The sequence below is a fragment of the Erigeron canadensis genome, chromosome 6 (genome assembly GCF_010389155.1).
Source record: "Erigeron canadensis isolate Cc75 chromosome 6, C_canadensis_v1, whole genome shotgun sequence".
Taxonomy (NCBI): Eukaryota; Viridiplantae; Streptophyta; class Magnoliopsida; order Asterales; family Asteraceae; genus Erigeron; species Erigeron canadensis.
In genome coordinates, this window is record NC_057766.1 from 24,062,495 (window position 1) to 24,125,169 (window position 62,675).

Consider the following 62,675-nt stretch of genomic DNA (forward strand, 5'->3'; position numbering starts at 1 on the left):
ACTAGAGATGGGGTTTCTGATTCACTGTATGTAACACGCGAAGTTTGAAAATATGGATTTTCAAAAACTTTTGTCAAATGGCGTTAGACACCACAGAAACAAACATTTAAAACCTTAACCAAATATATTGCGGATAGTTCATCAAATAAAATAGGTATTATTAAAGCATACCATAACAATAATCCAAATAAAAACCCAAACGGTTTCAAACATCTCTACATTATAATGAGAAATGTTTAATAGTGAGGCTGTTATCAAGTAACAAAGATAGAAGATAAAGTTAGGTGTAGAAGTTAGTGATATCATTTATTTTATCTCTACTCCCTAATAAATCAAATCCCCCCCCCCCCCAAATTAAATATTTATGTTTTTGAAATACCTTATTTGCCCTTGAACTTTTTTTTTATTATTTACGTAACTATCTAAAATCCCTAATAAAGCAGACCACCTTTTCCTAATACTGTCGCCGCATTGTGCGGGTACCATGCTCGTACATATTTATTTTAATGTGATATCTTCTAAAATGACAAACTTTTTACTAACAAATAGTTTATAAACTTAGGTGGCTTGTGATGTGGCTCATCCACATTATATCACTTAACTATGGTTATAGTTTGTTCTTTTAATTATTTTTTCAGTTAAGTCACCCACTTTTGTTTTATCTCTCCTATAAAATTCCCCCCTATTTCCTGAAAAATAGTTGTTCACGATCTTTCCAAATACATAAAGAAGATAAATGCTACAAATTAATAATATTGGATTGTTGCGAGCTCTAAGTATTTTTTTTTGCTAAGTTTTATTTTGATGTTTTAATAGAGTTCTTTTCCATTGAAGTTATTAATGGAATGGAGAAAGTTAAAGATGAGAAATCTTCATGATTTATTTATTTGACTGGTTATGATTTGTATAGTGTTAATCAAGAAACATGTGTAAGATGAATATTCCACTTATTTTTCACGTAGGTGTATCGTTTATCTCATGAGTCTAGTATAACTTTGATATACCTAGCCTAGTGTAATTATGATTCATGAGTCAAATATATTCTCTTAAATGTTACATGTTTTTTGACTATTTTTTAAGTGATCGATAAACATAATTGCAATCCTGGTCTTTTGAATTTTTTAAACATATTAATTTTGTCACTACCGACTACTATTAACATACCACCATATAATTACTTATAAGCCTTCAAATGGCGTATAAAGAACTGGAAATTTTTGCTTTTGTATCTTTGAATCAGAAGAAGAAAACATATTATTAGGGAATACCATAATGGAACGAGAGAGAAAAAAAATTAATTACAATTTATTTAACCTAGATTAATTAACTTTTTTGCAGTAATATAAAATGATGTGGATAAGTCACATCACAAGCCATGTAAGTTTGTAAAATATATGTCAGTGAAAGTTTGTCACTCTAGAATTACTCTACTTGAACGTTATCATTTTTTTTGACTTTTTGGATTTTAGGTTTATTATATGAAATTGATGATAATAATAAGCTAAAAGATGATGATATATGTTTGGCCTAGCTTATTTTAAGAGGCTTATGGCTTTTGTGTTTATTTTTCCTAACATAAGCCTATTTAAGTGTTGTTTTAGCTTTTTAGCTTATAAAAGCCATTTTTTAGAAGCCCAAAAATAAAGTTTCTATAATAATAGCCTAAAGTTCCTTTTCCTTTCATTTTCAAAGGCGAAAATCTAATCCAAACACTAAAATAAACACTTATAAACTAATTAAAAAAAAAACATAATAAAGCTGACCCAAACACCCCCTAACTTCCTAAGCACGTTTTATGACCAAATTAAAGTCTCTGCGTTAACAAGACTCTGTTATATGTTGAGTCAAAGATTTCGGCCAAGTGGGAAGCTAGTCACCTGGGCTTCGCAGAAAACAAAAATTTATATGGGCTATTAGTTCATATGGGCTTTTAGTTCATATGGGCTGTTCCCTTCGTTGTTCATGTGGCCAACAAGAAAAAAAATTTATATATTTATATTTGTAGGGACCCTTATTTTGAGAACCTATTTTTTTATAAAACTGTGAGAACTCTTAATTTTTATATTAAATTACATATTTTTTTTTGTTCGTTCACATGTGAAACGTTATAAAAATATATGTTGCAGAAGAATTTTTTTTTCAAAACCTTATATATAGTCGTTTGTCACATGTGAACTGAAAATGTGAACAAATTCATTCACAAGTTCACAAAAGGCTATTTTGAAGGTTTCTTCAAAAAGTTTCTTCTACAACATACATTATTATATCATTTCACATGTGAATGAACAATAAAAACATGCGAACAAATATATAACTTAAGAGTTCGCATGGTTCCTACAAAAAAATGGTTCTCAAAATAAGAAAACACTATATTCTATACTACATACTATTTTATAACCCACGTTTAAAGTTAGATAATGAGATACACGAATTAACCAAATTACCCTGAATGATTTAATTCACTATCAACCCTTAATACTAAATTACACCATCACTCTCTTATATTATAAAATCTCTACTACCCTTTTTAAATCAAACACGATTATGTCAATTACCTACACCATTTAACGTCGCGGTCACAATCACCATCCGTTGACGCGATCATATCGTCCTTGCATTGTGCGGATACCATGTTAGTCATAGGCGAAACTACATTGAGTTTAGTGGTAGCCTAGGCTAAATGATCCGCTAAATTGATGTAGTGTAAGTTTTTTCAAAATATGATGTATCCCTTAACACTACATTTTGAGTTTAATATATAAGAAAAGAAAAGAGTAGATAAGAAAAGAAAAACAAAAATTTTCATTTTACAAAATGCATTATAGAATGGATAGGAAAAGAAAACACAGACATACGTAATTTTACAATAAAGCCCTCATTATATTATATATATATATAAACTCTTAAAAATCATACATACATGAGAAAAAAGTTACACCGATGCGATCCATCCATGTATTGATTTCGCACAACCATTTGACGAATATATACAATAATGATAAATGTAACATTGGTAAAATATCACTCATAAAGAGGGACCCAAGAGTTCTGTATACATTGATTCTTTCATTATTAAATTAAAAAAAAAATTAAAATAAACTATTTTGTCATTATTACCTTTAAAGACCACCCACCTTCTCTTGCATAATCCATTATTCCCCCTTTGATTTCTACAGTTGCCAACGAAGTAAGAATGATCCCTACCAAACCCACATCAGTGCAATAGCAGCAGTAATAAAATCAAGGGTTAGATTAGTACTTTTATAGTTGGATGTAAACTTTTCCATCCAAATTTGGCCATATTTGGCTGGAAAGTTATAGAACAAAAAAGGTCTAAATTTTCTTATCATTCCATTTCTTTTCTTATGTAAAAAAACTCAAAAATGAGAAAAATAGTTTTTTTCCTATTTTTTCTTTCCCTGTCCATCCTAAAAAAAGCTCAAGAATTGAGCATAACGGTGCTACGGGTCAAATTAATTTAGGATACCGGTCATTGTAATTAACTTTAAACTTTTAAGAGCACCCCTAATGTATGTAGTATTCAACTGTATTGGGTTTTGAATACAGTCCACACCATTGGGCGTGGGACGTATTGGCGGCGTATTGGGTGCGTATTCGAGTGCTCCGTGGTGGGCAATACGAGGGAGTTGCTGATTTTTTTATAAATAAATTTATATATCTATAATATATACATGTTTGTGTGTGCATGTGTGTTTGAGCGTGTGTTTTGTATATGTGTGTGTATGCGTGTGTGCGTTTTCCAGCAATATTCCGATGGGGATCTAGAGGTTGAAAAAGGCCGGGTATATCTATATACTTTATTATTCATTTTTAGTTTGTACCCTATACTTTTGTAATATTACATTTTTGAACCTTATAGTTCATATACATTTCAAAAATATTTAAAAATTGTTATTATTATTATTATTGTTGTTGTTATTATTATTATTACTATTATTATTTATAATTGCAGGATTCGTCCATGTGGTTTACCCATTTTCGTGGTTTACATCCCTGTTAAGTTTTTTAAACAAATCCGTCCAAACTTGTCACATTGTTTGCAAGTTACGTCCCTGTGGCTAATGGCGTTAGTATTTGGCCGTTAAGTCGACACATGTGAAGGTAGTTTTGTAATTTGCCACCCTCAAACAATTTTGTAATTGCACAATTCGTCCCCGTGGTTTGTCTATTTTAGTGGTTTACATCCCTACTCAAGAATTTTCGTGGAATAGATTCAAAGTACGCAAATTTGTTGCATGTTCCATCCCTATGATTGATGTCGTCAATTTTTTTCCGTTAAATGGGATCACGTGCCATAATAAGTTTGATAGATTTTTCGAAATTTTATAAACCGTCATTGATTTTTTGACGGTGGAATTAAACAACGTTTGGGGTATACAGGTAAGCAAACATGTTGATCGGTTGGTTAAAAATGCAAAATCCGCCATTGATGAGCTTCCCCATTGGAACCAACCACCACCAAGCTTTCACTATTATCACCGCCACAAATCACAAACCAAGCTGTTTAGAAACCCAATCGATGACCGCCACTGATTGGTGCGTCTCTATTACCCGAACAACTACTTTGAATGTTGTTTATATATATACTTATGGGATTTTGGGCCTTCTTGCTTTATATGTGGATGTGTGTTAATATGCAGTTTTTTTTTGTTCGAGCCTTAACAACCTAAATATCAAAAAAAATTAATTTCAAAAATAGTTGAATGAGAAGGGAATTGAATAAAGGGGAATTTGATGACCTGTGAAAGATAGGTGAAAATGTCAAGGAAAGAAAAACTGAATTGATTTTGGTGGAGTCGTAAGAAGTAAGAAAGAGAAAAATGATAGGTGTAGGAGTGGGAAGAATGTACGAAAATATCTTCACATGTGTGGCACATGATCCCATTTAACGGGAAAAAATTGACGACATCAACCACAGGGATGAAACATGCAACAAATTTGTGTACTTTGGATTTATTCCATGAAAATTTATGAGTATGGATGTAAACCACTAAAATGGACAAAACACAGGGACGAATCGTGCAATTACAAAGTTGTTTGGGGGTGGCAAATTACGAAACTGCCCTCACGTGTAGCTCACGTGCTTCGACTTAACGGCCAAATACTAACGCCATTAGCCACAGGGGCGTAACTTGCAAAGAATGTGACAAGTTTGGACGGATTTGTTTAAAAAAACTTAACAGGGATGTAAACCACGAAAATGGGTAAACTACAGAGACGAATCCTGCAATTAACTCAAAATAAATATTAACTAAAAGTGTGAAAATAAATATGGAGGAATGTATTGGATGTATTGGTATTGTGTGTGAATTTGGGGAAATGTGTTGGAAAGAGCTTTTTCTGATGTGACTGTATATTGGAGTATATTGGGTTGGGGCATTGGGGGTGCTCAAAAAGATTTTCCTAACAATAAGGGCGCGTTTGGTTCACAGAATGTTTTTGGAAGGAATGAAATCTTTCAAAGGAATTGGAATCTGAAAGAATGGAATTTGACGGAATATTTTTGATTTTTTGAGAATTCAAGTGACGAAAGGAATGAAATTCCTTTCTCCATCCTCAAGGAATGGAGATTCCATCAAATTATGGAATGTTTACTGTAACACCCCGCTAAAGCAAAATATACGGGATGCACAGATAAACACAATTGCACACAGTACAAGTTCCAACACAGCCATTAATATAATTAAAGAACAGAAGTACGATCGTTATTACAGAACATAAATGAACTTAGAATAGTCAATATCTGGAAGACAGAACAATTGTCTTTTAAGAACAGAACTTGAACTGATGTAGCAAGGAAGGTCTTCATAGCTCCTGAACTTGTAAGCTCGAACAATCGCTAAAAGGATGGGCTTAGAAAGGAAGACTCCTATGCTAAAGAACTATGAACCTAGCTTGAAAAGCATGTAAGTTCAAAAGGTCAACTACAAAAGTAGTTGGTGAGATTCACATAATGTACTCTTAGTTTACATATATGTATATATGTATAATAAGAACAAGAACATAAGTCTTGTACGTTGAACCAATGTATTTTGTAGTAACAGGAACTAGATCAAGATCTGCACGTGGAACATAAGTACTTTACAATAATATGAACTAGGTTAAGAACCGCACTTCGAACATATGTACTTTATAATAGTAGGAACTAGGTCAAGAACTGCATTTTGAACATAAGTACTTTATAATAGCATGAACTGAACAAGAACATATAATGAACTTTAGGTAAGTTGTCACTGCTAAACCGATTGGCCAGAACTGAACTTTAATGTAATAGTATGCTCATATAGATCAAGTACATCAAATAAGATCTATGTCAGAACAATGACAAGAACAAGAACAAGTAATATGCATTCTCCAGAACTGCGGAGAATGAGGGTGGGCCTACCCTAGACAGCGCTATCCATAATTACCTACGGTTCACTCCCTGAACTGTGGGATATGAATTGATAGCAGTGAACAAGAACTGAACAAGTACATGTGCGAACTAGAACATAGTAAAGATCAAGTACAACAGTATAGATGTATTTAAGATCTTGCCCATTCAAGACTTAAACACTCTGTAAATCAGTTTCAGAATTGTATCATAAGTAGTTCAAGATCATGAAATAGTACGTAAGATAGTTCAAGAACATAAGTACTAGTACAAAATAGTTTTCATGCTTTTCAGTCCCCGATAAAGAACTTGAACAAAATATACGAAAGGGGGATAAGTGAACTCACAGTGATCTGGTACAAGCACAGAGAACAAGTATAGAGATAGATAAGTTATATCTATCACAAGCCAAGCACGTCTTGATGGATGCCTAAGTACATAACATTGATCATAAATAAGTACATATAATAGTTCAAGTCATATCTAATCACTGAAGTGTCCTTGATGAACTGATGATTTGGTCCTTTGAAGATCTTTGAACGTTTTGACTCAAAAGAGTTTTAAATGAACTTTAAGTACATGAACTGGACTCGAACTAAACGTCTTTGAACTCACACATAAGTACTTATCGTGTTAATGAGTTGAACATGTCTTTAATAATGAACTTTAGCCTTTAGAACTTGATTTAATTGCTCATAGAGCTTGCACTTTAGTAATCAAGGTAGAACATGTCTTAAATGTACTTAATTAGGGTTTGCACTTTGTACGTTGTCTTAGATCGACTTATGAACTGGCTTTGGTGTTAGTACGTAGCCTTTGATGTGCTTAATCAAATGATAATGATGTTATGAACTGATTTGGTGGTGAAGGATCAAGTGTGGTATGATAAGGAACAAGTACATATTGTTTTGTAAGTGTACAAAGTCGTTTTAGGGTTTTGGATGCAGGATCGTCCTAGCTTCCCTTCAAGGTCGTCCCATTGCTAGCCAAGATCGTCCCAAGGTCAGTCAAGATCGTCCCAAGGGTTCCAGGCACAAGATCGTCTCATTTAGTCTAGTACAAGATCGTCTCAGGTGTACATCAAGTGCAAGATCATTTCTAGTATTTATGAACTCAAGATCGTCTTAAAGAGACAAGCATTAAGATTGTCCTAAAGGACAGGAGGCAAGATCGTCCTAATGGACAACTCAATATCGTCCTAGGACTAAGGCAAGATCATCCCATTGCAAGGACAAGAATAAGTGTTTGAGCCAAACCAATCCAAAGAATTAGTTACCCATTAAACGTACCAACAACATCACAACACCACACAAGATCGAACGAACAAGAACCATGAACAATGAGGGCTGGCTAGGACGATCTTGGGCTCAAGATCGTCCCTCCAAGATCGCCCCAAGTGCCAAACACGGCTGAACAAGAGTAAGAACATTGCACAAAGATCTAGATCGATTCCAGGACATGTTAGAACATAGAACTTGTACATATAAGCACAATAACATTAACCATTAACACTTTTAACGATTTCAAGACCATCTATTACACGAACAAGGTGTGGCACATCAAGAACAAGTTTTTCCTTCACTTTCAAAAATGGGTTTTGTAAATTAAAGCATGTTATGACCCAAATTTGTTCACACAAATGTTATTAAATACATTTAGACACAAACCCATTAATCATTAACACGATTTCATATCAAAATTGAACCAAATCATCAAGAACATAAACTTGAAAAAGTTCACTTTTAATTTGATCAAAAACTCATAAATTGTTGTTGTTACTTGAGATTTGATTCCGGAAATATGTTTTGATTATCGCAAGGATGCTAAAAAGTACAAATGATTTTGGTTTAACAACAAAAAATCAAAGGATGAATTTAGTGTGTGAAAATGTGGCTGTACTATGTGTTTCTAGAGTGAGAAAGAAGAAAGAAGAAGAAGATGGAGTATGTTTGTTTCTCCCTCTAGAGTTCTCTTCCTTTTCTTTATATACATTACCATAATAAATGACCTCCATAAACGCAAGGACCATTTGCGAACATTTTGAACTAGAACTTTAATGAACATGAACGTTTATGAATCGAACTTTAATATTTCATTGCACATAATTATGAACTCGTCATATCAATCAAGATTTAAGATCAAATTGACCTTCATATAAGCACATAATTGAGGTCTAAAGCACGTCAAGAACTAATCAAATTGAACTGTCTGGCCGTTCCAGTGGCGAAAGTACGTTTCAAGAACTTAATTAGAACATTTCTAAGACGGTTGTTACGTTTACATTCCTACGAAATAAGATTTTTACGGAATGAGATTCCTTCTTCTTTGAACAACCAAACGCACTAAGAAATGTAACTTAATTCAAATTCCATCAGATTCCATCAAATTTTGTGAAACAAACGCGACCTAAATCTTATGAAGATGAACTTGTACAACTAAATGAGAAATGAGAACAACCAAAATGCCAATAAAAAAACCCTTAAAACTATTAAAAATAGTAAAAGAAAATTTTAAAACGATAAAAATTGTAACAATTTAGCCGTTGATATAAAGGATGATGCTGATATTTAATTTATTGATTTAATATCACAATTGGGGGAGGTCGGTAGAAGAGGAGAGGTGTGTGCCTCACAAGTCACAACCCTCACGATTATGTGAGGTTGCAGCCAAAAAAAAAAAGAACAAATAAAAAAGCTTTTGGTCTTCGATTTTTCTTTAAACAAAAGCCACTTTCTCTTGTTTGACTTCATCACCACATCCGCAGCCTCTAAATCTCGTACCATTCTTTTCTTCTTTTTTTTTGTACTTGATTGTTATTATTGTTGCTTTGCTATATTTCAAGATCTTTATTATTGATACCATCATTATCATGAATTCTATGTATTTCATAATTATTAGTTTTATTTATTTTGATATGAATAGCTAAACTATTCATTATCTATTGGAATAAAGTGATACGATTGATAATTGTTGCATATTTTTATGAATTCAAGTTGATTTGTTTAACCTTGTGTCATGATTTTAACATATTTATTCTTTACTGTAAGGTACAAAGGTTAGTATCACATAATTCTCTTTATGCAAAGGTCACAAAATCATTGCACATAACATAGATTGAACGACATCTAACTGAGATGCCTATAAATACCTCACTTTTTTATATTATAATAATGACTTTTTAAAATTTCCGGTGTGATTTTTAGTGTAATGTTTTATTTATAATAAATGTAATGTTTTAATCATTAAGAAAAAGTGTAGTTTATTTAGTTTGTTTAAAAAAGTAAGAATAAAGTTTTAAAAGAATAGATTAAGAATACAGGTTAGAAGGAATAGAGTTTTCTTAGAGTGTTTAAGGAGAATAAAAATTTAACGTGACTGAAAAAAAAAGATTTATAAAAAGAGGCCTATGCAACTTTCTAGCATATGGAGTAAATCAAGACAACCTAAGTTTAGCTCCCTTTTCATATACGTAGGAATGACAATGGGACGGGTATTGTTGGGAATCTTGATCCCCATTCCCATCCCCGGTTTCCATTTGTAATCCACATCCCTGTCGAGGATGTAAATTACATTACCATACCCGTCCCTATCGCATCGGGGATCCCCGTCGGGTATCAGGTACACCTTTTTTGAGTAAACATAAATTTGTTGTCGGATAAGATAACTAGTAAAAGACGTAGTTCGACCTTTTCCTTTTATATATAAACTAACTAGTCTTAATGCACGGTTGACATAATTTATTTTTAAATGTCTATTGTGTGTGTTAATAAAAGTTTATGCCTATTTTATTTTTTATTCCAAATATAATATCAACATACATGGAGTACATATATTCTAGTAAGTGTAGTTTATCATTATGTTAGTTATAAAATATTAAAATAGATATCTTTATTAACACTAACTTTATAACTATATATATAATTTCTACTCATAATAAAAAAAATCTAAGGTGTTATATTAATCCATGCATTCAAGCAATCACATCAGAAACATGTAATAAAAAGATATTTGAAATAAAATTGTAGTGTCGCTGAAATAAAACTATTGAGAATGAAAGGAAAATGTAATTGAAATTTCTGGTAATAATATCATACTTTTAATGTTTTATTATGAATAAATATTAAAAAACAATGAATAATAATACAATTAAGATTCTTTACCAAAAGAAAATGAGTGAAACAGATGGTATAGATTATCAACAAATAAATAAAATTTATCAATCAATTTTAAATGAAAATTTTGTCAAAAGCTCGTACCATTTACACTAAATTAGAAATAAAAATTTATATATAAAAGACTTTATATACATGAAAACATAATATACTATACAAATAATTTTATTTATTTATAAGATATACTATATAAATGATTTTATTTATTTATAAGTTATAACATTAAGAGAAATACAGAGTACTATTATTATAAAAATGTAATTGACAAAGTTATTGAGTAGTATTCAATTACATTATCAATTAAACTAAAAGTAAAAGGACTAAAAGTGTTATTAATCAATTCTTTGATCATTGATGATGTCATCAATATGATCTAATGGTGGAAAATAAATTATCAAATACAATCAATGATCCATAGTTTTCAATTTAGAATTAAAGTTTCTGTTTTAATATATATTAAAGATAATTATTAGTTTAAATCAAATATATGATAATGTATACAAATTAATAATGAAAAGATAAAAAAGGGAGGTAATAATACCACCTTCAAATAATAATGTGAATGACGACTTTAAATGTTGAAATTGTTGTGACAGAAAGTCATGAGGGGACACAATGGAATTTTAGAGTATATATATTTTAGAGTGTATATACATGTTAACAATTAGTTTCCTACTCTGATACCACATAACATTATTATTAACGGATATATTATATTTATTCTAATCCTATATGATACGTGAAACAATGCCTTAACTAGATAAATAATTAAATATAATTATTAAGATTAATATGTATTTTAATAAGGACATCTGTCCTTCAAGTATTGCGCCACATGTCGTTTAAATAAAATTTCAATCATGTTTTAGTTTATTGGTGGATATATATGTTAACTAAATGATAAATAAAATATAATACATAAAAAATATTAAATAAAAAACTCTAAACCTATAATAATTATAAAATTAGAAAAAACTTAAAGTAACTCTAATAAATATATATATAGTAATTTCGGGTTCGGGTCTAGGGATCGGGGATTTACGGTTTCCCTTCCCCGTCCCCATCGAGAAATAGAATTACATCCTTACATCCGTCCCCATCCCTGGTTAATTTGGAGATTTCCCGGTCAAATCAAATGCGGGTATCGAATTCCCCATTAGGTACGGGTATTTTTGTCATCCCTACCTATACGTAACTTATTCACCATATTCACACGCATATAGTACAAATGTTTGATGTTTTCGATAAACACCATATTCACACGCATATAGTACAAAGGTTTGATGTTGTCAGTAAACATCATATTCACACGGGCTGTACCATTTATACACCATTTCAAACAAATTAAATGACTTATAAACAAAAATGGACCACTTACTCTATGAAAGGGAAAGAGACATGAGATGAAATATAGTTTTTCTCTCTCTTCTTATATTTTTTACTCGATTTTGTTTTGTTTTGTTTTGTTTGTACTCGATTTTGTTTTGTTTGTACATTATCTAACTTTGAAATATGGATAAAGTTTCATAACTTCTGTAGCATGTAACTCCTTTAAATCTTACATTTTTCTACTCCTTAATTATTCTACTTTTTCCAATTTTAAAAATATCTGACATAAAATCTTAAAAGTTCCCATAAGAAATCAAGCAAAAAAACAACCAAGATTTACCCCAAATAATAGATAATAAAAATTTTATATTAATCATCAATATTAATACAAGTTCTCACATCTCCATAATTATGATTAGGAAATTTAATTTGGTTGTACACATTTTGTCTATGAAAATAAGGATTTTCCCATGTCCGGTCGAATGCGTTAGGAGACCAGTGGATGAGTAGGAGGTGTGGGGAAATCTCCATGTAGCACCAATCTTACAAAATATACCATTGACGCATGCATTAACTCAAATATTATGTGGTTGTGACATTGGTGGGATAGTATGAAAGGACCAAACTCGACTCGACCATTTTATAACATTTTTTTTTTAATAATGTACTCAACTATAAATCTCGTCAAATACATTTACCAAAACTCTTTGTAAAAGAAAAAGTATAAAAATTAGAAATTTCGGCATGATCTTTTCGTAAAATCGGCATCACAAACCTATTACGGATAATGAGTTTTCAAAAGACATTTAATCATAATTATTACATTACTATTACAAAATGATCCATTATAAATAACGAAAAACTTCTTGACTCCAACACTTTACATAAAAATAACTTTAACAAAATGACATATCACGAGCCAAGATCAAGAGGGCCAGTACGGGTTCTAGCCACAATACCATTTTACCGCGAATGTGATATGCTTCAAGCTTTACAATTCAACTTCAATCTTTATATTACTTGGCTTTGTTTCCAAATCTGAGACAACCTATAAAAATGGTAAACAATTAAAAAGTAAGCAAAGCTTAGTGAATAATATATCTTGCATACGTTTATACACACGAAGGAGGGCAATACACAAAGGACTATTACATGTAGCCTATGGAACCGTCGTACCATATCTACATGCTCACCTTTGTACTTTAACGTATTACATGGATCCATATAAGCTAATCAACACAATCAATATCAATAATCTCGGGGTTCTAGCAATGAAGACCTGGTATTCAGGAAGCTCAATGAGTTGGTCATCAGTTGCAATTCACTGGCTACTTCCTTAAAAGAAGCTTTTGACCTAACTCAATCAAAGGTGCACACATCCATCACCAACCTACCGAATAACACTGTCAGATCATCATAGGTTCAGTTGAACGAATTGGAAAGACAGGTCAAACTACTTGTTGAAAAACCTGGTCTGGATGTTGTTGAGCTTGGCAACCAGTTGGCCACTTCAGTTGGTCAGAAGATTGAAAATACCTTGGCTGAAAGGGAGAATAATTTGATAGAAAGGGTGATATCTGAGATCACCAAGACTGCAGCGCCCCAGGTTGATCTCACCCCCATAACATCTGAGATCAATCAGTTGAGGTGCAGTCTGGATACATTAGCCAGCAAGGTATCTGATCACACAACTGCTATTGAAAAACTGACCACTGAAGCTGGCAAAGAAAAGGAAGAAGTTGGAAATGAGGCACCATCAACTGGGCTCTCCCTAGATGATTTAAGTATACTTCAAGCGATTCAAAAGAGTCAAGACACCACTTGTAGAAATGTCATGACTCAATCTCAAGAGATTAATCATCTATGGAGGACAGTTCGCATGTTATGTGGAGTCTTCAAAGAGTGCAAGAACATGCAATCGTGGCAGCCTCTAGATCGCTTGCCCTCCAGTCATGCCGACTTTGAAGCTATTAGGCAAGGACTAGATGCTGCCAAGGGGGAAAGGTCTGTTCGTGCCCCTCGCACTCTTGTTGAAGCTCAAGGTGCAGGGAAGAAGATGGTTGTTGCTACCAGTACTGAGGCTGGTGAGCAGGTAATTGAATCTTTTGATGATGTGGTTAGGGGGAATGTGGATAAGAGAAAGGCCATTGCAACTGATGACTCTAAGGAACCTGCCGCCGATGCACCCATTTTGGAAACTGGCAATATTGATCAATTGCCTCCAGTTACTGAAAGCGAAAGTCAGAAATTAGCAAGGGTTGGGTACCTGGTCAAGGAGAGGAAGAAACAAATGAAGGCCAATCAATTTGAATCAAGGAAAAATCTTCCAACCCCTCTTGTTGATGTAACTGACGCACAACTCCTTGGCTTGACACTGTTGGAATACAAGAAAATAAAAGAAGATCCAAGGATTGTCAATGCCCTGAAGGAAATGCTTGAAGTTGAACTGGACAAACACTACCAAGATGATGAAGCTGGTCTTGATGCCAAGTGTTTGAATGTATCGGTGGAAAAGGCCAAAGAGATAAGGTCAGAAGGGATCCTCAAAAGGATTGAACAAGTTAAGAAGGTGGTCAGCAAAGTATTAACTCCACCCAAGTCCAAAGGAAGAAAACAAAAAGCCTTATCAAGAGATACAAATCTGAGGACTTGGGTAGAACCATCCGAACGCACAACTGATGATATTCGAGCTGCTACTCAAAAACTGAGCACGAGCAAGATCAAGCTGACCAATGAATCAGAGGCTCGCACACACTTATCTGATGTACAGCGTCGAAGGCACAATAAAGGTAAGATCACTGATGTAAAAGTATCGATCAAGCCTGGTGCCAAACATTTTGTTGTTGAGTTTCAATACTTTGGTGGACCCAAAAGAACAACCGAGAACCCTGATGTCCATCAGTATGGTCATTCAGAGCATGTGGAAATGTTGAGTTTGCTGGAGGGTAGGCAGCGGAAGAACAAGGTTGAAAAAGGCTGGGAATATGTATTGCAAAATATGATCAAGTTCAAGGAAAACATTGAAGAAAGATTAGGCCTTGATCTTGAAGACAAACAGCCAATTTCATCAGTTGCCAAAAGAAGGGAAACTAGCGAAGGGCCATCTGTTTGAGTTTTCCTTCTATCTATCTGCTTGTAATTTTATTTACTTTCTTGTAAGTTCATTGTAAAATTATGTATATACAAGTTGCCAGATTGTAATTCACAAGTTAGATAACTGATAAGATCTACAAACAATTAAAACTAAACCCAAGGCATTTGATGATCTATAAAAATGTCTTTGAAACTTAATAGGTTTTATCAAACTCAAGTATTTCAAACTTGTACTTGTATAGAAACAAGTTTGAAAATACTTGGCAATATTTCAGGACAATTAGGGGGAATTTGTTAGGTCCAGTTTTGGCTATAAACTGGAGCTCTCCAGCTGCATCTGGAGAGCATGAAGAATTGTCCAAAATATTAGAAGTCCAGTTGCATTGTACAGTTTAAGCAACTGATGGCTTCCTCCAGTTGAGATCTGAAGACTTAAATCTGAAGACCTTCCAGTTGAAGTCGAAGACAACAAGTGGAAGAAAGGAAATGGCAATGGCAGCGAAGCCCAGTTGACATTTCACCAGATCAATCAACTGGAGATCCTTCAGTGTAAATGCCTTTACAAAGCTTTACATTGATCACGAGGAGGACCTTTTACACTACATCCTTTTTAACCGGACAATAATCTTGTCCGTGGATAAAAGTGCAAAGATGTAGAGTGGTTGAATAAAGTAACCTTTTGTCTTACTTTATTTAGCACACACAAAGGATTATTTACTAATACTTTTGTGTGCTGTCAACCATATTTGTACTTCGAAGTTGAGATCCAAATGCTCTTACCTCGACTATAAATAGAGGTCCTTGCCCAAGCATTTCTATAACTTTGCAAACACATACAATCTGCAATATTGGTGAACTTGTGCAATATTCTCTCAATCGCAAAAAGGAACATTCCACAACTTTAAGTGTTTCGATTGTTAGGAGAATTTCCAAGTATAGATCAATTGTATTACATAGGTTGTTAGGATATTTACATCTTTGTATTATCTTGGTTCCGCAATAACCTTGTATTTTATTTAACAACCAATAAATAAAATACACTTGAAAAATACATATTGTCTCATTGATATAAATACTTGTCAATTATATCTATTACATTGCATTTACTTATTTACATTGTCACCTTAATAAGTAAACCTCCAGATTACCTGGTACACAATCACTCTAAACTGGTCACGTCCAGATTAAGTGATTGTGTTGCAAAGTACACTCACCATTGATATAGAGGTGTCTTCGGCACCCATCTAGAAATAGTTGGGACTTATAAACACCTTTAGTGTTGCAAGAATATCGTGTGCTTTAAGATTTTGACTTGTCATGGTCGCAACTAAATTAGTTTCATGATCCGTCAACCTCCTTGCACATGGATGACCCTCCAGATAAAATAAATGTTCATGATTATGTTCATGACATTTCACCGTCAACACCCAAAGATCATTGACATTATAATACCTTCCCACCAATTCAAATTTGCAATCAATTTTTTTACTTTTGGTATCTTTATCACCACTATTTTTATACATGCCGCCCCGATCACACATAAGTACAAATTTACAAAGGTAACCATTAAATTTTTTAGATCTTTTGGTTACAAGAAGGTAACCTTGAGAGCGCGCCAAATTTTGCCCCTATTCTACCATTTCCTCGTTAGAGTTAAACACATGTAGTTATTTTATTTTGAAAAATAGATATAATATATACATGTATATAAATATAGTTAACCACGAACAACGCTATTATGTATATAAAAATGATATAATATATGAAAGTTAATTAAAATGCATTATTAAAGAAACAAATAAACATAAGATCAAATATGAATTACATATTGGTAAGATCAAAGATGATACCCGATCAGTAGGAAAATCTGATGCGCTCGTCATTTATTTTACCAAGATGTTATATGATCAAGTTCATTAAACTTTTTTTCTATTTTTATTTGATTTTTATTTGGTTTTTTGTATTCATTGTATTTTGTATGGAAGATATGTATATATATATATATATATAACATAATATATTTATTTCAAGACATTGAGGTCAAATCAACTTCACATTAATTGTAATGATGTGAAATATCACTATTTTAGTTTATGGAGTTTCTAAAATAAATATCATATCACTTTATTTAATACTATCTAAAATAAAAGTTTACAAAAAAATTACTATTTTGATGTAACACATACTAAGTTATTAATGCTAAAATTAAAAGTAAGATATAAGACTTTTAAAACAAAGCAACTTCACATTAATTGTAATGATGTGAAATATCACTATTTTGGTCTCTGTAGTTTCTAAAATAAATATCATATCACTTTATTTAATACTATCTAAAATAAAAGTTTACAAAAAATAACTATTTTTATGTAACACATACTAAGTTATTAATGCTAAAAATTAAAAATAAAATATAAGACTTCTAAAAATAAAATAAAAACATGCGTAAAAAATAAAAGTACTAAATATATGTGGTCATACTCATGTGTGGTCCTTACAAAATACGACGTCATTTGTTTGTGTAACTATTTCACCTGTGGTCATATAATACAAATGTTTGAATCGTTTGATGTTGTGAGTAAAGTGAATGAAAGAAAAATAAAATTTCCTTTTGCATACAAAGGTTTGATCGCTCCCCCTTACTAAGTCTAGCTTTCCTTTCCAAATAAATACAAGATATTATTATCAATAGTAAGTAAGACAAGATGGTCATAAACAAAAACGAATAAAAATGAGTATAATAATTAATATACAAGGTTTTTTTTTTTCTTTCTTTTTTTAGAACGGCATTAACAATACAATGTTTGATGTTGTATTTAAAACTAAAATAATTGGTAATAATTTATGTTAACAAATTTTAAATGATCATGATAGTTATATTTCATAAATTAATTTATATATGAAACTAGTGTTATAAATAACAAATTCAAATACATTTAAACTATTTAATATTTATTAAAAATTTTGTTGAAAGTTCATTAAAGTAAATGTCTAAATTATCATCCTTTATCTATACTATAAAATATTTTCATCTAACACTTCTTAAATTATTTTCACCCAAACTATCCTCTTAGGGGTGTTTGGTTCGCGAAATTCTCTGGAATTCATGGGAATTGGAATCTAAATTTCATCCTTTACATGTTTGATTGGGAAATATGATGAAGTTGAAATTGAAAACTTTCCTTTAAATTCTCTAAAACATGGAATTCAAGATTCCTTCCATATCTTGAAGGAATGTTTAACATTCCAATGGAATGTATAAAAATTACCCAAAAAAGTCTCAAACAAATAGATTATTATTATTAAAATAGTATAATTTATTAAATACATATATTTATTTTAAATTAAATATTAATATAAAACTAGATATAAATATTAAGATAGGTATTGTGAATAGATATATTATATAATTTTGTGATATAATCATTTATTTATTTAAAAATGTGGTTAATAAAGGTAATAAGTGTAGCAGATTTTGATATTATCTTAAATTACATGCTTCTGGATTATATCTCATAGGCTTTCCTCTTATTTCTTTATCTTTATCTTTCATTTCTAATTTTGCTGTAATTTGATTTTTATCCCAAAATTGTAATGGGTTATCTGTATAACATTGTTTTAACTTGTTTTTTATATTTTCTATATGGGTATCTAAATTTCTTTAATTTACTTGGTATTCTAATGGTTATTCTAAATAATATCGTAGAACTGGTATTCCTTTTTCCAATTTTGGTTTTGGTTTTTCTAAATAAAAAATAAGTTATTACCACCCAAGTTTCTTTATGAGGACTTTTAACTATCAAGACTTTTAAGTATATTAGATTATTAAAATAATACTGATTGACATCAAATTCATTTACTAACGCCCCCGCAAAGGAAATCTGCGTGGCTCTGATACCATTGAGAGGTGTACCAGTGGAAACTATTGTTCGGTTTATGATTATTGATTCAATAAATTGATTATTCATGTAATTTAAGATAATATCAAAATCTGCTACGCTTATTACCTTTATTAACCACATTTTTAAATAAACAAATGGTTATATCACAAAATTATATAATATATCTATTCACAATACCTATCTTAATATTTATATCTAGTTTTATATTAATATTTAATTTAAAATTAATATATGTATTTAATAAAATATACTACATAATGCAAATATACATGTAAGAAAAAGTAAAATTCAAAATGAGAAGTACAAGTTTTAACTTGGATTATGAAAATTATCCTTATAATACCCATAGGTTCATATTATTCAGAAATATTTTAAAATTAAAAAGAACAAGGGACCAACATGCTTCCGTACCTTTTTTCCGTTTCGACCAAGATACTGTCGGGTTACACCAGGAGTCTTTTTACTAGGCTCTTTCAGACCAAACCTAAGAGACCTTAGGTAACTCCTCTCTGGCTCCTTCAACAATATTTAGCACAGCCGAGTTTCGTTTCCTACTTCAGGCGTAAGGTAAAAAGATACATCTAATAGTTAGAGCTTTCTTCTTTCCAAGAGAAAAATACTTCTAAATATTTAAATCATTGAAGAGTATTATAAGGAAATAGAAGAGTTTTATTCCATGGTGGTTATATTACAATGGGATGTTAAAAGAAAATACATGATTCTTACAACAAACAACTATTTAGTACATGGGTTTTTGGAAATTTTCTAAGAATTTTATTATGGCTGATGATCCTCCTTTCTTTCTTTTCTTCCTTTATTTATAATACTTTTTCTTCCTTGGATAAGTCTTGAGTCATCTTCTTGAACTTTGGATTGTCAGGATTATGAGCTTTGGTGTCCAAATCTTCATGTGTAGTAGTATGACTTCATGTGGGGTGTCATAGGTCCTTGATGTACACTTAGATCTTGTCTTGGAACTTGAAGACTTTATCTTCTAACTTGAGGGTTTTTGGAGTCTTCGTATTGAAGTTCTAAATATTTGTCAATACTTGTTTATTATATTTTATTTTATGAACTTATTTTTTATATAAAATCTTTTATTTTATAAAATTTATATAAAATCATTTCCTACAAAAATCTTATTCTTCGGATGTTTGGCTACGAAAATCAATATTCATGCCATCATTTTGTTTAGAACAAGATGGGCAAATATTCTTTTGGTGGTTTCTGAAGAAACAAATCCTGCTTTGAGCTTGTGGACTTGATGCAATAGTACCTGAATCTAAAAATTTAAATTTATCTTCCAAATATTTTTTGGCTGCTGGAGGGGTTCTTCTAGCGGGAGATATCATAACAGAGGAATACATATTTTTCCCTCCATAAGTTCTAAAATCTTTTTTTAAATGCATTTTCTAAAGTATTGATGACTATCTTAATCCCAAGGGCTCGTCTATAATGGATGTCATTTTCATTAAAACTTTGGAAAGCTTTTGACTCTTTAGCATGAATATTGTATGAAAGGGTTAAATTAGCTTTTTCTATAATAATGAAATGATAAGCAGGATATTTATTTTCTTTATAAAAATCGGGTCCTGCAGAAAATAGTTTTAATACCATAACATCATTAGGAGTAATGGTAGAATTATATAAATAACTATCTTTTACCCCGTCTTTAACCCATTTTGGTAGCAGGGATATCTCTGGAAAATCTGGTAAGTTAAAGTATATCGTATTTATCGCTCCAAAATCATACCAATATCTTATTTCTTGTGGAGAGCTTCCTTGTAGATAATTAATCCTAGGGTAAATCCCAGTATTATCAACATATCTTATATCCGTATTTTCAAGATTATATAACTCTTTCATTCTAAACCATTGTTGACCAACGGAATCTTGTTGGGAAGGTAATTGTTGAAAAATATTTTCAAAATTAGAAGTTTGTTTGGTATATGGTTTAAAAACAAAATCTTTTCCTTTTTGGTCATCTTGGTCAGAAGTAAGATCTAACGTTTGAACCCCTTTTGAGGATGAGGGAACATCTCTTTTTTCTTTTTTCTCTTCTCCAAATATTGGAGAAAGATCTATTCTTTCTTTTATTTGATATTTCACAAGATGTTTTATCCTCATGCTATCAAATTCATAGAAAGATATCTTTGATTCTATAAGAATACAATTCCTCGAAATCAATTCTTTTAATTCTGATATCTCAGGGAGGGCGTCAAAGACACTTATCATGTCTTTCATGATATCTTTTATGGACAATACTTGTCTATCCATATCTTCTAAATAATTATCCATTCGTTTGACTATCTCAATTGCTTCCATCCTTGGTTAAGAAATCTGCTAGAATATTTTTGTCAGATTTAATAACTTCTATATCAAAATTATACTCGGATAATAATGTTTGACATCTTATTAATCTTTTATACTCAGGTTTAGATGGTAAGTTATTTTTAACAAAAGCCTTTACCTGGGTGTTATCAGTTCTAAGTAGAAATTTGACTGGTAGTAAAAAGTAATAAAATTTTTGACAACTTCTAATAATTCTTTTTCATTAATATGGTATCTTGTCTCAGTGTCACTAAAAGTTCCTGAACAGTGCAAACACTTTCACCTAATTTTTCATTTTTAGGACCATAATCTATCTTTTTAAGTACTCCGCTCCAATAATATTCAGAAGCATCAGTTTCTAATATTAAATCATCATTTTCTTTTGGTAATTGTAATTTAGGCAAATTCTTGCAACATTCTTTTATATTTTTTACTTGAGCCTCTAAATTTTCATTAAAACTAAATATTTTATCTTTCTTTATGAGGTTTTGGAATGGTTTTCTTAATTCTGCAAGATTTTTAATAAAATCTGAAGCATAATTTAATATACCTAAAAAACTTTGTACTTATAGAGAACAAGCACAGAGAACAAGTATAGAGATAGATAAGTTATATCTATCACAAGCCAAGCACGTCTTGATGGATACCTAAGTACATATCATTGATCATAAATAAGTACATATATTAGTTCATGTGATTGATTAATAACTGAAATGTCCTTGGTGAACTGATGATTTGGTCCTTTGAAGATCTTGAACGTTTTGACTCAAAAGAGTTTAATTGAACTTTAAGTACATGAACTGGACTCGAACTGAACGTCTTTGAACTCACACATAAGTACTTATCGTGTTAATGAGTTGCACATGTCTTTAATAGTGAACTTTAGCCTTAAGAACTCGATTTAGTTGTTCATAGAATTCGTACTTTAGTAATCAAGATAGAACATGTCTTATGTGTACTCAATTAGGGTTTGTACTTTGTACATTGTTTTAGATCGACTCATGAACTAGCTTGATGTTAGTACGTAGCCTTTGATGTGTTTAATCGAATGATAATGATGTTATGAACTGGATTGATGATTAAGGATCAAGTGTGGTATGTTATAGAACAAGTACATGTTGTCTTTTGAATGCACAAAGTCGTCCTAGGGTTTTGATGGCAAGATCGTCTCACTGGACTCACAAGATCGTCCCACTAGACAAGTGTCAGGATCGTCCTAGCTGCACAAGAACAAGGTCGTTTCATTCGAGATCGTCTTAAGGGAACATGCTCAAGATCGTTTTGAGAGACAATGTACAAGATCGTTTCACAAGTCTAAGTTTCAAGGTCGTCTTAGGTTTCAAGCTAGGATCGTCCCAATGGACTTAGATCAGGATCATTCTAAGGATCCAATGAACAAGAACAAGGCACATGATCGTTTCAAGAACAAGTGTTTGAGCTAAACCAATCCGGAGGATTAGTTACCCATTAAACGTACCAACAACATCACAACACCACACAAGATCGAACGAACAAGAACCAAGCACCAAGGAGCTGCCTAGGACGATCTTGGGGACCAAGATCGTCCCACCAAAACTGTCCCATCAACCAGGACGACCTGAACAAGAACAGAACATAGTACGAAGATCTAGATCGATTCCGGGACTTGTTAGAACATAGAACTTGTACATATTTTCACAGTAACATTAACCATTAACACTTTTAACGATTTCAAGACCATCTATAACATGAACAAGGTGTGGCACATCAAGAACAAGTTTTCCTTCACTTTCAAAAATGGGTTTTGTAAATTAAAGCATGTTAATACCCAAATTTGTTCACATAAATGTTATTAAACACATTTAGACACAAACCCATTAATCATTAACACGATTTCATATCAAAATTGGACCAAATCATCAAGAACATGAACTTAAAAAAAGTACACTTTTAATTTGATCAAAAACTCATAATTTGTTGTTGTTACATGAGATTTGATTCCGGAATTATGTTTTGATTATCACAAGGATGCTAAAAGTACAAATGATTTTGATTTAACAATCCAAAATCAAAAGATGAATTTTGTGTGTGAAAATGTGGCTGCACTATGTGTTTCTAAAGTGAGAAAGAAGAAAGAAGAAGGAGATGAAATATGGTTGTTCCTCTCTCTAGGTTTCTCATCCTTTTCTTTATATGTCTTTCCCATATTAAATGAACTCAATAAATGCAAGGACCATTTGCGAACATTTTGGTCTAGAACTTTTATGAACATGAACGTTTATGATCCGAACTTTAATATTTCATTGTACTTAGTCATGAACTCGTCATATAAATCAAGATTTAAGATCAAATTGACCTTCATATAAGCACATAATTTAGGTTTAAAGTATGTCAAGAACTTAGATAATTTGAACTGTCTAGCCGTTCAAGTGGCGAAAGTACGTTTCAAAGAACTTATTAAGAACATTTCTAAGACGGTTGTTACATTCTCCCCCACTTGGAGGATTTCGTCCTCTAAATTAAGAGTCTTGCCGATCAAAAAGAAAAGGGTACTTCTTCTTAATGAAGTCCTCGCGTTCCCAAGTATCATTGTACCTGTGTTTGTCTTTAATATTTCATTGCACATAATTATGAACTCGTCATATCAATCAAGATTTAAGATTAAATTGACCTTCATATAAGCACGTAATTGAGGTTTAAAGCACGTCAAGAACTTAATCAAATTGAACTGTCTGGCCGTTCCAGTGGCGAAAGTACATTTCAAGAACTTAATTAGAACATTTCTAAGACGGTTGTTACATTCTCCCCCACTTGGAGGATTTCGTCCTCGAAATTAAGAGTCTTGCCGATCAAAAAGATGAGGGTACTACTTCTTAATGAAGTCCTCGTGTTCCCAGGTATCATTATACCCATGTCTAGCACTCCAACGTACATGAACTAATGGTACTCTGCTCTGTCTAGTCTGTTTAGCATCCCTATCAATGATCTCAATGGGCTCTTCAGTGAACTCGAGCCCTTCGTCTATATGAACATCCTTAACGGGAATGACGGTCGGGTCGTCAGCCATGCACTTTTTAAGATTGGACACGTGAAATGTGTCATGAACATTGCCAAGTTCTAACCGTAGTTCCAGTTTGTACGCTACTGGTCCCACACGTTTAATGATCTTATAAGGTCCAATGTACCGAGGCGCCAACTTGCCTCTCTTGCCGAACCGGGCAGTACCTTTCCATGGGGAAACTTTCAATAGAACTTTATCGCCTACCTCGAACTCTAGAGGCTTACGGCGTTTGTCCGCATAGGACTTTTGTCTGTCTTGAGCAGCTTTAAGCTTTTCTTTGATAACAGCTATTTTGTCTATAGTGAACTGTACGACTGGGAGCTTCATCCAGCTTCTTTCACCGGCGTCTAGCCAGCAAAGTGGTGATCTGCACTTACGACCGTATAAGGCCTCGAACGGTGCACACTGAATACTAGTGTGATAGCTGTTATTGTACGAGAACTCGATCAACTGAAGATGTTTATCCCAACTTCCTCTGAACTCTAATGCACAAGAACGGAGCATGTCCTCCAAAGTTTGAATAGTACGTTCGCTTTGCCCGTCCGTCTGTGGGTGATAAGCGGTGCTCAAATTAAGTCTAGTACCTAACGCTTCTTGAAGTGACTGCCAAAAGCTCTAAATTGTGACAAATGTTCATACTTTTCTTTTGTCTGAGCCCTTTTCACCATTTCATCCACTTCCCTGGACACTTTTCTCTGTTCAACAACTTGTTGAAATTTTTCTTTGTTTATCCTTTCAGTTGTGTTCAAGGGAATGAAGGTGCTAAGATCTGCATCTCTGACAACTTTGGATTTTCTGGCTGGTGCCTTGGGCAAACCCTTAACCTTCTTCCTATATTCATGCTCCAGAGCAGTTGCATTACTCCTTACTTGTTGCTGGAGATTTTTCAATTCTTCTCTTCTCTGGGCAATAAGATCCAATATGCTCACACCATAAATTTCAGAATCATATACTTGTTCATCCTGAGCATACATGGATCGAATATAGACGTCATCCAAGGCATCCAGACACTTCTTCAGCCTGGGATCATCCTTCATCTTCTTGTAAACTTCAATTTGTACGCCCAACCTGCCAGCGTTGTAAGAATCCAGAGTCCCATGCCTGGCCATATCTAACTGGTGAGCAATTAAGTCATCTTTTAAGTTTTTCTTGAAAATTTCAATTAAGATGCACTCTTGCTCCAGTCTCTTTGCCTTGGCCTCATCAGCAGACACATATTCCTTTTCTGCTTTATCTGTTGGTTCCCCAGACACCACTTTCTTTCTTTAGAGACTTTTCATTGTGGTTGGGATGTCTGGGAACTCTTCAAATACTGGCTCACTGGCATCAGTACCAGCAGCCTCTTCCTCAACTTGTCCACTGGCTTCAGTACCAGTGACATCTTCTCCAATAAACTTCTTCCAGACTTCAACCCTTCTTCTTAAGATCACCAACCTTCTCTGTACCAGAACCAGAACCTTCCTCCTTGGAAGCATCTCCAGATTGAAGATGATTCCACACCTGATCCAGCTTATGTCTGTCAGCAGAGTCAAAAGTTCGACCAGACATTGGAGCAATGTTGTTCACAATTTTCCTCAACTGCATCACTTCCTTTTTAATTATTTCAAGATCCTGAGGAAAGTGGCGAAGCAACTGGGCGTCGATCATCTTCATTACTTCAGGCAACAACCCATCACGGAGATTTCTAAGGAGAGTTTCAGACACCTCCTCAGTGATTTCTTTCAACATATCTCCTCTGAACTTCCTAACAACTTCATCACTGAGGGTGCTGACCACTGAATTTTTCTCCAGGGTTGGCCTGCTCTCCAGAGAGCTTATTCTGGTGGTCAAATTCTGAACATCACCAGTCAGACTTGCCAGAGGTTGAGCAACTTCAGTTTGAATGGCTGTCTGAACACTTCTTACCACATCCCCCTTGATTCTCTGGACTACAACTTGTATTGATTCAGAATTTCTATTTGTTGCCATGACAAGTTCATCCAGCTTCTCAAAGACTATCTTCTCATTTCCAGCAAAAATGTTCATTTCTGACTTAAGATTATTGGAAATTAGAGTTTTGAAGTCAGAAATAACCTGAGAAGAAGCCTGAAGTGATCTCTCCAGGTCCGCCACCTTATCAAAAAGGCCTTGGACGTCGGTTGAAGAAGAAGAGGAGAGACCACTGGAAGGATTGGTGATTCTGGTGATTGATGATACTGGCAACACCCTTGTAATATTTTCAGTTGGTTGGGTGACTACCAGTGGTTAAGAATGTTGAATTTCTGGTGCAGAAGGTGATTCAAGAGTTGTTGTTGTTTGTTCTGGAAGAAATGTTGGTGTATTTTCTGGGGGTGGAGGAGGCATATCAGATAGAATTGACTGGGAGACAGAGTGGATGGTGCGATCAATTTCTTCTTCTCCCAGAAAACTCATATTCACATCAAAATCATTATCCTCAGACAGTGGAGAAACAACCATATCCCAATCTGGGCCGGTTCCACCTGCCTGGTCCTCTACTTGTACATTCTCCACTCCAACATTTAAATCAATCTGAGCCACCTGCTCCAGATTATCTCCTTCAACCTGCCTAACTTGTTCCCCCTCAACCTCTTCAACAATTAGGGACCCATCAGCAGCCATGATGTCCCCACTTTCAGTAGTTGCCACTGGAATGACAAGAGGTGATCCAGACCCTCTTTCTTCTTCTTCACCACTTCCTTCTACTTGTACTGGGAAGTGGTTGCTGGGGCAGTTTCCTGACCAATTTCTCCAGAATCTTGATGAGTTGATTCTAGAAGGGATGATACCAGAACTCCGTCTCTCCTAAGACGACGAGTTCTATTCCTTGGCCTGGTGGGATTAGGTGGAATTTCAACAATATTCACACCAGGCTGCTGAAGATCTAGGGCAATCTGGGAAATAGGTTGCACCCTTTCAGCAGTAACATCATCAGCAATTTCCTCATCGTTTTGAGGCTCACCAGCAACCTCCTCATCAGGTGATGATGCAATTGCATCTTCTTGAATTCTGAATTGATAAAGAATCACCGATGGAATGTCGACCTCAGTAGGAGATGAGGTCAACTGGTTGAGGTCCCTCAGATATTCACACATTGAAAAATGAGTTGTATTTATAGAGTACTCATTCTTCAAGGCCCTTCTGAATATGATGGACAGAAATCGAATGTATGGAATGAAGGCCTTCCTGCTCTTGACCCTCAATCTGTCCACCAGATCATTGAAGAAGATCTGGGCAAAGTCCACCCTGTACCCATTCCATAAGCAGTAAGCAATCTAGAGCTGTGTCTGGTTTATCTGATCTAAACCTCCAGAACTGCCACCCAAACACTCAACAAGATGAGTGAAGAAATACCTCCATGAATATGTCAGCCTGCTCATATATACAGTGCCCTTCCTGAGCAGCTGACCATTCTCATCCACTATTTCTGTGTGCCCCAGCAACCTGCACACCTCCCTGGTATTGATTCTAGATGGAATCTCAATTGGCATTTCATTCTCATCGAAGTAATTCATCCTCAGGGCATCTCTGAGGGAATCAACAGTAATGGTGAAGTGTTTGGTGCCTTGTTTTAATGTGTAGTGGATGGATTCATCACCTTCCACGTACACAACATTATACCAGAATTCACAAAGATAGTCATGATACATTTTGCCCGGATTTAGGGTTAGGGCACCATAGAGTGGACTGCTCAAGAAGAAGGTGTTCAACCTTCCAATGATTGAAGTTGCAGTGTGATTTGTTGAGAGTGTTGGCATCCAGTTATTCATGTTTATGCGAATGGCATCAGCAGAAAGAGATATATGATTTGCCTTCTTGACATTATCAGTAGGAGTATATATTGCGGCTAGAAGATTTTTAGGAGATGGTTTAGGAGCCATTTTAGATATATGAAAATGAAAAAGAAGGAATTTAAGATTGAAAACAGAAATTTATTAAGAGAGATGATAATTGGAGAGTAAATGAAGAAGGAAATAAATGAAGGAATTTGAAGATATGGGAGTAAATGATTTTTCGAGATGAAACTGAAACTGAAGGTAAATGTGGGTATTTATAGAGGAAAGGGAAAATGGAATTCAAAACGGTAAGTTTGAAAAAGTTCAAAACAGTTTTGATCGGTTTTGACATCCGCATTTAATCTTTCCTATCACACATAAATGTATGACGGTTGACAGCCACAAAAATTAGCAACTTGCACTTTTGGTCTTCCCAAGGTAACAAAACCATCATTTAAATTGAAAAAGTCATGCCACGTAAAGTGAACAGTAACTGTCCAGATGAAAAAAAAATTTGTAAGGTTGGCATGCACTATCCTTAAGTATTAAAAAGAAATGATTTGACACACAAAGACTCATTTTAATGCATCTGGAGGTTGACTGGACACTCCAGTTTCACTGGTGGATTAGGCCAGTAGAACATGCATTAATGATACACTGGAGGGACACTCCAGTAAGTACCATTCTGGTAATCCTCAAACACGCACATCAACTAATATAAACAAATGAGAGGGACACATTTACAAAGCAACTGAAGTCACTTCAAACATGCACATCAACTTATCCAGTATTAATGAGAGGGACACGTTTACAAGGTACTAGAAACATTTTTCAGAAAAATTTGTCCAGTGAGAAAATAAATTAATAAATTCCCCCTAAAAAAATGTGGTCTGAGTCTTTCCCCTTGGAATGATGATCCATAAATCTATCAGTGCAAAGATAGTATCACAAAGGCGTTCGATAGCTTTACTGGTATGGATTTATAAATCTGGAATCAAAGAACCCTGCCAGTGTCACAAAGGCGTTCATAACAAGGTTCCAGATTAAGGGTTCAACATTCCCAACTCACTGACAAGATTTTGAAAAGTTTTCTCATCCAAAGGTTTTGTAAAAATGTCAGCAAGTTGTTTATCAGTGGGAATAAAGTGGATTTCAACATCATTCTTCATTACATGATCACGAATAAAATGATACCTGACATCAATGTGTTTCGTCTTAGAATGCATGACTGGATTGTTTGACATAGCAATGGCACTGGTATTGTCACAAAAGATAGGAGTCTTTGAATACTTAATACCATAATCAAGCAACTGGTGCTTCATCCAGAGTATCTGAGCACAACAACTGGCTGCAGACACATATTCTGCTTCAGTGGATAAAGAAACTGAAGTTTGCTTCTTACTGGTCCAGCTCACCAGTTTGCCACCAAGGAAATGACATCCACCAGTAGTAGATTTCCTGTCTATCTTACAACCTGCATGATCTGAATCTGAATAACCCATTAGATCTAAGCCTGAGCCTTTGGGATACCAAAGACCTAAACTGGGAGTACCCTTAAGGTACTTCAAAATGTGCTTTACAGCCGCCAGATGAAATTCTTTAGGGTTAGACTGATATCTGGCACAAAGACATGTTGCAAACATTATATCTGGTCTACTGGCAGTTAAATACATTAGTGAACCAATCATGCCTCTATAGGCAGTGGTGTTCACTGGCTTCCCATCAGGGTTTGAATCTATTGTTAAAGGTGCAGAAATTGGAGTTGATTTTGAAGGTGAAGAATTCATATCGAATTTTCTTAAAATATCTCTAAAATATTTATCTTGATTAATAAAAATACCATCACTGGTTTGTTTAATCTGGAGTTCAAGAAAAAATGTTAATTCACCCATTAAACTCATTTCAAATTTTGAAGACATGATTTTTGAAAATTTCTTGCACAAAGATTCATTAATAGAACAATAATATCATCAACATAAACTTGTACCAACAGAAGATTACCTCTTTCACGAAGAATAAATAAGGTATTGTCAATTGCACCTCTTTTGAAACCATTTTCTGATAAGTGTTTGGTCAGAGTATCATACCAGGCTCGAGGGGCTTGTCTGAGGCCATACAGTGCCTTGTCCAGACGATATACCCAATGTGGATGCTTTTCATCAATGAAGCCTGTAGGTTGCTTGACAAAAACTTCTTCTTCTAATTCTCCATTCAAAAATGCACTCTTTACGTCCATCTGGTAGACCTTGAACTTATGATGAGCAGCAAAGGCTAAAAACATTCTGATGGCTTCTAACCTTGCTACTGGTGCAAATGATTCTTCAAAGTCAAGGTCTGTCTGGACGTACCCTTGTGCCACCAATCTGGCCTTATTTCTGATCACATGACCATTTTCATCAACCTTATTCCTGAAGACCCATCTGTTTCCAATTGGTTCTTTCTTGCCAACTGGAGGAGGAACCAGATTCCAAACTTTATTTCGTTCGAACTGGTGAAGCTTTTCTTGCATAGCTATCACCCAGCTTGGGTCATTCATTGCCTCGTCAATCTTCTTCGGTTCAATCAGTGATAAGAAGCTGACATATAAACATTGTTCACTGGAGGCACTTCTGGTCTGAACCCCTCTACTGGAGTCACCGATAATTTGGTTGATTGGGTGAGCTTTTGTCCACTTAGAGTATTGACCAGGATTGTTTCTTACAACAATATCAGTGCAAGAGTTCAATTGATTCTCTGGAGTAGGATCTTGCCAGACAACTTCAGCATCTTCATCAGAATCTGTAAGATCACGATTTGCATCATGAAATTCTTCATTTAAAGGCATTTCTTGGATTACTGGCTCAAAATCAATTGAATCTGATACTGGAGGAGTAGTACGAACATCTGATCCAATAACAAGTTCAGAGGGTAGTTTGAAACTTATTGAAGGATAGAATGAAGTATTACTGGAAGGTTTTTCAAAATGCATTGGTTCCAAGTCAGGATGACTGGAAACATCTTCAGATGAATCTTTATTAGGATCAGATTCACCAAAAATAATTGGACTTTCTGGGGGAGAATTAAGGGTTGGCCTTTTATTGATTGCTTCATTTGACTCATCAAATGTGACATGTATTGACTACTGGACCTTTTCTAGTCTTTTGTTATAGACTTTGAAGGCTTTGCGAATGGTTGAATATCCTAAGAAATATCCTTCATCAGCTTTGGCATCAAATTTGCCTAACTGACTGGAGTCGTTCAGGATGTATACTGGACATCCAAAAACGTGAAAATAACCAATATTTGGTTTTCTATTTCTCAATATTTCATAGGATGTTTTCTTATGTCTCTTCACATATACTGAGCGATTTTGAGTGTGACAAGCAGTTGCAATTGCTTCAGCCCAGTACATTTTAGGAAGACCAGATTCAGCAAGCATACTCCTGACAGCTTCTATCAGCGTTCTGTTCTTTCTTTCTACAACTCCATTCTGCTCTGGAGTGTGTGCTGATGAGAAATTCTGGGAGATGCCAGTGTCAGTGCAGAATTTCTCCAGAGTTGCATTCTGGAATTTTGTTCCATTATCACTTCTTAACTGACACACTTTTCGCTTGTATTTGAGTTCAATTTGCTTGATAAGAGCGATGATTTCAACAGCAGTTTCATTCTTTGACCTAAGAAATATTACCCAACAATATCTGGAGAATTCATCAACAACTACCAGGGTATATTTCTTACCAGCACGAGTCTGAACATTCATTGGACCAAAGAGGTCCATATGAAGCATATGAAGAGGTTCAGATATGCTAAAATTCTGTTTTGTCTTGAAACTGGTGCATTTCTGCTTCCCCATCTCACATCCTGGACATGGCCTTTCCTTTTTGAAGGAGTCAGAAGGTATCCCATCCGCAAGTTGTTTTCTGGACAACTTGTTGATATTTTTGAAATTTAAATGGGACAACCTTTTATGCCATAGCCAGTTTGTGTCTTCATCAGCCTTGGTATAGAAACACTGCTCTGAAGGAGAGCTTTCCATATCCATTATGTACACATTCCCTTTTCTGGGAGCAATCAATGCTACCTTCCAATCCTTATTATATACGATGCCTTGAGAGATGTTAAATAACACCTGGTAGCCATCATCACACAACTGGCTCACACTTATGAGATTATATTTCAACCCATTTACATAAGCCACTCGTCTGAATTTGACTTGACCATTATTCAGAACACCGTATCCCTCAGTCTTTCCAGAACCATCATTTCCAAAAGTAATGGAGGGTCCGTCTGAAACTTTGAACTCCTCCAGCAGGGTCTTACATCCGGTCAGTGTCCTGCCAACAGCACTGTCAGGTATCTGGTTGATTTCACTCTAAAAAATAGTGGGTTTCTCAGTAAACACCACTGGAACTGACAGTTTTGAAATCTTTTTCTTTTTCTTGTCAATAGGTATGCTCGATTTTTCTTTCTTGGAAAAAGGTTTTGTATTTTGTTTAGGGCTAGATGAAGTACCCTCAAAATTGTTAATTCTTGCATTGCAACTTTGAACTTGATGAGCCAGTAGTTGAAACTGACTCTCCAACCTTAACAAAATATTTTCTTCAGATGACACCATAGCCTTTCCAGTTGACTGTACTTTTGGCTTAGGTGAAGGAACAACATTCTTCTTTTTTCTGAACCTGGGTTCTTTAGAAGATGATTGAGGCAAAGGTTTATTCTGCTTAACCTTCTTGACTGGAGCATTCATCTGGGGAGCTCCAGTCTTAACCTCAGACAATTGAACAGGAGGAATAATACAAGTTTTGGGTGTTGTTGGTTCATCATAGATAGTGCTAGGTTTTAACACTTCAGGCAGTCGGTCAACAACAGGTATTAATGCAGCAGCATTCACATCACCCCCCAGATATGCACGTTTTTGGGAGGGGTATTGGTTACGTGCAGCATCATATGGTTTCCTGGTCTCAAGCCATGACTGGATAACATGTTTTTCTTTTGATAAAAGATTTTCCAGTTCTTCTTTTTCTTGGACCAGTTGTTCAGTAACCAAAACTTGTGCTTTGAAAGCGAGTTCAATATCTTGCAATTCTTTTAACTTAGATTGTAAGTTTGTCATTTCAGAAAAATTTGTTTCAAAATTATTTGACATTTCTGAATGAACAGTTTCCACAAACATTAAATCAGAGTTTAAAGCTTCAGCAATGTCCAGTTTTAATTCAGGATCAGTTTCTTTGTCATAATCTATTACCTTTTTAATGACAATGTCCACCCATCTTCCAGATGTGACATCTTTTTTCACCAGATGCTCTTCATCAGCTAGAGCCATATAACAACAATCTCTTTCCTCTTCATCATCAACTGATGAGTCATCAGAGGGAACCCATTCTTCTTTTGCCACCATGCATTTATTATTATCTTTCTCTGCAGACATGAGAGCAATTTGAGCCTTAAGCTTTTTGTATTTTAATCTGTAGCTATCATCAGGCTTGTTATAAGAAGTTGATGAACCAGATTGTGAGACAAACTGATTGGACTTGCACTCTTTCATGAAATGACCTTTTCTGCCACACTTAAAGCATGTCAGATTGGTCTTATCGGTGGAAGAACTGGGTGCAGTGTGTCCAGTGGGTCTGTTAACTCTGGCTTTGAAACGGTTAAACGTTTTAGCCATCATAGCCATCAGATCATCACTATCAGTTTCATCATAATCTGGAGAGATATTATTCATGACTCCAGAATCCATTAATTCAGACATCATCTTCTTCATCGAAAATACATTCTCGGAAGACATTAAAGCTGCACATGGTGGTTCAGTATGACTAACCACAGGGGAACTACTGGAAGCATGATTAATAGCATCTTAATCTGCCTCAATTCTCTGGGCTTGATTCTTTTCAGTGAATCTGAAGGCTCCATACAAAGATGACAGAGTATGGGAATGCAAGGTTTTACCTTGTCTCAAGACCACGATCATATGAGACCATTTTGAAGGAAGAATATCACAAAATTTTTCAAGAAGTATGTCCTTGTCCTTTTCTACCCCAAACCCTCTTAACTGGTTTATGATGGACATAAATCTGGTGTAGGTACCAGTTAATGATTCATTGGGTAGGGCAAAAAATGACTCGTACTTCTTATTTAAAGCCATTTTCCTGGTAAAAATAGTATCATCACCACCTTCATACTGGTTCACTAGTCATCCCACATGCTTTTGGCACTGGGATAAAGGACTAGTGTAGGAATAAGAGCTTCAGGAAGGGCCCCGAGGATCATGACTTTTAAGGTAGTGTCAATATTGACCAGTCTCCTTTCTTCTTCAGACCAATGTTCCTCTCTCTTTTCCCTCCCTGATCTTGCTCCAATTGGATCAAGAAGTGGATTAAGAGGACTTCTAGGAATATAGGGCCCTTCATTTAAAATTTTAAGCATATTCCTCTCAATACCAGTAACATGTAATAACATCCTGGTTTTCCACGTGCCAAATTCATCACCATTCCCACTGAATTTGGGAACAGGAGTGTTTGAGTAGTGCACATGCACGTGTGGAGAAGCAGGAATAGGAGGTGGTGGTGGATTATTGTTAGCATGGTCATTGGTTTGTTCAAATTCATTTATGGGTGGAGGTCCAGTATTTAAAGGGTTTCCTTGTGTATTCTCTGGGTTGGCCATCGAGAGAATGCAGATCTAGACAAGTATGTTAGCCTTCAGCTCTGCTACCAATTGTGAAGTCCCTCACTCGATGGTTTACCCACAAGTGTAGAATAACAAGTCAAGTAATCACTAGATAGGACTAGTATTAAACGTCAAGTAAGCACTAGATTGGACTAGTATTACGATAAATATAAATGCAAGAATATATATAACGTAATACGTACTTAAGCAATATAAAGATAAGCAAGTAAGTAAATGGTGAGACACAATGTAATTTTCAAGTGTATATTATTTATTGATGTTAAATAAAATACAAGGTTGTTGCGGAACAAGATATTACAAAGTAAGTATCTAAACAACCTATGAATTACAAGTGATCTAATCTTTGCTAAATAAACTCTTTGATCGAAATACTTAAAGTTGTGAAGTATGACTGTTTAGATCAAGAGTATTTGAGCAAAGGCACCAAATTACAAAAGTATGTAATTTGGACGAGGAAGTGACTTGGTATTTATAGGCAAAAAGAATAAATATAATATTCTTTTTGCCGTACAAATATGGTTACATGCATTTAAGGAAATTACTTTAATTCCTTAAAATCATTGATTAAAGTACAAGAATAAAGTCACATGATAGTGACTTGTCTTCTAATTAACCAACCACCTTTACATGCGTGTAAGGCTTTTAACAAAAGAAAAATGGATTGTCCGGTTAAAGGCATGTAAAGGCATAAAGTCAATTCCTCGAAATCAGTGTTCAGACTTGTAAGGTCTAGAATACTGACAAGGACTCCAGTCAGGAGATCTAGTAAGTCTTCCAGTGAGCTCCGCTATTTGTCAGACTTCTTTTTTCAGACTTCAGTCTTCGACTTCAGTGAGAATGTTCTTCAGTGGAAAGATCTTGACTGGAGTGAAGTCCAGTGAACAAATCTGGTGGGTGTTCTTAAAATTTCATGGGTGTTCTTAAAATTATATGGGTGTTTTTAAAATTTCATGCTCTTTCATTAGAAATGTCATTCGATATACTTTCGACGAATTTTTAAATCCGAGGGCGGAGCCCATAGGGCTAAAACATTTGGCTATAACACTTTATGACCTATTACCCCCATCATCTTACCGCCACAACGCGCGGGGACTTGCTCTCGTTTAATACAAAGTCCAAAGCTTCTCCAATTACTACACACAGATCCATACCATCTCTCTACTCTCTTTCAAACAGATCTGAACAAATTAATCTCCCTTTCAATACCTTCCTCTCAAACAGACCTGATTCGTCATCTACATCTACGTAAACCCACATCTTTTATCTATCTATTTTTTATTTAAAATATTTGATATACAACACGTAAACACCCGAGGCCCTCTCTTTCCTCTCATCAGAAAAGAATCTAGCTAGCATACGGTTTGACTGAGCAAGCACTTGACTTTTGTGATTCTACTTTTGCAGTTGTTTGAGGTATTATCGATTTGCTCATTTATTTTTCATTATTTGATAGCTAATATGGCTTTTATAAAGATGTGGTGGATTACACTGTATCTATTTGTTTCTTGATTTAAGTTTAAATGAAATAAACAACACATATCATTAATTCGGTATGTTTTTCTTTTATGATCAAATAGAACTTGATACTTATGACTTTCGTAAGCATCTGACTTATACAGGTCAATTCTAATAATCAGCAGCAAACAAAGAAAGCAAATGATGGCATCTGATTTTTTTATCATCGATTTATCCGTCAAACTTCCGACCATGATTTCACCGTTTAATTAAAGGTATATTTGTAACTATTAAGGTATTTTAATAATTTTTATTATATATTGTTATATACTTGTATACTATATACTTGTGCAACTAAAACAATGTCTATAATATGATAAGGCCTAATTTTTTTGTGAATTAAATGTACAAACTACAAAGTACTAATCTATGTATTGTCAACTTCAATTAAGTAACAGGCCACATACCCCGACCACGAAATGTTCGGTAACCCGACCATCCCTCTTTAGGAGCGACTGTCGCTCCTAAAGGGTCGACCCATTTATTCCTCGCGGATACCTATGCATATACCCGTTGGAACCGTTGACCCGTCAAACTCCTCTTTAGGAGCGACTGTCGCTCCTAAAGGGGTGCCTCGAAAAAATTAATATATTCTTTCTCTGTACCGATCCATCCCCTTATTCATTCCCTTCTCCCTTTCTCTTCTCCATTCCAACCGATCCAACCCCCCTCTCCCCCATATTTTCCGGCCAAGATATTCCGGTTAGGCTTTAGGAGCGACCCAGTTTTTCAGTGAGGCTTTAGGAGCGACCCGTCGTTACCCCTTTCGTAAACCCAACGTTGAAGTAAGTTTTAATTTTTTTTATTTATTTCGTATCTATTAATTTGCTATATAGTATATGTATTAGTTTGATGTTATTCTTGTTATGCATAGATGTATTAGGATCGATCTTATATGCCCATAGATTTAACGAATTGTATACGCCCATAGATTTAATGTATTGTTGTTCTTGTGTTCTTGTTGTTGTTCTTGTTTTGTTATGTAAAAATGTTTATAAAAAAGTGTAAAAAATATAAAATGTAAAAAAAGTGTATTACATAGTATATAAAAAATATATTTAAAAAAAAGTTTATAAAAGTTTGTACTAGAAAATGTTTGTATTAGAAAATATAAAAATGTATAAATAAGAAAGGTATTAAAACATAAGTATAAAAAGATATTAAAACATATATTGAAAAAGTAGTAGTACAAAAGTCATATAAAAAATTAAGTTAAAAAAAAGTAGTTAAAAAAGTTGATATAAAAAGTAGTATAATACGTGTATTATTTATGTAGATATAAGAAAAATGCTAGGAGCTCACGGCGGCGACGGCGATGGAAACGATCCGCACCGATCGTGGTGGAAGAAAATAACAGGCTGCAAAAACAGCGGTAAGAAAATTGACTTTACATTAAGTTTAGTTATGCATTGAAATAATTGTATTCTTATCGTTTAAAGTAACTTATTTATGTTATTGTTACTTATTGGTTTTGTAGGGTCGAAGAAAACACCACCACCACCAAGAGGGGCAGCCAAACATCTAAACCTTGAGGCTGCCTTCAAGAAAAATGGAGGCCCGTTACCCATGTACTTCGATTACAAATCAAAGACCTTTCAGTCGATCGGGGACTACGGGGCTATGTACAAATCTTTGTGAGGCTCATTGATCGGAGATGTCCCCCAGTACTACGAGTCATGGGACGATGTGCCTGAGTCTCTGAGGGACAATATCTTGGAGGAAATACAGGTTAGAATATGTTTCTTTTTATATTTTTTACTTAATATGTTTTACAATGATAACCCCGAAAATGCTAACTTGTATTTGTAAACAATGTAGCGCTGGTTTGCGATGGACCAGTACTTAGAGCTTGATGAGGACGACCCCACCCGGAAGGCAGCAAAACAGGCTTCTGTGCTGATGCAGCTAGCATATATAGGCAGAGAAAGTCAAAATTCAAATCTCAGCATTTTACAGCACGGGGGGGTGTAGGCGCAGCAGATACCCTGCAGACAGCACCGCCAGCTGGTATGGACCCGGAAGAGTGGGGAAAACTATTGCGTTTCTATACGAGGGATGACCGGGTCAAGCGGGCCGAGACAAACAAGACAAACCGGTCCAAACAGGCGGTGGGGACTCAGGGTCGGCGATCTATTTCTCTTGCCCACGATCGGGCATTGGTACGTTTGGTTTTAACAAAAGTATACAATTCTTGTGTTTTTTTATGCTAATTATTTGACTTGTTTGCAGGCCAAGCACCATAACGAAAAGAAGGAGGGGCCACCGCCCACGTGGGAGTCGACTTGGGCGGCAACCCACAGACTACAACCTCCGGAAGTTGCGGTATATACATAACTTTAAGTTAAATTACTTTTAATTACTGCTCCATTTATTAAACTTACCTTACTATTTATATGCAGTCCCGTCTGGAAGCTGCGCAGGTGAGACATTCACAGGATCCTGCACCGACACCTCCAACCCAGTTGTTCCCGGAAGCGTTTAGATCGCGATCGGGACATCAGCGCGGACTAGGGAGGATTCTTAGGGGTTTCGGATCCCATGATTTCCCTGTTGAGTTGCCGCAACCACATTATGGACCTCCGGAAGGCCAATCTGGATCGTATTCTGTCCCGTCTGGATCCTCCTCCGTCCCGTCTGGATCCTATTCTGGCCCCTCTGGATCCCAACCTTCCGGCTACTATGTTGACTTGAACCAGCCTGGTGATGAGTATTTCGACCCCCGCCAGTTATGGGATGGGACATCGGCGCATTATGGACCTCCATCAGGGGAATTTGGTAGCTTGTCGGATATGAGTGGATTTTTTAGTGGAACAGCCTCTGTATCCGGACCAGGTGTGGGTGATGATAATGCCGGTGAGGACGACGACGGTTCCGGTGATTAGACTTTTTTTATTTGTACGAAGTATGGACATTTTATAAATACAGTTTGTTATGTACATTTTTATTATTTGTATTGATATGGACATTTTTATTATTTGTGTATAGTTTGTTTATAATGATGGTGGACTATCCGGTTTGCAAAAATGTAACACCCCAAATTTCGTAGTATTATTATATTATTAAAAGTAATATAGCAAGTAAAAAGATGATAAAGTTACGAAGTAACACCCCAAGTTTTCTTTAATAAAAAAAAAAAAAAAAACGGGCATAACAAAAAACAAAAAACTTTATTACAATCCTAATCAGGGTATTTTTCAATCGATCAATTTCGTCAACCATACTGTTACGAAGTAACACCCCAAGATGATAAAGTTACGAAGTAACACCCCATACTGTACACCCGCACTTTGACACGTCCCCTTTTAGTGTATTTTTCAATCGATCAATTTCGTCAACCATAATTTGCAAGGCTACATGGGAGGCTTTACCGAGCAAATCCTTTAAACAGGGATAGTTGTGTTTATTTTGATTGTACTGCCTGCAATGTTCCAGTGACCCCTTATTTGGTATATTGCCCGCTGACAACAGAGTTAACACGTTCAACGATTTTGTGGAACGTAAGCCGCTTTTGATGCATAACTGACTTCAGCAAAGAATGCTCGCTCTCAACCCTGTTGGTAGTGTAGTTACGATAGTTGCGGTGTTGGTCGACCCAACATGACACAAATAACTCCTTGTACGAGGCAAGCCATTGTATTTGTAGATACTTATAAAGATCTGATGGAAAATAAAAAGCGATTTAGCTACATGGTTACATCGTAAGCGTTATCATAAAAACAGTATGGGGACGGGATGTATATACTTGGTTTATCTGCCAAGAATACTTTTAGCCGCTGCTCATTCTCTGCGTATTCTTTAACCGTGATTGACTTTACGAGTTTATCCCACCGGTGTCTAAACGAACCATAATCTTTTTTTGACCCAAACGATGGGTTGACATGTAACTCAATATTCCTCCAAATGTGTATTCTACACAGTATCAGCTTCGTTTCCGGCATCACATCCTTAACCGCTTTCATGAGGGCCAGATCCCGATCAGTGAGTGCCACACGCACGACGAACCTTCTTCGAGCGTCGACCTCAAGCACTGTAACACCCATGTGTATGCCGCATGTTGCTCATTTTCAATAAGTGCGTGCGCAATGCTGAATGTCTTGCCAGTTGGAGTGACACCCACAATCTCAACAAGCGGCATGTTGTAAACGTTGGTTTTATACGTGGCGTCTATTTCAATGATCCAAGGAAATGCACGCCATATGTCAAGTGATGTAGGATGTACGAAAAAGAGATTGGTCAAACATCCGGTTTGCTATCCGTCGTGTACTGATACGTGTACTGATGGTCAGATAGTAATTGGAGCACGATCTGCAACGAGTAAACAACCAAAGTATAAAGAAGTCGTATTTTTTAAAAAATAAACATATAGTTATACGATCCACATGCAGGTATGTTTCTTATTTCACCTGCATTCGAGTTTCCCTCGTTGTTGGGCGTGCTTTAGCCGGTGTTGCCGCAGGTAGTTAGAAATGTCTTGTGAACGGGTCAAGATGCCGGGAAATGCATCCTTCAATTGGTCCCTTATGCTATTTGGCCCAAAACCTAGCAACGCCTTTTCGTCCACAAATTCTTTTTGAACATCGGTTAGTCGTCTTGCGTACGCAATACCTTCCAAATTACGAGCTGATGGATGGTTATGTCGGTGATCTATAACTTCAACCACCAACTATGGTCCTTTGTCAGACGGCCTACCAATTTGAATGGACAGTCAATTTTGGTACTCCCTTTGGGTGCCCCGGTTGACCGCTTATCTTTTTTTCACCACGGTTGCAAATAAGGACCACCTTTTTAACTTCTCCGCCTTTTGTGGCATTTGATCTTCGTGTTACTAACACATAACCAAGCTCCTTTGCCGTTCTTTGAGCCCAGTCTACCAAATCTATGTGTGTGTCAAACACCTGAAATATTTTATACACTTTTTTTAATACACTTTTTATACACTTTTAATTTTACTTTTTATATACTTTTTTATAATTAGATTTTATATGCACTTTTTTATAATACATTTTTTAATACACTATTTTATATACTTTTTATAATCCACTTTCTTATACACTTTTTATAATACACTTTTTATACACTTTTTTATAATACACTTTTTTATACACTTTTTTTAACAATTTTTCAATAGCTTTTGTTAATCTACATTTTTACGTACATTTTTTAATATGTTTTTATAAACAATTTTTTATCCGTAGTTTTAATAATTAGTTTTCTTACATACTTTTATAGCAACAAATCTAATGAATAATAACAAAATACAATTACTCACAAAATAACAACACAAAAAATGAAAAGGTTGGATTATATACATACCTCCTTGGTATAAAAAACATCGTGATCGTAATCAAATTCAGCACGGACATCTGGGGATTCAAATTCGTCATCGGGCTCTTCGTACACAAACTCGTCATTTACACCTTCCGGCGCATTTGGATTTAAGAAAATTTCCTCCAAGCAATCCATCTAAAATAATAAAAACACTTATCAGTAATATCTATACTTACTATACTTTATATCCAAAAACGACCGAATGAGTTTGAATAAATGAAAACAGAAACATTATGAAGTGTAAAAGTGAGCAAATTCAAATGAGGACTGTGTAGATTATGAAGTGTAAAAGTGAGCAAATGAAATGTCTCGATCGATCGAACTTTTAAAGGGAATATGAATCGTCACGGGGAAACAGAAACATTATAGGGGCAAATAGTTAGATTCGAACCTACTACCCCTTTAGGAGCGACAGTCGCTCCTAAAGGGGTGGTAGGTTCGAATCGTACATAACATTTGTCGTATGCTGTCGCCCGTTGTCGTATCCTACTACCCCTTTAGGAGCGACAGTCGCTCCAAAAGGGGTGGTCGGATTACATATGGGGTGGTCGGCCTACACGTCCCCTTAAGTAAATAGGCTGATAAGTTGCCCATGAAATAAGCCCAGCAAAGTTGTTTTTTTTTTCTTTCTTAGTTTCTTTGTAGCCATTTTATGTACTTTAACGTTTCTATTTATTTAATATTTATGTTTCATTATACGAGTATGATTTATGTTTGCTTTGAGATTTTTAAATATTATGTTATTGTATCACTCTATGTATGTTAATGTGTTACTGTATGTATATAATTATGTTTAAAACTACATTTATATGGTATTTACTTTTGTTAAACATCACTCTTTGGTTAAGTTAAAAAGTCAAGGTTACATGTTTGATGGGTGATTGAGATTATGTTTTCAAGGTGAACTTTGAAAAGTAACAATAATTAGATATATCGGTTGTATACATTGATAAAACATCTTTACATATGTATATAATCCCTTTTTTCTTCTTATTTTAGAGATGCTCAACGAAAGATTTGAAAGAGTTTGTGCCATTTCAACATTCGTTTGTTCGCCAGCCAAAACAATCGGTAATACTATTATTTATTTAATTATCTTTTAACTTTAGTTTTTTAGGCTTCTCATATATTCCGCATATATTTTTTTCTTTTTTTGTTAACAGCAACATACAAGAACTTGCTTTTGTCGGAGGTAAGACACATGAGGAAACAAGCCAAGATTGAAAATAGGAAGCTGATGCAGCACAATTATCGAACCTACGATTACGAGACCTTTCCGAATTATATGCTTGTATCATTGGACTCATGTGTTCTACCAGGGGACAAGTTTGAGCTATTTGTTTGCTCTAGCTACCTTATCTTGATAGGAAAGCTAGCCAATCATAGTCCGATCGTGATCACTCACGAGTTACCAGACAATGCATATTTTGCAAAAGGCGTCTCGGCTACGGTGGTGAAAGAGAAGATTGTGATTCAATTCAAGAAACATGTTGATGTGGTTGGAGTTGATGAAGACGACGGGAATCCGTTTAGGATTCCCATTAAAGGTTTTTAATATATTTGGAAATTGTGTGTACAAGCCCTAACTTGATGTGTGTTTTAGTAATCTGAATTCTGCATGTTCTCAAGATTTGTTGGTTTTTTTTATAGCTTTTATTGTACCTTTTTTGTTTGGATTTTATTTTTGGATTTTTAGAAGTTGGTTTTGATGTAAGTGCTCTCTGCTTTATAAAATCTTAATCAAAAGCTATGTTAAACATTAAAAAAAATATTTTTAAGTGTTCTAACTGTTCTTATTTTAAAAGTGTTTTCATCAGATCGAGTGTTACCCTATATATATAGAGGAAAGTTAGTTTGAGAACCATAAAAAAAAAAAGAACGCGAGAACCAATCCTGGCCATTGATTTTGATCTTGATGATTTTTTATTTTCTCTCTCCTCATTTTCACCAAATTCATTCAAATGGTTTTATCTCACAAACCGTACATCGTTAAACGAAAAAAAAAGCATGGGTAGTCTTAAAATTTCGTGCTCTTTCATTAGAGATGCGACTTGATATACTTTTGACAAACTTTTAAATTTCGATTTTTTTTTTTAATTTTTTTTTTTAGCGATAATCCTACACATGTGTAGGATGTATATCCTACACATGTGTAGGACGTCCTACACATGTGCAGGACATGTGTAGGGTATACATCATACACATCCTACACATGTGTAGGTTATACATCCTACACATGTGTAGGTATGTGCAGGTAAAAAAAAAAATTCGAAAAAAAAAAAAATTTTCGAAATTTAAAAGTTTGTCAAAAGTATATCAAGTCGCATCTCTAATGAAAGAGGACGAAATTTTAAGACTACCCATGGTTTTTTTTTCGTCTAACGATGCACGGTTTGTGAGATAAAACGTTTTGAAAAATTTGGATGAAAGTGATGAGAAAGAAAAAAGGAGATGAGATGTGTAGCCCAGATTGGTTCTCGCGTTTTTTTTTTTTTTATGGTTCTCAAAATAACTCACCCATATATATATATATATATATATATGATAAACCTATGTAATTAACAAGTAGTTTGGTCCAATGAAAAAACTTAAGGCTGCCATCTTTTCAAGACAAGTAGGTGAGATTATAGTTGTCTTTTATTTTTCTTTTTTATATTAAATTTATATTACTAGCAATTCGATTGTGAATTTATGTTCGAATCCGTAAATTGTAAGGTACTTATGTTTTATGATTTGCATTTATTTTTGAAGGGGGTTAGTAGAAGATCACGTCGGAACGATTTTATAAGTTTTGTTTTTTAAAACGGTGTCAACAAGTAAACTATTTATTAAGATCATGTCAAAATACTAATTTATAACCGTTCGCGCAACACAAGTAAAAGAACTAGTATATATATATAATATATGGCTTTGATGTAAGAGTTTTTAATTAATTCTTATCATTTTCCCCAAGCTTAGAACATCTTTAACCTATCACACTAAAATTTAGTGTATTGATGCCACATCATCAATACATTGACTTACCACACTGAATTATTTTTATCATTAACTTTCAAACTGAAATTTCAGTTTATTGATACCATATCATCATTTTCTATTAATATTAAAAAGTATATTGTATTAAATTTTAGAAACACAATAAATCACATTAACAAATACATTTTATCAATAGTAAAAATATTTCATTAAAATAAAACACACTTATATTAAGTTAATATTAAATATAAATGTAAAAATAACACACTAATAATATACGCAGGCTCACTATAGTATTTGATAAACTAGAAGGGATGTAAAAGAAAATATAAATAAGTTAAAAATATGTTCATCAGTGATCACTCATCCCTATGTATCATCATCGTCTTCATTGTGTTGAAACCTGCAACTCCATACATGTCACCTACAATTATTATTTTCTATTTTATCTTATCCTAGTCAAAAAAGAAAAAAGAAGCTAAAATAAAAACATAAACAATTCAATATGCCCATCGCGCCGGAATCTCAGGGTAATGAAGGCAAAGCGCTGCTACCACGCTGCCCGTTAAAGGTGGTCTATGAGATGGTTTCGATTTGGGTTCAAGACACTATGTATTGATTAATTTGCGGAACAACAAGAGAGAGTGGTGGGTTCAAATTTAAAACTCAGCACGTTAGCATTTGGCAGGATCAATTTGAAGATAAGAAAAACCCAATACCAAGTCCCCCAATTCTTTTTTTGGGAGCAAATTTTGTTCCGGGCAATCCTAAGAGAATTTGTTTTCACACCTGAGTTTCCATCCCAAAGAAATATCCAAAGATATTCTTTATTTTTTTAAACATGTGATCCTCAAAGCCTAGGGAATCCATTAAAAGAACCCAACAACTTTAGAGAATCAAAACTAAATTAAAACCTATGAGTAAAACCAGAAATGTTTCCTTACAATATTCAAAAATTGCTTTTGTGGCATTAAACGATGAAAACTAGAATAGTACATACCAAAAACTGACTTGACGAGGGTGAGTCTACCACAATATGAAAGGTTGGCGAACTTCTTATCAGTTCCAAAACTAACTAACATAATATTTAGATCATTTTAATATACAGATGCGAATCTTCATATCTATACAAACGTTTAATGTACGAACGTTTGATGTACGATTATGATAAATTTATCAATTTTTGTGGTGCAAACATCACCACCCTTTATGTTACCACAACATGTTTGACCTTACATTTTATTTTAAAATAGTTATGTGAAAAAACTAAATAACATGTGAAATTGTACATTAATAACCATAATAATAGATTTTCATACACAATAATTAGTAATAATATCTCTATATATTATAAAATAAGATTGTTTTTTATAAGTATTTTTAAAAGGTTTTTGATGTGGTAAATCCATATTTCATCTTAAAAAACTTTTTATCTAATTATGATGTCATATATAAATAAAATAGAAATAACTCTTTACATGTTTAATGAAAATATTAATTATTTATTTAAAGAATAAAAGTTCTCTCTTATCTCTATATATAATAAAACAAGATTGTTTTTTACAAGTATTCTTATAAAGTTTTTGATGTGGCAAATCCATATTTCATCTTAAAAAAGTTTTTTTTAATTATGATGTTATATATAAATAAAATAGAAATAGCTCTTTACATGTTTTATAAATATATTAATAATTTATTTAAAGAATAAAAAATATCTCTTATATAATATTACAAAATAAAATGTCTTTTTATTTAGTTGATTTATTAACTATATCATTATTGTGTTAGTTGAATTATTAGATTTATATCAAGTTATAATGTTTTGAGAAAAACATTACATAATTTTGTTTATAGTTTATAATTTAAAATTTTAATTAACATACCCGGGTTGAACCCGAGTTGATTAACTAGTATAATATTACAAATGAAATGTCTTTTTTTATTTAGTTAATTTATTAACTATATAATTATTGTGTTAGTTAAATTATTAGATTTATATCAAGTTATAATTAATGTTTTAAGAACAAAATTACATAAGTTTTTATAGTATATATTTTATAATTTTAATTAACATGTCCGGGTTAATTAACTAGTTCATATACACATTATTATCTCGCATAATATCCGAACAAAGTTATATAGTTAATATCATGTTAAAATTCTATATAACATACAACTAACTAATTTCAAGCGATTAAATTATCATTATGATTTTAAATTTCGTCCGATGAATCGGTTGTTTCAAATATGTCGTTAAAAATCTCTTATATTAATAAAGTAAAATTGTTATGACATCATCTTTTGCTTACATGGCTTCTCAATATTTTATTACATGAATCCTTGATATATACTAATTTTGTTAATGTGATGTCGTCTCCCTATTAATAAGGTTTAACTAAATTCATGTTTTTATATATTACTCTTTTAACCCCATATTTTCAATATCTAAACAAAGTGTTATCGTTGAAGTTTTTTAAATAAAGGGTGTATGAACAAATAATATAGATAATTATGTATTTCTATTTGTAAAGTTTTCAATTAGATGACCCGGGTTAAACCCGGATTTAATTAGCTAGTAGTGATATAATTGAAAACTTTGATTACAAGAGTCGTCAAAGCAATTGCAAAGATATTTAACGACTAAAAAGTTTATCTCGTATCTTTGTTAAAAGAGCATAAAAGGGCACCTTGTCTTTGGAATTACTATGAACTCTCTTTTAAGGCTTTTGGTGCCACCTTTATTAAATTGTCATGCGATTTTGGGAACTCCAAGGATCGATTGAACCCACGTTTCTCAAGGTCACATGTGAGTCCAATATGCATTTGTAACGAATAGCACTTATGAATTGGTTCCTTGTATCTTTGTTGTCAACTCCTTGTTATTATATCTAAGAAATTTCAGATAAACTTAAGCGACATAGTAGTCAAGCTGTTTTTCACATATCATCCCTTCTCCCCCCCCTTTTCTTGTGATAATTGTCATTTTTTTTTTCCGGAAGACAAAGTAGAATGGCTCACACAATGATATTCCTATGACACATTTTTGTCATATACAACAATACCTGCATGCATCATGCAATTATACTCTGTGCATAAAAAAAAGACACATTCGTTGTAGATGGCAAAATTCTGTTGTAGAAATATAACTTCTTTATATCCATAGATTAGAAAAGCAATGGATATTAATGGATATTACGAATGATGAGATGGTAGCAATATACTTAATTTGCATATGTTTCAAAAAACTATAAAAAGAAAGAAAATGATTCTCATGTAAACTCAGGTTTTATTTTCTGTAGTTCATTATTTGTTACTGTGAGTGGGTGATAGAAGAAGTAACCCGGTAGACATACCCAAAAAGGATGTCCTTTATGAAGAGAACTAATAGTTACAACCTCACATCTGCAAATTAAGCTTATATAAAAATAGTAACCGAATAGATCGCTTTACTCGGGAAAAAAAATACCAAAAACTACATTATTAATTAGCTTATATGAAAAGATCGATAAAATAGCCCACAAGAACATATCAAATGCATTGAAAGCTTATGTAAGATAAAAAATTATGAGAACATAACTTGTAGAATTTGTCAATTGGCTGCACTATTTCCATTACACAGTTACAATTACATCGGCTATACAAAAATGATTTGCATGGCTTATAGATGTACTGTAAAAAAGTTTTTAAAACCATAGCATATGGATGAGTTGTAGTACTTTCAAAGGAAGCAATGTAGTTGTGGTTAATGTAGTAGGTTCAAAGTATATATATTAAGGACCGAGTGAATATACCCATGTGAAACTTTCAGACAAGGGTAACTAAAGAGTGTGTCTAAAAAACAAAGGGTTGTGATCATTCGAGTACAGTCTGGGTAGTGATTTGAAGCAAGCCGGCCTCATCAGGCCACTTATCATTTCGATTTTTATATATAGTATGATATAAATATGTACGTTCAATGTTTATTGTAAAGTTCTTAATTGGCTCATCTTGAAATGAACTTGTCATGTTAATTCGTTAAGGAGAGAAGGTTCATTTTTTATTTTTTTTAGCTTGTTTTTTTGAAGTTTATTTCACTTTTTTCATTTACTCTTTAATTAACTAATTCCATATAAAAATTTTAAAAATATATTTTTTTTCAACGAACGTAGCTCGTAAGTCGAAGCCTCTCAGTCTATGGCAAAGCCATGATAGCTAAGGGAGAAGTCCGTTAGGTAAATCACCTCATTACCGATCACCCCCTATGACTTATCACCCTCTATGACCTATCACTCCAATAGTGACCCTTAATTAATATCCTTAAGGATGTAGCATGTACGTACCCTTCCCTTACATGTATAACTCACTAACTTGGGTTAACAAATTTTATTTTTTTTTTATGATGATTGAGTTAATTAAAAAAAGAATGAAAAAAGTGGGAAAAAAAAAAATCAAAAAAACAAGCTAAAAAGAATTAAAAAATTGACATTCTCTCCCATCTCTCCTTAAAAACTTTCTCTCTGGTCTCTACAATATATATATATATATATATACAATTAATTTTTTATAAAGAAAGAAAGTGTGAATATGCCCTACTATATGCATTTGGTCTCTTAATAGTAGCCTAACAGTTAATCATAAAAGTATTTGCCAATGGAGTTGGTGACTGATTAATAAGATCTTGACCTTGAGAGGATCCACTTGGGTTCGAGTCTCACTTCTCACATTTATGAGGGTGGATTAATAGGGGTTTTTTGAGAGTCCTAATTTTCAGACATACGTGTAATTTAGGAGTAGGAGTGGAATAGAATACCGTTCAAAAAAAAAATCATAAAAGTATTTACCAAGATCTAATATTACTTTTGATATTGGTAATAATATCATTGTGAAAAGATCATTTACAAACTCTAATATCATTGAGATAAAGTCATGATGCTAAAATACAGTTCGTATCATTCTATAGTTTTTCTTTTCTTCTCAAAACCTCCGTTGAATGCGAGGCTCAAGTAATGCTTTAAGAGTTAGTTAAAACTTAGAACGGAAGGAAAGGATTAACCAAATGCAAAAACATGTTTTATTTTTAGCGATAATGAGCATGGTACCCGCACAATGCGGCGACGATGACATTAGTTGCAATGTGGTAGCGTCGACGTCAAATGGTGTTGGTAATTGACACAAAAATATTTGATTTTTAAGGATAGTGAATATCTTTCAAAAGATTATGGAATGGTTGTGTAAGTTAATAAATTAAAGATAAAATGGTAATTTTGCATGTACCAAAATTGTAAACTTTTCAACATAAAGGTATAATTTTATATAGAAATATAGATATAGATAGATGTATTATAAAAAGTCCAATATAAATGATGATGATGTAAATGTCAATATTATTACTGAGATACGAAATTGATATTAGAGATTTTCAAGTGCTTTGAATAACAAACAAAGAGTATTTATAAGCTTGTTTCTTTTCATGTTTTAAATGTGACACTAAAACAAAAATAAGGTTTTATATAAAAGAGTAGTTTACACAAAACTATTTATGCAAGAAGATATGTAGTTAGTAAAAATAAAAATGTTTCTGCAATTAATCTTGTTAAAATTATTTACCAATTCGATCCTATTAATCCATGTTGTTGAATGTTGATAACTTTGATATCATATTCTACCTCAAGTTTTTACTACTTTTACAGCTACCTTCGTTTTTACAGGGGGGAAAAAATGAAAAAAAAGAAAAAAAGAGAGAGAATATACTAGTAAAAACTTCCAAAATTTGCAAGTTACACATCCATCCATTTGATTCGTTGTCGGCGAAACCCACGGCCACAATCATGGCGGACGAAGACGACGACGATTCCTTCGGCGAATTCACATTTGCACCGTCTTCTACCACCCAAACACCCACCACCGGCGATTTCACTTCTCATCAAAACAAATCCCCACACCAAAAATGGCAAAAAATCAACGGAGCTATACCCTTATCTCTATTCGGAGACCCTGATGATTTTAATGATCATGAAAGTCAAGAAGATCTGAAAAATCTTTCCTTTTCTGGTAATTCTAATGGTTTTGTATCTAACAGTAATAATGATATAAATAGAAAGAATGGGAATTTGGAGATAAATGATCTGATTGCAAATCTATACGGTGACCCGAAACAATTGAATCATAATAAAAATAATGTTAGCAAGGTAGTTGATAATGGAAATGTATATAAGGATCCGGTTTCGAATTCGGGTTCTGCTGATCATGGATCTGATGATGATGATGAGGAAGGTGGATGGGATTTCGTAGACGCGTTTTCGGACTCGAAAAACGATAAAGATAAGGACAATAAGGTAAAGTTTGTTGCTTTATGTATATAAATGCTATGTTATGTTATGATAGATAAAAGGGTGTTTTGATTAGGCTAGTTACTGGCATTTTTTGAAATTTTTAGTTCGGTTAGCTAATTTTTCACGGTTTATAGGCTTATAGTCTTGAATTTATGGGCTAAATTAAGGAATAACTTTAAGTTAGATTATATGAGATTATTGGCTTTTTGAAGCTTTAATAAGCCCGTAGTTAAGCTAATCCAAAGATCCTCAAAAAGTTGGTTGTTAGTACAAGTTTTTATATATAGTGTGAGCTTTAGTGTTACTTGAATCGGTGTTTTGTTGTTATAGGAACGTGTCGTGACAAGTGTGTCAAACGGGGGTATTGATTTATTTGATGGATCAAACAATGGAGTGTTTGTTGAATCCAATGGGACGGGCACTGGGTTCAACTCCAAGCCAACAACAAGCTTTCAGAATGGTTTTAATACTGAACTTAAAGCTGAACCTAAAGGTGCAGCGAATGAGTTGAGCTCAGAGAAGCTTGGTGAGACTGATGATTTTGATGATACGTTTGGGGAGTTTGAGACTGCATTTGTAGAAAATTCGTCAACGAAGAAGGTAAATGTGGGTTTCTTTTGATACTTATAATTATGAACTGTTCTTGATATGTGTGTATACTCGCACCACAATGTTAAATATTGATGCGGGTTTCTTTTGGAACTTATAATTATGAACTGTTTTTGATATTTGTATATACATGCATCACGATGTTAAATATTAATGCCAATGTAAGCAGAGTTAACTACTTTCTTCGTAGGCAAGTTCCTTTTGATTAAGTTGGACTGAAAACCATATTTCATGCCGTGACATTTGTTAGTTTTTGTAAAATCTAACTAATTCGTGTGTTGCTTATCTAAAATCCAAAAGAAAATGACAGAAGAGAAATAAGAGATATAGTCTTAATTTCTTTTGGATTTTGAATTCTACGAGATGTGAGTTGTTTCTACGAATGGTTGGATACGCTCATATATATTGTATAACAAAAAAGCGATCTAAGATATTGCATTGTGTTGAATCTATCCTTGCATTCTTTAAGTGCTACTTGTGATTTTGTAAGATTCAGCTTATAAAAAAGTAGCTAGTTGAACTTTTTTCATTTAACTGGCAAAAACAATGACAGAAGGGAGGTGAGCACTTAGCAATACACCATTTATTTTGAACCATATAACATTAATGTGCATTAACATGTTTGACAATACGATGTAGTGTTCGTACAGTTTGGTTTAATGATCAAAATGAACGGTGTACTTAGGTGAGTTTGCCACCTGTGTGCGCCAATGCTCACGGCCCACTGGGGAATGCTTAAGTGGCGCATGTTTGAATCTTAGTCTCAGACGGATTATCCAGTGGATCTTGGGATTGCACACTCACCGGCGGTTAGGATTGCAGGGTTCCTAGACTGGAATGGGAAATTCCTTCACGGAACTAAGGGGTTCCTGGCTGCTTGGCCTTCTTTTTTATCAACTCCCATGACAGGAAGTAATCACTATTACTAAGTGTTATCTGAATCAAATAGCATCAGTGGATTCCATAACCCATTGGTTGGGTTGTTGAGGTTTCAGGTGCCTTTTGATGACATTAGTGTTCTTGTTTGATATCCAATTAGCCATTATAATAAAAGAAATAGAGGGTCAGTATATATTAGCTATATAACAGATAGAATTGTCACTGGAAAAGTGCTTTGATATTCTAGAAGGCTGTCAAGTGAACGTAAAGATAATCTATCTTTCTATCATATCTTGTATACAGGGATTCAAGCAATGTTAGCTAGACATAATGTACAACATTACCTGCTTGGTATTCTTGAACAGTTGCATAACTGGATATCATAGTGTAAAGTTGAGACCAGTTATTACACAATTTTGACCAAGTCTAAATTGAGGTTTGATCTAAACATGCAGGAATTGTCTGAGGAAAAGTTTGACCCATTGGGTTCATATGATGTGTCCCACCGACCAATTGATCTATTTGCATTTTCAAATGGAGTTCTGGGTGGATCGCACAAGGAGAATAATGAGTTCAACTTCAGTCAAAGCCCAGTGGTACAAAATGGTGTTGCCTCAGATCCAGTCTTTCAAACTGAGTGGAAGGAAACTAAAGATGACTCGTATTCACAATCTCCTGACATGGGTGCTGACGATGAAGATTTTGGAGAGTTTGAGGCAACATTTCCGGAGGCTGGATTAAAGCCAGAGGTAGATCAAATCTTTTTACCCTTCTGTATCCTGCCACCTTTTTTATGTTCTCGTCTGTTATTGGTTTTATTCTCGTTGGTGTTATCTTATCTTTTCTTTCGTTGTTCAAGGGCTCGATGGCAAGTTCAAAGAGTTACAAAGAAGCCGTGCCACTTTCCATTTTCGGCATTGAAGAGGAGCCCGAAGCAGATAGTTCCTTGAACCTTCAGCTTGAATTATTTAAATCATCAACCCATTTGCAGAATCCAAGTTCAAATCTATCAATCAATGACATTCTATCAGATTTGTACAGCCAAGCGCAACCAATAAGTTCTGCGAACAACGAGGGTAACCCAGATGGAAATGTAAGTTTACTGCATTCTACTGGCGAAGAATACAGTTCTCGTGTAGTGGATGATGATGATGATTTTAATGATGGTTCATGGGAATTCAAGGATGCCTCCTTTCAATCAAGTGTTGAGAATGAGAATTTGTCTTTTAAAAAGAAACTGAACCATTGTATGGATTTATATTCCAACTTAAAAGATGACTTATTGGTTGTTGCAAGACATCATATTCATGGTCTAAAGGTTGGTACTCTATTCAAATATTATTCAACTCAATTGTTGTCAATCTAAAGAACTGTGGGTACACGCCCGTATAAAATTGGTGATATCTACATTTCTGTCTAGGAAGCTCAAAGTGCCGCTACTCTTGTTGGTGAAGAGATGAAAGTGGCCACCATCAATAAAGACATTCAGGTGTGCTTTTCCTTTTGATTACTCATTTCTGTACTCTTTAAATTAGTTACATCTCTAAATTTGTTGATTCTTACTAATGCCATAATAATTCTTTTGCTTATTGTAGGAGGCCTTGAAAGAGCTTCACCAAGAAGATATCATAGCCGCAGAAATGGATCTTGATAAACATTCAGAACGAGTTACTTCTCTTGACCAATATATTGAAACTCTATGTGAGCCAGATTTTCAAGCGATCGAGTCAGAATATCACATTTCAAGAAGATTGTCATTAGTATGTCTTTTGCTCTAAGGCTTATAGTGAACTAGTACTTGTCTTATAAACTATGACTGGAAATGGAATATGCTGCAAGTTAAAAAATGACATTTCTTTTTCAAGATGTGTTCGAGCATTTCGCAACTTTTTAAGTTTTTGCATCATTATGACATTTTAATAATTCGAATGGAGATATTAACTTTCATCTTTTGATTAGGCAGAATCAGATTTGCGAACAGCCATTGATCTCATCAACCACTTTACAACAGTGCTAAAGATTCTAACACTCGCTCCAAAGGCTGATCCAGCTGATTATGTCTCCCTATGGTCCAAGATGATCTTCGTATGCTCTCAAGAACTAAAACATGGCATCTCGATTTGGAAGAGATCATTAGAATTGAATATTCATAATGAAATACTCGTTGAACCTCAAGGTACTGTGCTACTTTAATTGTGATAAGACCATGTTAAGCAGTATACTCATTGCAGTGTGTAAAACAATAAGTCAATAAGCTTTGATTAGTGGTGGCAATATGGGCGGGATGGGCAGGTTGGTTCCGGTTGAAATGAGTCTTTTCTAATACATGTCCTCGCGGTTCAGGCTGTGTTTTATTGGCCCACAAACACCTTTTTTCTCCATAATGTGAATTCAATCGATCATTAGAGCTTCAAGTATGATTAATAAAAAGTAACGATATCATTACGATAAGAATTTGAATATCTGAAATAAATCATTTTAGGAGGTTGCATGGGTTAATAATGGAAGTTTGTTGTCTCTCCACCCGTTTTACTTTTACTTAATCCCCTTTAAACCATTTATCTTCATTAGACCTGTTTGGGATGAAAAACCATTGAGATCTATGTATGTAAATAAATTTAGCGAAATTGTTACTCTAGGCTTCATTTGATATATCTAGTGCCTTTTAACTAAAATATAACATGGAGTTTATTCTGTCTCAAAAGTTTGAGATCGATTGTGTTTTAACTTAACACCTAAGTTTGTTTTTTAAACATGATACCACATGTGATAGTTATAGTTTGATTTCATTTTCAAAAGTCTCATGTGTAGTCTCGAAAGTCTAACATGCCATTGTTTTTTTAATGCCCTTGTCACCATATGTAATCTTCATTACTTTAATTCAGGTAAAGACTTCATAATTGCTATTGGAGAGATATATAGAGCGGTTGTGATATTAGGATCTGCGGTCAAATTTTACAAGCCTTGGATACTGTTAAGCGGTGCAAATTTAGAGGGAATGTATTGTCTTTTAGAAGAATGTCACTCCCTCTGGTCAACATCTGGACTTGAGGAGACTTTCCCTGCTGAGTCATTACTGGATTCCATCAGGCATATTCGTAACCATGATGAACTTGCAATTACAAATGAAATTCTTTCTCAGGAGGAATCTCAATGTGTGCTATCACTTTTATTTCCAGCAGTGGTGCCAGGTTAGTTAACCTACACTTGATGACCATATAAACCGAAGGATAAACTAGCATATAGATTTAGTTTTCATCTTGTTCTTGAGTTCTTATGCCTTCAGAGTTCGGGAGCCACCTAACTGGGGTGGTGGTGTAGTTTTCATACATGTAGGCTACTCTTACAAATGATTAGCATATAGATTATAGACTTTAATCGTAATTAGGGTATAGTTAGGGTTTTATTGTGTTTCCTGTTTGATCTATTATGTATATTAGTATTCTTCCCTTCAGTAAAAATACTGTCTTCTATTTTAAGAGTGTACTGTGGTTTTTTAGGTGTAGATGTGAGTCAGGGGACTCCAGAAGACAAGTTAATACCAACAAATAAGTAGCTGCTAGATTGCCTGCGAAATTACAAAAGGCATTTAGAGAAGCTGAATTATCGTACTTTTAGTTTCTTGCGATTGCATATTTAGTGAGTGCAGTTAGTTGGTTGGCAATGCCATTCTTCTTATGTTGTGGTATCTCAATGACAATTTGGCACTAGCTAGGATAGTAGGCTTTTACTGAAGCAGGGTGACTAATTTCTAGGAGACCTGCAGTCTGTACTAAATTCCATTAGTTGTAAGTGGTGACCTCATTGTGGAAGAGCCGTAGAGCAAGAAACAGGCTCAAGGTCTTTTGCTTAAGTTATGCTTGACATGACTTGTGAGATGCTACAGACCAACATTTTCTGCATAAAAGAGGGTTTGGTTGTACCGTGATTACGGCCATAGATGTTGAAACTTTTTGTTCCTTAGAACTTGCAAATGCTTATAAAGGTGGATTTTTCACTGGTGCATAACCATTCAATGGATATACACTAAGCTCACATCTCAAGAAATCACAAACATGTGAGCATTAAAATGAGCTACATAGGAAACACAACTATGGAAATAGCCAGTTTGGCTTCATCAGTGTTAATGCCTTGTTCTTTTTCTTGAAGCTATAAATTGAATGGTTTTACTTTATAGAAGATAATTTAGTATTCACTCTGATTCCCTCTGTTAATATACTAGATTTTAGACCCGTGTCCAACACTGGACACGGGGTTTACGATATTATTAATATTAGATCTTCATACATTTAATTCATAAAATCTTATATTTTGAAGATATACAGTTCTAAGTGTTATACTTTGCAAGTTGTAGTACAATATCACAGGTTCGTCACTGTCATTATTAGTTGAGACATATTGATGAAATTGTTTGCCGTGGTCATTTCACAAGGCACATGCTACAATAATTTCCCTAGAATTTTTTGAAACCTATTGTACTCATGATGTAATATTATTATGAAAGATAATTAAGAATTAAAATATAAACATACTTGTGATCCTGTACTTGACATTCAAGTATATGTATTTGGTCATGATGCGGGCCCATAACACGAATAGGTTTATTTTCAATCACTTGTCCTATGATAATTAGATAACAATTAGGATTGTTTTCATATTCTTTGATAACAATTAGGATTCTTGATATGAGTGACAATTGTAACTTTTTTATATAAAAAAAAATATCTTCTCAAGTTGATGGTTAAAAATAAATATAAATTAAGTATTTAGGGCTAAAAAGTGTTAATTATTGATGAAAAACAAAAAAAGTGTAAATTAATAAGACTTTTTCTACTAATTAATATCGATACTAATATAATATATATTTGGATAATGATTATTAGGATTTTAATTTATACTTAATCTAAATGATGACATAAGCGAGAGTTAATTTGATAAAATTGAACGATTTAATTGGTTAATATGACATTAGTTCAACTGTGTTATAGTATATATTAAGATAAGATAAGATGTTGTTTGCTATTGGTTGAGAATCTAGATTGGTAGAGAATAGAGATCTCGACGAAGTGTAAAATTATCTTAATAGTATTATAGAAGCACATATGAGAGATGTGTGTGTGTATGTGGTGAGCTTTTTTGGAGGAGGGTTTGGGGGGCCTAACCCTTTGTTCCTAGTTTACATGCATGTGATTGTGCACACAAGCCTTTGCGGCCATCTTAATTATGTAATTAGGGTGGCGTTGCGTCTTTGTGTGCCTTCACAGCTTCACGCACATGTACATATTTAATGGATTGTATTATGCCTTTTCATGCAACTATAATTGGATTTTTTTTTTATATACAGAAATGAAATTGGTGATATGGAATGGAGATAAATATTTTGTCTCTCTTGCCAACTTATGGGCAAATTTGGTCAGTCCCAATCCCCCAAAATTGTCTATCCATGTTGGCTGACATACAAAAGAATCTTGCAGCGATATTCATCATTACCAGTTTTCGTGTAAATCAATGAAGCCACTCCTTCACCTGCAATTTGTTTCTCCGCCCATATGGCTCTTATGATGACGGGAATTTTTCAAATTCGCCTGCATTTTTGCACGACATGTGACATAAATGGCATGCAGTAGCCTTATTCCAACATGAGCAGAGGTATGCAGAATTTTAGGTGATTAGCCTCATGTTGATGGTAAATAGGGCAGCTGTTGTTTGATAATTTACAGCTTGTTGTGAACTATTATTTAGTTTGTGAGAAAGTACTCCATGCTATCAGATTTACAATTGTTACTATTTGACTTGTCATTTTAGGAGCTCGTCTGTGTGTTTAAGTCAGGTTTTTGTGATTTGTTTTGGAAAAAAAATTATTAGAAAATGAAAAGAAATATTTATTTAGCTCCTAAAGTTACATGCCAAAAGTGACAATTGTAATGTCTAGGAGTTTCAAGGAATACAAGACTTAATAGCAAAGTACTGTCAATGTAGAAGACGTTATAAAATACAAACATATTCACAAAGTGTGATTATTTGTAATGCTGGCGTAAATGAAAGGTTTTTGATGTGTTTTGAATTATGTACATGTTAGTTTTCAGCTGTTGTTCCATAATTAAGTTTCTGAACATTGTTCGCTCCGGGCGTTGCTCTGGGATTGATCAGGTGACTTTTAGGAAAAGTTTCAAACTGAGTGTAGAGGTGCAAAGTGTACTGGATAAAAGCGCCGTTTGCATTGTTATAAATTTTTGTATATGTGACATAACTTAAATGATTGAGATAATGAGATGTATTCGTTTATTTTCTTAAATCTACCACAAATTCAGCATACACATTGAAATAATTTTTTGTAGTGTCTACATCGGATAAACTGTTATGACCACTGTCTTTCAAGTTACATTTCTTATCCATCTATACAGACACTGCAAACTAAGTAGTTGCTTTAAGCAACAAAATCTTTGATACGGACAGCTTCTTCGAGAAATGGTATGTCTTCTTGTTCCATACTTAGGTACGCATCGACCCCCTTCCCTCCAACGCCATCGAGTAACCATACTAGATTTTTCACAGGTATGTTTAAGCTGCCGCTGCTAACCTGAACAGGCTTTCCAAATCCATAGTCAGCCTCATAGAAAGGGAAATTACACCAGCTGCTTATACAGTGCAAACTTGCGGTGTTCGTGGCCTTCCTTGATAAAGAATTCATAACCATGGTTTGCACTTTCTCAATATCATGTCTTAACTCCAAGTAGTAATTTACGAAATTCGTAACATCATCTCTTAAGAGATCGCCTAGTGCTCTAGTAGTTTTGACGCTGGTATTTTTCCATTCCGTCCATACTAAACCATAAAGATTCCCACAAGAGTCTTTGGGAATTAAGCATACGTCTTTTCTCCTCAAGTTTATTGGACGGTTAATAATAGCATCTCTTGGATGACCATCTGTTGTCGTTCGTTGATCAACTTCAATAAGAGCTTTCCAGATGACTGCCGACACTAACTGTACCTTCGACCAGTATTGGGCATTTCTTTCATTGAGCCCGATCTTGTTTTTCAAGTGTGATATATCACTATCGCTGAATGAAAGTTTCTTTGTGGTGTACTTGCCACGCAGAAGCACATGTGCATCATCATTTTTTGACCTTGGAACTCTTTGGCGTAAAGATGGTGTTAGGCCACGACCAGGAAAGAACTTGGATGAGTTAAATCCCATCGTCACAACTTGATTTTCTTCTCGGCTTGTAGCAGCCCATTTATTCAAAAACGTACAAAGAGTGGAAGCATCAGCAATCCTATGTGACATGCTCACACCAAGTGCTAATCCTCCACATTCAAATGTGGTCGCTTGAATCCCAAGAATTGGGTCAGTGACTTGATCTACGGCCCCAACCACAAATGGAATTAAGTCATCAACCAGCTTTACATTCGTTTCACTATCAACAATGAAATCTTGAAGTTTGGTGTTGGCTTTAGCTTGTATAAACTCAACACCCTGGTCTTTACATTCAATCACATGAATCTCTTCCAGATACCTACCAGCAAGAGGGTAGAAACTCGGTAAGATTCTTTCAAGCGATTTTTCTAGCTTTGCAACAAACTTGGGATTCTGATCGCTGTTGATGGAGAAGAATAGAACAATGCTTATATTCGTGGCAGGAGCCTGCTCGTCAAGGCAACTTATTTTGTAGCAACCAAGGGTTTGAGGAGTTGGAGTTGCGGGTTTTATGTACTTTTTTGACTGTATTAAGACTTGCATCGACATGATATAGTTTTTAGCTAACTAGACTGCTACAATTAGTAGTCAATCTTCACAAACTAGTTCTGCTTGGTATGTATTATACATAAAGTTATGATATTTATAATGTCTTCATCAGGTTTCAGCCATTGACTTTCATATCTTAATAAAAGTCAACAATTAATGAGCTCAAGGTAATTAATCACAACTTGCCGTTGATAATAAATAAACCATGTAGTATTAGTTTTTGGAAAACTAATAATACAGAAATGGTGTTATTTTAACCTCTAATCTCTTTGTAACTTAGTACATGTTTGCTGCTTATCTGGTGTACTTCTCTTTGTATTTGTTTTGTATATGTAATTATGTATGATTGTATGAAATTAGAAAGTTAGCAAGCAAACATCACACTTTATATGCATGTGAATGTTACTAAAAAATAATTAAGATTATTATTTTTAGTCAGCAATTAGGAGATTTGTATTATATTGATATGAACCTATAAAGTTAGAAAACAAACTAATAAATACGAGTAATAAAATAAAATGATGGAACATTCCATACCAGATTCAACCTTTTTTTCTTTTTCTAAAATGAATTATATATAGCTCACTAAACTTGTAAACTATCAGATGGAGAAAAACGTGTTCATGATATATTAAAAAATCGTTATTTTTATTCTGATAATATGATGTTAACTGATATTTGCTAGCTTTTAAATGACAAGTTGGAGGGGTAGGTGGTGGCTATATCACCAATGGTGGTGTATGAATGATTAGGATCCATTGATTTCTCTTTGTTTTTTTTTTTTAAATAATGTTTCATTTTCTGGGAGTTGTAAGTAATGTATCCACATCACAAGGTCAGACGCCGATGAGCACGTCACAAACTGGAAATATTTTATTGGGAGTTGTAAGGTATAATGGATTGTTAAAAATTATAAGGGTGATAGGCATCAAAGCACTCAACACCTTTTTTTTTTTTTTAAGTAGCGGGCTGGACCACGGGTATTTGGACTGGATATCAAGGGCCTACCCGATCCCCAATCCCCTCCCCCCGCCCGTTCCACCCGGTAAATTTAACTCGCACGCCAAGAATATTGGCTAGTAACAATGATCGAGATATGATTCGAACATGTGACCCTTGTTACAACATCCGGGGTGTCCAGCCACTGCGCTAGCAAATGAAGGACACTCACCACTCCTTTTTAACCAATCACATTATACCACCTCAAATCCATCATGTTAGTCGTATGTTGTCTTAGGCCCACTAATGGGCTACATAATTCCTGAAGTAGTTATTAGATGGGCAGGACAGCCAGCCTTAATAATTAGGTCAGTTTTAGATTACTTGGGGAACAAATATTAAACCCTAATTATGTAGCTCATAAATACTCATCTCTTGTACAGGTTTTATTATCACTCAATAAAAGAAAAACCCTAGTTGCCCCCCGTGGATTAGTTCACACACATACCGTGTGTGAGATACCACGTTAAATCTTCGTGTTCTTTACTTTCTGTTTAATTTCCAGAATTTCAGTTTGTGTGTGTGTGTTCAATCAGACCCGAGTTCCTAACAAGTGGTATCAGAGCCAGGTTTTTTGATTACACAACAGTCTTACCATCTGTCCAGTTACTCCACCACCAGATCAGCCGCCGCCGCCAGTTCAAGCCACCACCGCCGCTGCTGTACTTCAGCTGCTGCTAGGGTTTTGCTGTCCTTGAAACACCACTGAATCATCACTGCTACTATTTCGCAGCAGTTCCAGGGTAACAGGTCACGTCACAGCTGAACCAAGCTAGGGTTTTGTCATTCTGCCGCCGCCTGCTGCATGCCCACTGCTTTAAAACACTGTTGCTGCTATCGCAAACCAGTTTCAGGTTTCTGCGATTTTTTCTAGACAGTTTGGTTCAGATTTGCTACTGCGTTTTTCTGCCGAGGTCAATCTGGTTGTTTTTGAGATTGTTTCAAATTATTTTCTCGAGGTTTCTTTGATCTTTCTTTAAGTAGCATAGCTCAAAGATGATGTCTGAAGACGGTAAGATCAGAATTGAGAAGTTTGAGGGACAGGATTTTGCTTGGTGGAAGATGCAAGTCGAGGACTTGCTTTGTCAGAAGGATTTGTTACAAGTTTTGACAAAAGATGAAAAACCCGAGAAGTCGAGTGATGGCGAATGGGCAGAAAAAGATAGAAAAGCTCTTGCCGTTATTAGATGTACTCTAGCTAAGAGTGTCGCCTTCAACATTATGAAAGAAACCACTGCTAAAGGGTTGATGAAAGCTTTGTCAAACATGTATGAGAAACCTTTCGCGTCTAACAAGGTCTTTTTGATTAGACAATTGGTTAACGCCCGTACGAAGGAAGGTGCATCTGTTGCTGCTCATGTTAATGACTTTAATAATCTTATATCCTGGTTATTATCAGTTGATATTGACTTTGATGATGAGGTACAAGCCTTATTACTCTTATCCTCTTTACCAGAAAGTTGGTCAGGATTTGTCACAGTCGTTAGTAGTTCATCGGGATCTACTAAACTCAAGTTCGACGGCATTCGTGATTCTATCCTAGGTGAGGATATCAGAAGGAGGAGTACAGGTGAATCATCCAGTGCATTGCTTAACACTGAGGGGAGAAGT

General features: G+C 34.4%; 6 protein-coding genes across 9 annotated transcripts; 3 read left to right on the top strand and 3 right to left on the bottom strand.

Moving 5' to 3' along the window:
- Positions 1-24,063: 24,063 nt before the first annotated feature.
- LOC122604502 lies at positions 24,064-24,585 on the bottom strand. Its single transcript, XM_043777389.1, has one exon. The coding sequence runs from the start codon at positions 24,583-24,585 to the stop codon at positions 24,064-24,066; it is 522 nt and encodes a 173-aa protein (XP_043633324.1).
- Positions 24,586-35,861: 11,276 nt separating this feature from the next.
- Positions 35,862-39,124, top strand: LOC122605461. 4 transcript variants are annotated; one of them, XM_043778414.1, is made up of 7 exons: positions 35,862-36,113; positions 36,320-36,430; positions 37,492-37,587; positions 37,693-37,943; positions 38,034-38,374; positions 38,445-38,537; positions 38,615-39,124. In XM_043778414.1, exons 5-7 carry the CDS (start codon positions 38,225-38,227, stop codon positions 39,095-39,097), a joined length of 726 nt encoding a protein of 241 aa, XP_043634349.1. In that variant the 5' UTR covers positions 35,862-36,113; positions 36,320-36,430; positions 37,492-37,587; positions 37,693-37,943; positions 38,034-38,224; the 3' UTR covers positions 39,098-39,124. The 4 variants fall into 4 exon arrangements, with proteins under 4 accessions (XP_043634349.1, XP_043634352.1, XP_043634351.1 ...); XM_043778417.1 differs by lacking the exon at positions 36,320-36,430; XM_043778416.1 differs by lacking the exon at positions 35,862-36,113 and having other exon boundaries at positions 36,210-36,450.
- A 1,753-nt stretch (positions 39,125-40,877) lies between these two features.
- LOC122606301 lies at positions 40,878-41,802 on the bottom strand. Its single transcript, XM_043779259.1, has 2 exons — positions 41,529-41,802; positions 40,878-41,110 (listed from the first exon to the last, which is right to left on the bottom strand). The coding sequence occupies exons 1-2, from the start codon at positions 41,676-41,678 to the stop codon at positions 40,901-40,903; spliced, it is 360 nt and encodes a 119-aa protein (XP_043635194.1). The 5' UTR covers positions 41,679-41,802; the 3' UTR covers positions 40,878-40,900.
- Positions 41,803-42,236: 434 nt separating this feature from the next.
- On the top strand, positions 42,237-43,171 carry LOC122602643. Its single transcript, XM_043775242.1, has 3 exons — positions 42,237-42,244; positions 42,543-42,614; positions 42,707-43,171. Exons 2-3 carry the CDS (start codon positions 42,545-42,547, stop codon positions 43,096-43,098), a joined length of 462 nt encoding a protein of 153 aa, XP_043631177.1. The 5' UTR covers positions 42,237-42,244; positions 42,543-42,544; the 3' UTR covers positions 43,099-43,171.
- Positions 43,172-50,269: 7,098 nt separating this feature from the next.
- On the top strand, positions 50,270-58,389 carry LOC122602961. The gene is made up of 9 exons (XM_043775578.1): positions 50,270-50,833; positions 51,161-51,430; positions 52,774-53,067; positions 53,178-53,636; positions 53,739-53,807; positions 53,914-54,078; positions 54,278-54,494; positions 55,204-55,509; positions 57,663-58,389. Exons 1-9 carry the CDS (start codon positions 50,327-50,329, stop codon positions 57,770-57,772), a joined length of 2,397 nt encoding a protein of 798 aa, XP_043631513.1. The 5' UTR covers positions 50,270-50,326; the 3' UTR covers positions 57,773-58,389.
- Positions 58,390-58,637: 248 nt separating this feature from the next.
- Positions 58,638-60,113, bottom strand: LOC122602963 (pelargonidin 3-O-(6-caffeoylglucoside) 5-O-(6-O-malonylglucoside) 4'''-malonyltransferase-like). Its single transcript, XM_043775579.1, has one exon. The coding sequence runs from the start codon at positions 60,063-60,065 to the stop codon at positions 58,746-58,748; it is 1,320 nt and encodes a 439-aa protein (XP_043631514.1). The 5' UTR covers positions 60,066-60,113; the 3' UTR covers positions 58,638-58,745.
- Between the last annotated feature and the right edge of the window lie 2,562 nt (positions 60,114-62,675).

Excerpts from the sequence above, each read along its gene's own strand:
- LOC122606301 (XM_043779259.1), bottom strand. The coding sequence starts at position 41,678 with ATGGATTGCTTGGAGGAAATTTTCTTAAATCCAAATGCGCCGGAAGGT. Across the intron at positions 41,111-41,528 it reads ATGTTTTTTATACCAAGGAG|GTGTTTGACACACACATAGA; the intron begins GTATGTATATAA and ends AAAATATTTCAG.
- LOC122604502 (XM_043777389.1), bottom strand. The coding sequence starts at position 24,585 with ATGAAGCTCCCAGTCGTACAGTTCACTATAGACAAAATAGCTGTTATC.
- LOC122602963 (XM_043775579.1), bottom strand. The coding sequence starts at position 60,065 with ATGTCGATGCAAGTCTTAATACAGTCAAAAAAGTACATAAAACCCGCA.
- LOC122605461 (XM_043778414.1), top strand. The coding sequence starts at position 38,225 with ATGGACCCGGAAGAGTGGGGAAAACTATTGCGTTTCTATACGAGGGAT. Across the intron at positions 38,375-38,444 it reads TTGCCCACGATCGGGCATTG|GCCAAGCACCATAACGAAAA; the intron begins GTACGTTTGGTT and ends ACTTGTTTGCAG. Across the intron at positions 38,538-38,614 it reads TACAACCTCCGGAAGTTGCG|TCCCGTCTGGAAGCTGCGCA; the intron begins GTATATACATAA and ends ATTTATATGCAG.
- LOC122602643 (XM_043775242.1), top strand. The coding sequence starts at position 42,545 with ATGCTCAACGAAAGATTTGAAAGAGTTTGTGCCATTTCAACATTCGTT. Across the intron at positions 42,615-42,706 it reads TTCGCCAGCCAAAACAATCG|CAACATACAAGAACTTGCTT; the intron begins GTAATACTATTA and ends TTTTGTTAACAG.
- LOC122602961 (XM_043775578.1), top strand. The coding sequence starts at position 50,327 with ATGGCGGACGAAGACGACGACGATTCCTTCGGCGAATTCACATTTGCA. Across the intron at positions 50,834-51,160 it reads ATAAAGATAAGGACAATAAG|GAACGTGTCGTGACAAGTGT; the intron begins GTAAAGTTTGTT and ends TTGTTGTTATAG. Across the intron at positions 53,637-53,738 it reads ATCATATTCATGGTCTAAAG|GAAGCTCAAAGTGCCGCTAC; the intron begins GTTGGTACTCTA and ends ATTTCTGTCTAG.